The sequence below is a fragment of the Manihot esculenta genome, chromosome 6 (genome assembly GCF_001659605.2).
Source record: "Manihot esculenta cultivar AM560-2 chromosome 6, M.esculenta_v8, whole genome shotgun sequence".
In the NCBI taxonomy this organism is placed as follows: Eukaryota; Viridiplantae; Streptophyta; class Magnoliopsida; order Malpighiales; family Euphorbiaceae; genus Manihot; species Manihot esculenta.
This window is the reverse complement of record NC_035166.2, coordinates 1957585-2019445: the sequence shown is the minus strand read 5'-3', so window position 1 is coordinate 2019445 and position 61861 is coordinate 1957585. Positions and strand designations below refer to the sequence as shown.

The 61861-nt window shown below is 35.3% G+C and overlaps 3 protein-coding genes across 11 annotated transcripts in view; 2 read left to right on the top strand and 1 right to left on the bottom strand.

The window, feature by feature from the left end:
* The first annotated feature begins 17500 nt into the window (after positions 1-17500).
* On the top strand, positions 17501-35203 carry LOC110616600 (serine/arginine-rich splicing factor SC35-like). 9 transcript variants are annotated; one of them, XR_006351055.1, is made up of 10 exons: positions 17501-17662; positions 27065-27143; positions 32647-32726; positions 32807-32873; positions 33073-33144; positions 33688-33894; positions 34032-34218; positions 34312-34416; positions 34773-34857; positions 35003-35203. XR_006351055.1 is itself a non-coding variant. In XM_021759026.2 (8 exons), exons 1-7 carry the CDS (start codon positions 17587-17589, stop codon positions 34201-34203), a joined length of 753 nt encoding a protein of 250 aa, XP_021614718.1. In that variant the 5' UTR covers positions 17501-17586; the 3' UTR covers positions 34204-34218; positions 34312-34627. The 9 variants fall into 9 exon arrangements, 1 of the variants encoding a protein (XP_021614718.1); XR_002488224.2 differs by having other exon boundaries at positions 34986-35203; XR_002488225.2 differs by having other exon boundaries at positions 34961-35203.
* A 13399-nt stretch (positions 35204-48602) lies between these two features.
* On the top strand, positions 48603-53764 carry LOC110617178 (MDIS1-interacting receptor like kinase 2). Its single transcript, XM_021759802.2, has 2 exons — positions 48603-51207; positions 53241-53764. The coding sequence occupies exons 1-2, from the start codon at positions 48771-48773 to the stop codon at positions 53648-53650; spliced, it is 2847 nt and encodes a 948-aa protein (XP_021615494.1). The 5' UTR covers positions 48603-48770; the 3' UTR covers positions 53651-53764.
* Positions 53765-55226: 1462 nt separating this feature from the next.
* LOC110617186 (RNA-binding protein 10) overlaps positions 55227-61861 on the bottom strand; it is a 13688-nt gene continuing 7053 nt past the window's right edge. Inside the window, exons 7-10 of the mRNA XM_021759813.2 lie at positions 61690-61861; positions 61474-61516; positions 56246-56323; positions 55227-55705 (exon numbers count right to left, since the gene is read on the bottom strand). The exon at positions 61690-61861 is cut by the window's right edge and continues 161 nt beyond it. Of these exons, the coding sequence (XP_021615505.1) occupies positions 55639-55705; positions 56246-56323; positions 61474-61516; positions 61690-61861 (360 nt within the window). The 3' untranslated portion in view covers positions 55227-55638. The remainder of the gene's footprint in view (positions 55706-56245; positions 56324-61473; positions 61517-61689) is intronic.

The window sequence follows — 61861 nt, the reverse complement described above, 5'->3', positions numbered from 1 at the left end:
AGAGATGGCCTTAGCTCGGGTACAGGTCCTTGAGCAGGAGTTGAGCACAAGCTCGGACCGTATCAGAGACTTGACTTCCTCGGCTGAAGAGTTCGACCTTCGCCAACAACAGCTGAAAAATGAAGTTAGAGTTTTGGAATGTAAATGTTTAGCCCTGCTTGAGGTGGTAAAGTATGCCGAAGAGAAGGCTCAGCGGAAGCGCGATCAGTACATAGCGGAGTATCAGGAGTCTGATGAGCTAAAGGGTAAAATTGATCAGGCCTGTGAAGCTCATCTTCAGGACTACAAAGATTCTTCTGAGTTTGAGGAATTTGTAGCCGAGGCTTGTGAAGAACATCTTGATGAGTATAAAGCTTCTAGTGAAATGAAACAGGCTATCTTTGATAGGGCCTACCGCATGTATGTAACTGGCTACAATCGCGGTTTAAGAGAAGCTAGACAGGCTCCTGATATTCCTTTGGCCAAGCTTCGTAGGCGCGAAGTGGACTCAGATGGCGAGTCAGTGCTATACGGGGAGGATGATTGCCCTTTGCCCCGAGGAGATTGCCGGAGGGACCGAGATCGGCCAGCTGAGTCTTCTTCAAAGGGATCCGAGCTAGGGTCGGAGGAGGACGATCCTGATTCTGTGAAAGAAGGCCTTCACCCTGGGTCAGAAATTGCCCCTACTATTGAGAGCGCTGGTCCGAAGGACACCGAGCTTCCTTCAGGGGTGGCTGTAAATAGAAATAGTGAGGGTGGGTTTATTGATGTAAGTCCTTTAAGGACTATTCATCCTCCTTCCTCACCGGAGAAATAAATTGTAATAGTTATTAATGGAATATTAGTTTTCCTTTTTGTTTTTCATATTCTTTGACATTTATCTTTACTCTTCGTATGTGTGATGTAGACTTCATATGTTTATTCAGAAGCTCTAAATTAATCTTAAGTTGTGAGTTCAGCTCTTAGCTGTCGTCTGAGAGATCAAATCTCGTACCCATTTGATGGCAACTGTCATGCTAGTTTTTGACTTCTAGTCCTTCTTTCTTCGTTGTGACTTTGTATATTTATTTTAAATAAACTGATTTAGGCTTTTGATTATAGCCTGAATATCCTCCTAAGGATTTATGAGTTCTTCTATGGAGGGAGCTCGGCCTTTGTTTTTGGCTTTCGTATCTTGATCTTTTGAAGAAATGAATCTATCCGAGCTAGGAGCTCGGTCTTGGGCTTATCGGGTCGAGCTCTCTTTTTTTTTTTTTTTTTTTTTTTTTTTTTTTTTTTTTGGTTGGGGGGCCCTGAAGTCCTTTACCAATTATTCTTATCTGCCGGAGGTCTTACGAGATCCTGGCTGTGCCGGGGTGACCTTATTGAGGTCTTCTTTTGTTAAGACCTTATTGAGGTCTTCTTTTGGTAGGACCTCGGTGAGGTCTTCTTTTACTAGGACCTCGATGAGGTCTTCTCTTGCCAGGAGATCTTGGGAATCCTGGTCTTCATGCTCCGGGAGGTTTTTTAAGATCCTCACCGGCTGTTTTTATTTTGTTTTCCCGGGAGTTCTAGGGGATCTCGGTCTTCTTTTTTACTGAGGTCTCTATGTCTGAGGGAGGTTTTCTTTTGCCAGGAGATCTTGGGGATCCTGGTCTTGTAATTCCGGGACGACCTTGGGGATCCCGGTCTTCTTCCTCCAGGAGGTCTCTGTGTCTCAAGGAGGTTTTCTTTTGCCAGGAGATCTTGGGGATCCTGGTCTTGCATCCGGGAGATCTTGGGGATCCCGGTCTTCTACCTCCAGGAGGTCTCTATGTCTCAAGGAGGTCTTCTTTTGCCAGGAGATCTTGGGGATCCTGGTCTTCTACCTCCAGGAGGTCTCTATGTCTCAAGGAGGCCTTCTTAGTGCCAGGAGATCTTGGGGATCCTGGTCTTGCATCCGGGAGATCTTGGGGATCCCGGTCTTCTACCTCCAGGAGGTCTCTATGTCTCAAGGAGGTCTTCTTTTGCCAGGAGATCTTGGGGATCCTGGTCTTGCATCCGGGAGATCTTGGGGATCCCGGTCTTCTACCTCCAGGAGGTCTCTATGTCTCAAGGAGGTCTTCTTTTGCCAGGAGATCTTGGGGATCCTGGTCTTCTACCTCCAGGAGGTCTCTATGTCTCAAGGAGGCCTTCTTAGTGCCAGGAGATCTTGGGGATCCTGGTCTTGCATCCGGGAGATCTTGGGGATCCCGGTCTTTTAGTTTTGTTCTTTCTTTTTCAAAGAGAAGTAACATTCTTAATGGAGATAACATCATTACGTAAAGAATGGCGTTATTTTATTTATTTGTGCCTTTCAGAGTACAATATTTTTCTTTACATATATTTCAAGGGAAGTACCTTTTTAAGTGCTGGATGTTCCAGGCGTGGGGCTCGGGGTTTCCTTGCATATCTTCAATTCGGTATACCCCGGGCTTGACCACTTTCGTCACCTTGAATGGACCTTCCCAGGTCGGTGCTAGCTTGCCTGCGGCTGCTCTTTTTCCTGTAGCTTCCAAGTTTCTTAAAGTCAGGTCTCCCACCTTTAAGCTTCTTTCTCTGACCTTTTGATTATAATATCTTGCCGCTCGTTGTTGATAAGCAGCAGTTCGGACTTGCGCTTCTTCCCTAACTTCTTCAAGAGCATCCAGGTTGCTTCTTAACTTTTCCCCATTAGTGTCTTCGCTGAGAAATTGAACTCGATGAGTGGGGATCTGTAATTCAACCGGAACTACGGCCTCTGTACCGTAAGCGAGTGCGAACGGTGTTTCCTTAGTGGGTGCTCTGGGAGTAGTTCGGAGTGCCCATAGGATACTATTGAGTTCTTCTGCCCAATTTTCCTTTGCACCATCCAGCCGCTTTTTTAATCCTTGGAGGATTGCTCTGTTAGTGACTTCCGTTTGACCATTGGTCTGAGGATGGGCCACGGAGGAGAACTTATGCCATATACCCACGTTCGTCGTGAAGGTTTTGAAAGTGTTGCAGTCAAATTGTCTGCCGTTGTCTGAGATAAGTACTCTGGGTATGCCAAATCTGCAGATGATATGCCCCCATACGAAATCTATCATCTTTCTGGCTGTGATTGTTGCTATTGCTTCTGCCTCTGGCCATTTCGAGAAGTATTCCACAGCTACCACTACAAATTTTCTTTGCCCCGTAGTCTTGGGGAAAGGGCCCAGGATGTCAATTCCCCATTGCGAGAAAGGCCATGGACTGGATATGCTTGCCTGAGGAGTGGCAGGGGTCCTGATGGCATTAGCAAATCTCTGACATACGTCGCACCTTCGGACAAACTCTTCTGCTTCTTTCTTAACAGTGGGCCAGTAGTATCCTTGCCTGAATATTTTGTTAGCTAATGTCTCTGCTCCCTCGTGGGCCCCACATAGGCCTCTATGTATTTCCTCCATTACCCTTGCAGCTTCTTCCGGACTTACACACCGGAGCCATGGGCTGGACTTCCCCTTTCTGTATAAAGTTCCCCTTATTACTTGGTAATTGGCAGCTCGAGCTGCTATCTTTCTGGCTTCGTCTTTATCTTCAGGGAGTTCGCCCTTCTCCAAATATTTCAGATAGGGGCTCATCCAAGTTGGGCTCCGGTCCACCTGTAGTACTGTGTTTGTCTTCTTGAAAGCAGGTGTGCGGATATGCTGTATGTATACTTCGTCAGGGAGCTGCTCTAATTCTTCTTTGGTCAATCGACTAAGCAGATCTGCCTCCTCATTTTCATCCCGGGGTATTCTTCGAAATCTGATAATAACTCCCCGTTCTGCGAACTCGGCTTCTATGGCTTTTACTTTATCAAGATAGTTCTGCATGATGGGGTCTCTGGCTTGATATACCCCCGTTACCTGGTTGATCACCAGTTGAGAGTCACTATTTACTTCGAGGTCGGTTACCCCTACTTCCGAGGCTACCAGCATCCCATTCACCAAGGCCTCGTACTCGGCCATATTGTTAGAAGCCTTGAATTCTAACCGTAAAGCATAACATACTTTGAAACCCTCCGGCCCCTTAAGCATTATCCCTGCGCCGCTGCCCTCAGATCCTGATGCTCCGTCTACATATAGCTTCCAACTAAATTCTTGGGAGAGCTCTCGCTCTCCTTCCTCTCTAGGCATCTCCGAGGATGATTCTTCCTTCTCCTCGTTGAATGAGCATTCTGCTATGAAGTCAGCCAGCGCTTGAGATTTTATTGCTGTTCGAGGTCGGTATTCCAGACAGTAGGGGCTGATTTCCACGGACCATGCTAACATCCGTCCTGAAGTTTCCGGCCTACGTAGGACCTTCTTTAAGGGTTGGTTCGTCATCACAACTCCTTGGTGGCCCTCCAGATAAACTTTGAATTTCCTGACTGCTAACAACAAGGCATAAGCCAATTTTTCAATGTTCGAGTACCTGATCTCAGTGTCTCTAAGTACCTTGCTGATGTAGAAAACAGGTTTCTGCTCCCCTTCTTCCACTCTTACTAGTACTGCGCTGACTGCTTGCTCTGAGGCTGCCAAATATATCAGGAGTTCTTCCCCTTTTACGGGGCTGCTGAGCACGTGAGGCGAGCTGAGGTATTCCTTAAGCTCTGCGAAGGCTTTTTGGCAGTCTTCTGTCCATTCAAAATTCGGGACCTTCCTCAATTTTTTGAAGAATGGCAAACACTTTTCTGCCGACCTTGACATAAATCGGTTAAGCGCCACCACTCTCCCGGTTAATCTCTGGACGTCCCTTATGCAGGTCGGCTCTGACATATTCAATATGGCTTCTACTTTCTCCGGGTTAGGCTCAATGCCCCTTCCACTCACCATGTATCCCAAGAACTTTCCTCCCCTGATGAAAAAGGCACATTTTGCTGGGTTTAACTTCATTCTGTATTGATCTAATACCCCAAATATCTCCCTTAGATCTGCTATGTGTTGTTGAAAAGTTGAACTTTTAACCACCATGTCATCCACATACACTTCTACATTCCTGCCAATTTGGTTCTTAAAGATTTTATTCATTAATCGTTGGTAAGTTGCCCCGGCGTTTCTTAATCCGAAAGGCATAGCTTTGTAGCAGTAAGTCCCGTCTTCAGTTATAAATGAGGTTTTCTCCTCATCCGACTTCTCCATTGGGATTTGGTGATAACCAGACATAGCATCCAAAGAAGACATATAATCAAAGCCGGCCGTTGAATCGACCATTTTATTAATATCGGGGAGGGGGTAACAATCTTTGGGGCAGGCTTTATTTAGGTCGGTGAAATCTATGCACATCCTGTATTTGCCATTGGCTTTTTTGACTAACACAGGATTTGCCAACCATTGTGGGTACATCACTTCCCTAATAAAGCCTGCTTCTTCTAACTTCTGCACTTCCTCCCGGGTGGCCTGCTGTTTTTCTCTTCCTACTACTCTCTTCTTTTGCTTCACTGGTCTGGCCTCGGGGAGGACATTCAATCGGTGTGTCATCACTTTGGGGTCAATTCCTGGCATGTCTGAGGGCTTCCATGCGAAGGTCGACGCGTGACCTCGGATCAGAGTCATGACTTTACCTTTTTGTTCTTTGGTGAGGTTGGCGTTGAGACTGAAAATCTTACTTGCATCTGCTTCTGATAAGGGGAAAGTTTCCAATTCTTCAACTGGCTCTGTCCGGGCTTCTTTTGTTTCATCTCTGACCTCCAGAACTTCTGAGTCGAGCGCTTCTCCAGTTGAGCTTGGTTCTGTTACTGTGGCCAAGTATACCGCCCTTGCTTCTTCCTGGCTACCCCGAACCATTCCCACTCCTTCTTCCGTTGGAAACTTGAGTGCCAAATACCTGATGCTGGTGACAGCTTCAAAGCTAAACAACGCCGGCCTCCCTAAAATCGCATTGTAACTCAGTGGGAGTTTAACCACCAAAAACACCTCATGATGGGTGCGAGCTCTGGGTGCTTCTCCCAAGGTAAGGGCCAGCTTCACCTTTCCTTCCACAAATACCGGTGCTCCTCCGATCCCTTTGATGGGTGACTGGTCCCGAACCAGCTGTTCCTCCGGGATTCCCATCTGCTGAAAAACCCGATACGGCAATAGATTGACCTTACTCCCATCATCCACCAAAACCTTCTTCACCCGAAAATTATGAATGACTGCTTCAATAACAAGCGCGTCATCATGGGGCATCTGAATGCCCTGTGCATCTTCTGAAGAGAAAACGATGGCCATGGGTGAGTGTTCAACGATCTGCATGATCTCGCCATTGCTGATCTCTCCTTCCCGGTTTCTCTTCTTTCCTCGACGGCTCATCCGTCCTCCAGTTCCTCCAACAATCATATTAATAGTCCCACTAGACCCATCATTCACTGGTCCAGCTCCGGTTCTCCTGGGCATCTGGGCTGCCGGACTGGGCGGAGGCCTCTGCCCCTCCGGTTTCTTCACAAAATTTTTGAGATGCCCCCTTTTTATCAATCTTTCAATCTCCGTGATTAACTGAAAACAGTTATTTGTATCGTGGCCGTGTGTCCGGTGGTACTGGCAATACTTGTCAGGATTCCTCTGATCTGCTTCCGACCTCATGGGTTTAGGCCACTGGAGGAACTCCTTATCCTGGACTGCCATGAGCACTTCGGCTCTGGAAGCATTGAGGGGAGTAGGCTTCTCAGGAACCCAAGGGGGGAGCACTCGTGGTTCATGAGCCCTGGGAGGAGGGGGGGGCCTTTGATCCCTTCTTTCCCAGGCCTGCTTATATGGCTCAGGCCTCTTCCCACGCTTCTTCTCGTGTTTCTCCAGCCTTCCTTCCTCCGGGGCTTTCTCTTTTCCTGCCACCCCTTTGGCAAATCTACTCGTTACTAAGGCGTCATCCTGCCTTATGTATTTTTCCGCCCTCTTCATCAACTCGGCCAGTGAGGTCGGAGGTTTCCTGCTTAAAGAACCAAAGAACTCGGCAGAGGTTGTTCCCTTTTGCATGGCCTCTACCGCCCTTCCTTCGTCGAGCTCGGGAATTTGCAGGGCTTCCGTATTGAAACGGGCGACGTACTCTCTGAGAGATTCACCAGCTTTTTGCCTAACTGTTTCCAGATAGCTTGTCTTCCTATCTGCTGGCACCCCGGCTACGAACCGGCTAATGAAGCGGAGGGCAAGGTCTCCAAAACTTTTAATGCTTCCGGCCTCCAGGCTGTTGAACCATGCCCTCGCTGGCCCCGAGAGCGTTGTTGGGAACACCTTGCACATCAGAGCATCTGACAGAGTTTGCAACTCCATGAAGGTCTTATAGTTCATGACATGTTCTCTCGGGTTTCCAGCCCCATTATAGGCCGCCATCGGCGGCATCATAAACTTTTTGGGAACGGTCTCCTGCTGCATTACCTTTGAGAAGGGAGAAGAAGTAGGCAAGGAGGTTTGACTCTGATCTTTCTTACCTAGCTCGGCTAGAAGCTGCTCCTTCAACCTTTTCAGTTTTTGGTTCATTTTCTCGTCTTCTGGGTTGGATCTTTTGCCCAAACTACATTCTTCCTCCTCTGTTTCAGTTCCCGTTTCCCTGGTTGTTTCAGCAGAATAGTCATCCACCTCTTCATTTTCTATCATCTCTCTTGCCCTTCTCCCATGGATTCGGGCCTCCGGTTCTTCCTCTTCTCCGGCATCGTGGTTGTTAGTTTGGAGGCGGATAGAGGTGGGTCGGGGTTCATCGGTTCTGGGTTCCTCCACTACTGGGAGTGCGTTTACTGGGGTGCCAAGTCCCCTTTGTTGCATTATTTGCCCCAACCAGTGAGCAGTGGTTTGTAGCTGGAGAGCCATGGTTTGAATGTCTTGGTTAGACAGGGTCATGGTGGGAGTATTCCCTGCCAAGCCTGGCGGGGGATTAAGAGAGATGGGTGTTTGGTTATTTAACGTCGTAGGGCTAGAAAAAGAGAACTGCTGCCCCTCTTGGGCGGAGCTTAAGTCATTTGGAATATTAAGGTTACTTTCTTGGTGGTTTGCCATTGTGGATCTCAGTGGGTTTTGAAAGTGAAAACTCCGGTGATGAAAAGATCTCCTTCGTTTCCCACAGACGGCGCCAATTGATGATCTGAGATCCAATAGAATAGAGTTTTACAAGGGTTTTGTATTACTGAATCAGGCTTAAACTTTCTGAGGAGGGGACTCCTCTTTTATACATTGTCTTGCTTGTTGGTGACGTGTAAAGGTCTCTCCAGGATTGGGCCACGCGTCTCTGTCATACAGATTCGGGTGTACTAGGGTATCAGCTGCCTGTTACATGCGTAACGGCCTCTGATTCTCCTCATACGTACGTTCGAGCGGATCTGCCAGGCTGTCTGGTGAGTACTGTGCTGGACCCCGGGCTGGGCTGAGAGTTGGGCTGGACGCTGGGCCTGAGAGGGGTCTGCTGGTCAGGGATCAGGCTGGACTGATTGAGGAAGCTTGGTCGAGCCCGGCCCGGAAGATGGGATGAGCCAGGCTTGTTGGGGGGTATCAAGTACGTGGGCCTCTGTGTCATGGGCCTTAGGCTGGGGTCAAGCCCCTGTTCTGGGGTGGAGAAATCCAGCGGTCATCAAGTTTAATAAATCAGACTTAATTCAATTATAAAATTATTGCTTAAATAAAATTAAACAAATCAGTGTAAATCAATCAAATAATCAATAAATTATTAAATAGATTGATTTGATAAATTTTCTAAATTAAATCACCTATTTTAATAAAAAAAACATTTTTTTTATGTATACCATTTAAACAACTTTTACGAGTTGTTATTTTAATACAATTTTTTTTAATAAAGTTAGTTTTAAATATAGTTAGTTTTTATATAATTGTAAGGGTCAACATTTAACTAAATAATTAAAAAAAAGTACAATTTAAATAATCAATGCTATTAATAATTTATTTTTTAATTAAATTAAAAATATTACATTTATTTTATTTTATTATCTTTTGTAGGATTAAAAATACATAAAATTATGCAGTCATTAGGGTATATAATTTAATATATTAATATATATTGTTATTTTTATTACAAAATTATAGTCATCAAGTGTTTTAATATAACAACGTCGATTGTTATCATTCGCTAGAAAAGGAGTAGTATTTTGCGGAAAATATTTTATATTTCAAAAATATTTTTGTCAAAAATATTTTTTTTATTTATTATTTAATTTTAATTTTAAAAAGGATAAATTATACTTAATTTTTAAACTTTACCATAATTAATAGATTAGTTTCTGTATTTTAAAATTCAACACTTAAATCTCTCTATAATCAGTATGTCCAGACGAAAGGTATTTTCATCCATAATTACGTTAATTAACAGATTAAAAAAAATATTTTAAATACTTAAAATATCCTATAAACACTTAAATCCTAACTAATGTGGATGAAACTTTTTATATTGCATAAACAACACTTTAATATCTGAGATTTGGTGTAATTAACATATTAATATTTATATTTTTAAAACGGAATCCTTAAATCTTTCTATATTCATCCAAAATTACAGTTTTTTCATCTATTATAGGTTTTAGTTTAAAGTTAATGGCAGTTAAATTTCTGAAAGTATAATTTTTTCTAAAATATTTTTTTGTAAAAATTTACAATTTATTTAGATATTACTTTGTACTACTTAAAAATGATTAAAGTTGTAGTATTTTTTAAAATTTTTAAAATTATCAAGTATTAAAGTATTTTAATGAACAAAAATTAAAGAAAAAAATATTAAAGATTAGTTGAATATTATAATATGGATAAAAGTTAATGGGCTCTTAAGTGTTCTTGTAAATGAAAAATAAAATATCAAAATATTTAAATTTTAATAAATAAGATAAACCGGATGAAACTTTAACTTTTTAATATTTTTAATTTAAAAAGAGGACAATAACGATATTTTTATGCTTTTAATGACCAGAAACGGATGAAAAGATTGATTATAGAGAAATTTAAGTGTTCGAATTTAAAAATATAGGAACCGTTAATTATATTAAAATTTAAGGACTAATGTGTAGTTTATCTATTTAAAAAGGATTTAAATATTTGGTTTCAAAAATATAGGATCAATCCATTTTTAATAGAGTAAAGTGTAATTTATCCTTTAAAAAATAAAATTTATTAACAAATTTATATATAGAAGTCTTACTAGGATCTAAAGGTGTCATTTTCCTTAAAATGCCATTTTTGTTGATTGAAAAAATATTTTTCATTAATTAAATTTTCTAAGTATTCCAAATATTAGAAAATACGTAAAATATTATTCTACAAAATATTATTTTGCAAAATATTTTCTGTGTAGAGCTTTAAAAAAAATTAAAAGATTTAGAAAGTGTAAGTGATGCGACATAAGAATTTCCTAACGCAAGTCGTGAGTTGTCACTATAAAATAGGACGATGTGATAAGATTTGATAAGTTGAAAAGCGATACCGTCCGTGGAAAGGAAGACTCAGACGACCGGCTCGTAATCAAGAAAAGAGATTCGGTCTCAAGATAGGTCGGCTTCAAGTCGGATAGACTCACCCTTTCAAATGTCAGGGGCCAGTACCCACTAAGAAACTTATCGATAAACAGCTACAATCTAGAAAATCCTTGTTTGCGCCTATAATCGTGGATTCCCAACCAATTAGCCGGTGAAGATCCCTTATCAATAGGCCGGTCACAATACCACCGGATTATCAGGAAATGCTACATTCATTTTTACCTTCTGACGATATAAAAGAGGAACAATCACAGAGGCAAATGGATGCTATTCTCAGACACTAAAATTCTAACCATTCCATTACAGTTTCTCTTATCCAGTTACTGACTTGATCGTCAGAATGGCTGCTGTGGACACTCACCACTACCTCACATCCAATCACAATACAGCTCCATTCCGGCTATATTAATTTTATTTTTGTAACATCATTTAGTTTCATTATCGGGAAGTCCATTGAACTTTGTCTATTCATTAGATTGAAACTGGTCTCTTGTTCTTTTATCTTTTGAAGAAGAATAAAAGGATCCCTCTCTTCTTTAACCTCTCGAGATGGTTGGAGCAGTACATGTCATCACAGGGTACCTGATAAGGGCAATTGAAAAAATAAAAGTAAGATTCGATCCTATCGATAAAGCAGTAGGATTCTTTCAAAACGAACCGCTGGTCATTAAGATCTTGCTGAACTGGTACGAGGTAAGGTGGGTGCTTGTGGATACAGGTAGTTCTGTTAATCTTCCAATCTTAAATACTTTCAATAAGTTAGGCTTAGATAAAAATAATTTTGTTAGAGTTTTCTATCCTCTATTAGGATTATGAGACAGATCGTGGCAGTATTAGGCACCATCAACCTCCCTCTGGTGTTAGGTGATGAGAGATACCGGTGAGCGTTATACACAGAGTTTGCGATGGTGGACATCTTATTTGCATACAACGTGATACTCGGCCCCCAATCCTAAACTATCACGGTATCATTATTAATATGGGTGCTATGTGTCTTAAGTTTTCAACTCCATGAGGCATAACAGTGGTTCGAGACCATCCGAGATTAGCCAAAGAAGGTTACAGACACCCAACAGAAAGTCTCGGGAAAGCAACCATACCCATTTGACTTGTTGAAAAAATTAGAATCTCATGTAAAGCTAAAGTGGTTGACCCGGTAGAGGAGGTCTAGATAGGAAAGAGTAGAAGGTACGGTTTGGCACAACACTAACCGGTAAAACAAGGACTCGTCTGGTAGAATTATTAAAAAATCGAGTGTCGTTACCTGGTTTTCCAAAGATGTCACGGGTGTAGACCTAGCCATTATCACTCATAAGCTGTCTATTGACAAGAACGTCAAATCAGTCCAACAAAAGAAAAGAAGGTTTATACCAGAGAGATAGCAGATGATCAAAGAGGACAGAGGTACAATATCTTACTTGATTAGCCAATACGGTTCTAGTTAAGAAAGCTAACAGAAAGTGGAGAATGTATGTGGATTTCACCGACCTAAATAAAGTATGCCTAAAAGATCATTACCCTTTTCCGTCCATTGATAGATTAGTATAGTCAATCTCAAGCTATGCGATGGTCTCTTTTTTTGATGCCATCTCGAGATATCATCAAATCATGATGGACACTGAGGACGTAAAAAAGTAAGTAAACAGGGCAGTTTGAGAAATAAAAAAAAGACAGAAAGAGAAGTACCATGATCTCGAGCCAGGAAAATGCCTTTTCCAAGGCTGAGAAAGATTGGTTAGTGAGGACTCCGAGTCTGGCTTGCTTGCAAATGGCTCTGCCTAGATAAAATGGTATTCCTTACCGCTTGGGTGATATCTATTTTCTTTGAGGATTTAGCCATCGTTAAGAGAAAGGCTAAAGTTTCATCCTCTTTCCTCTTCGGACGGATCCCATCCTTCTTCAATTTCACCCGATAACGCCACCTTGTTTGAAGATGCCAAAACCCCCCCGACCTCCAATGATAGAGGATGAAGCTTTAAGGAGGAAGGTATCTAGTCAAACAGGATTAAGTGCAAAGCTTGGTACCAAAAGTCTTCATTTTTGTGGGTACTCAGTTGGTATAACTGGGAGAAAAGCGCTACGCTCGGTTTGATGTGATTGTTGAGGCAGCCGAATCGGAAAGCCATTAGGATTCTCCAGCTATTAGGATAAAGCTGGGCAAGCGAAAGTTTGTGAAACTGAAGGACATTCACAAAAAATGGGTCCATAGAGAATCCAAGACTCGCCTTCAAATGCTCCTCAAAGACAATGATAGTATCCTTAGCGGGAATCAAGTCACTTACACGGACGCTTAGAGAAAGAGCAAGACATGGAAAGCCTTTCGAGGAATTTGATAAGTATCATAGAGATGGTCTACATCACGCTTCTAGAGGACAAACGAGACCTCACTAATCAAGCCGCCTTCATTTTTCGAAGCCTCTCTCAATAGAACTGTTGGACCTAAATGTCATAATCCTTGTTTTGATGATTAATAAACAATTGGTGTGCTACTAATTGTCTTTAAAGGTGTTTGTATTGAGCTTGCAGGTCCCCTATTGAAATAAATGAAATTGCTTCTGTCACAAAAGTGAAAAGTGCCTAATATGGAAGCATACCACAAGAAAGGGATAAGAAATTATTTTTGTTTATGCTTTGTTATATTCTATTCATTGTGAATTTCAAGAAATTGATTGTGATGGCTCAAGGTTCCTTCTTTTCTAAAAGTTCTTTTAGATATGGCCTTTTTTTTCTAAGTACTTGACTTTTAGGGATCAAAATGAAATTTTCCAAAAGAAGTGATTTTGAAATTATTTTTCATCAAAATGAAAGTTCTAAAAATATAGGTTATAAAAATTCAAACGGATTGAAAAATGGATTTTTGTAGCCTAAGTTATGATTTTTCAAAGTTTTAAAGAAGGATTTTTTTGTGCCCCCTAAACACAACCTTCGGCTTCCGAAAGTCAGGGACAGAAACGAAAGTCCCCTATGTTTGGCCGCCGAACATTGACTTTCGGCCGCCGAAAGTGGGTTTTTCAACCAGCCCCCAAATTGTAACCTTCGGCTTCCGAAAGTGAGGGACAGAGACGAAAGTCCCACACTTTCGGCCGCCGAACGTTTAACCTTCGGCCGCCGAAAGTGTGTTTTGGGTCTGCCTCCGAAGCCTAAAGTTCGGCTTCCGAAAGAGAGGAACAGAGACGAAAGTCACCCAAGTTCGGCCGCCGAACTCTGACTTTAGGCCGCCGAAAGTTCTTTTTTAAAGGAATAGCTTCTTCACCTCAAATGGTTCGGCCGCCGAACTCTAATGTAACAGCCCGGAAACCGGTACCCTCTGTGTAACGGCCCAAACTGCTCGGCACTAGGATCCAGATCGGCTTAAGGCCGCCTAGACCCGTAGTAAGCCTGCTATGAACTCTGTGTACCTGTTAAAATCCCGTAGAGTGCAGGTTTTCTAAAATGGGTTTACGTGTTTTATGGTTTTGAAAGGAAAGGGAATGAGTTTTGAAAAGAAAAGACCAAGGAGGCAAAATGCAGGTTCGGCCGCCGAAGGGAAGTTCGGCCGCCGAAAGTGCTATAGGTGCGGCTTCCGAAACTTCACGTTAGGCCGCCGAACGTTGCATGGTTTTGCATGCAGTTTCGGCAGCCGAAGGAAGGGCGGTTGGCCACCTATTTAAGCCCAGTTGACTGGCCATGGAGGGTGCTGGAAGCTCTCTTTGTGGTCAAGGTGGGGTTTAGGTTCTCCTTGGATGTTTTCATGATGTTTTCCTCCAATATTGCAAGGTTTTCATGAGTTTTCCCTTTGTTTTGAAGGTTTTGAGTAAAAAGAGTAAGTTGTGGAGCTTGAAGCTTGTGGAGCTTGGTTTCTCCATGTTTTGAAGCTAGGATCACACCAGCCTTTGGTCTAGAAGAGGTAAGTGTGGATCCTTGTGTTTTCTAGTGTTTAAGCAAGTTTTATGGAGGGAAAGGGTAGAAATGCAACCTCTGACATCCCTGAATTCCATCGGACAGTAGGAATTCCGATGTCGGATTTAGCCGGGTATTACATCTAAGCTTAGGCCGCCGAACCTGAGTTTTTCTAGGCACGGTATAACGGTTATTTCTGAACATAAACGGCTCTATTTGCATTTAATGCATCCCAACGGCCATATTTATGATAGAACTATAAATACAACTTGTTTTTGATGTTAAGGGGTTACAACAACCATCTAAGCAAATATTTATTGAGATTACAGCTTTTTCATTCTCTCTCTCTCTCAAAACCTTGAGCCAAAGCATTGATTTCTTGAAAGCTTGATTTGTGTTGTAATTGATTGGCTTTTCAGAGTGAGTAAAGGTTGTTGAGAGATTCTGTTGTTGTGAGTGTGGCATTGAGCAAAGAATTGCTCTTGAGTGAAAAAGGAGATTTGTAAAGAGCAAAGGCTTGCTCTAAGATTGTAAGGGTTTTGATCTTCACCCAAAGAAGATTTGATAGTGGAGTTGAACTCTCAAGTGGACCTTGAGGAGAGGACGTAGGCTTGGATAGCTGAACCTCTATAAATCATTGTGTTGATTTTTCTCTTCCCTATTCTCTTCTAATTTCTTGTCTTTGCCATTAAATTTTTTATAAACCCAATTCACCCCCCCTCTTGGGTTGCCTCAAGGGACAACAAGAACGATAAGAATTGATGCTCAGATGGGGCCATCGGAGGAGGAGTTAGAGGAAGAACCCTCGCTAGGGGAAAGAGAAGAAGAAGTATTCCTATTCATATTGAAGAAATAAGGAAAATAAAAATTACCGTAAGGAGTATAAGTCTGTAAGGAGAAAAAAAAAGGAAAAGAAGTTGCGAACAAGTTTCTCTGAAAGCAAAAGATCACACGAGATAGCAAAAATGGTACTTGAGGAAGATGAAGGGATTTTGTAAGACGGTTTTAACAGCAGGCTTTAAATGAGGCACGATAAGCAGTTCAGTCATCATTGAGGGGCTAGATAGGTGAAATGGCACGAGCAACAAGAAATCAATTTCAAGAAGCCACATGCCCTAGACCTCGATACAATTATCTCCTCTGAATTTGAAAAATCGAAGACCAGCAAGGGGATCTCTGATACTACGTAATAATCACCCAAAGCAAGTCATAAGTTGTCACCTCAAGACTAGAATACATGGAAAAGGTATGATAAGTAGGAAATATAGTCCAGCCCGAGGAGAGGTAGACTCGGACACCCTAATACCGATTCATCCTCAAAGACTTCCCTACCCCCGATAGGGCAAGTCTTTACATGAAATTACCGTTATCAAACACAACTGAGTGTATCTCCCTTACGCCTGTATTCGCGGGATTACCAACCTATTAGCCGGCCATGCCCCATATCAAGCAGCCAACCACATCACCGCTGAATTAATATTATATTTATTTCCTCGCTCCTACAATCTAAAAAGAGAAGAATCACAAAGACAAATGTATGTTATTCTCTCATACCATTCAAATCCTAAGTAATCTATTGTATTCTCTCTATTCTAGAGTTTATTGACTTGAGCGTCGGAGTAGCTACCGTAGACACCCACCACCATCTCACATTCTCTTTCTTGTAGATACAACCAATCACAGTGCAGCTCATTTCTGATCACGTCATTAATTTAATCTCAGCGACATCACTATTTAGTTTCTATAGTTTAATAAAACTAACAGTTTAGTTTTCAATTTTTAAAAATATATTAAATAGTCTTTATTTTCTTAAATTATTAATTATTTAGTATCATTTATTTTTTAGAACTAAATAGTTATTATTTTGAAATTATAAAATGCAAAATAATTATATTTTAAAATTATAGACACTAAATAAAAGTTTGGACATTTTAATAATTTTATATGTGATAATAGTTTGGATAAACAATTGGACTAAATAGTTAATAATTTAAAAAGATTGAAACTATTTAGTGAGATTTTAAAAATGGAAAAACTAAATGGTTAGTTTTATTAAATTATAAAGCCAAAGTAATTTCTTCTTAAGAGAATGCTAGAAGAGGTTTTGAAAGAATGAGAAAAATTTACTTTTTCGTCCTTATGATTATGGTTAGGGGTGAGAAGTATTTAGTTCAAATTAAAAAAATTGGTCGAATTGAATTAATTTAAAATTTTAATTTTTTTCAGTTCGGTTTGATTTTTATTTTTAAAAATTTTAAATTTTTCGGTTCGATTCGATTTTAATCAGAAAAATCGATAAAACTAAATCAAATCGATTAGAGATAATAATATATTATTTTTGATAATATAAAATTATTATATTATAATTAAAGTTGAAATATTTCAATTAAATTTTAGAATACTAAAAATAAAATGTTAAAAATAAAAAACTCATTAAAAAATTTAACTAATCAAATCGAATCGAACATAATTAAATCAGTTCAATTCAAATTGATTTCTATCCAAAATTAATTTGATTCAACGATCATAAACTCTAAAATTTCAATTTTTAAATTTTTTGCTTTAATTTTATATCGAATCCACAAAATACTCAATTCTATTATGATATAAAAAGAATTATTTTTATTAATTTTTTGATACATATTAAAACTATGAAATTTTATAAAATTAATTTCACGTATTTATCATTAACTTTTAATATAGATTTAATGGTTGATATTTTGATTTTAAAAAATATATTAAAAATATTATTAATTTTTTAGAAAAATATTAATTAATGTTTCATATTAATAAAATTTATATTTTTAATATTTAATTATTAAAATTAATAGAAAAATTATTTAATACATTTTTTAAAATTTTAAAAATATTTTAACATATTTATTGAATGTTTTGTACTTAATATAAATTAAATAGTAAGTTTTCTAAAAGAAAGTATAAATGTAATTATTTACATATACACGTTACTCTTTACTGTTTTGATAAAAAATAAATTAATACATAAAATTTTATACTGTTAACAAATAATCTTTTTATTATAATTTAGTTGATTTAATTCAAATTTATTTCTTTAATTAATAATTAATTAACTGTAAATATAATATAATATAATAATTATTTTATTAATAAAATTTAAATTATTTACTATTAAAAAATTAGAGACTAAATTATGAATTTTGTTATACTTGCACACTTTTAGCGTAAATTTATCTTTCTTTTTGGGAAACGATACGTTGTAACGTATATGGACGAGGAACGAGTGTTCCAGAAAGTTCTTTTTAGAATTACTTTCCGATCTCTCTCTCTGTGTATGTATCCAGAAACCAAAAATGTCCCATTTCGGCAGGTCTGGCCCTCCGGATATCACTGACACCTACTCTCTCCTCGTCCTCAACATCACCTTCCGTAAGCTCTCTCTTTGTCTCTCGTTGGTTTTCCTTTTGATTGCTTTTGGTTATGGATTTTGGTTTTATGATTGATCAGTGATCGAAACATAATTTAACCATATTTTTATTATCTTTATTACTATTTAATTACATATTTTTCAGTTTAATTTATAATTTTTATCATGTTTTTACAGAAAAGTAAGAAAATGAAAAGTTGAAGAAAAAGTATAGAAAAAACTGAAAAAGTGATTGGGTCAAAGCGATTTGGCCAAATCACTGCCCAAATCAAACTGAAGCAGAAAACTGGGACAGACTCACAAGAAGTGATTGGGGCAGGCGATTTGGGCAAATCACTGCCCAAATCAAAATGACAGCAGAGGCAGACAGGAATTGCGGGAAGAGAGGAAAATTTCAGATTCAAAAGTAGTAAATTCCTACCATGCCTCAAACTCTTCAAGACTAGTTACAACTCAATTCTAAGAGCTTCAAGAGAGTCTTTCACCCAAGAAATTCTACTCACAATGAAATTCAAAGACAAAAGGAGAATCAAAGACTACAAAAACCAAATCAAATTGGGATTTCCAAGCCCTAATTGAATTGGGACTCTCCACCTATAAAATGGACAGCAATCACATCATCTCATCTTCAGCAATTCTGCAGAAAAATACAGCAGCTTGTCTCCTTCTTTTCTTCTTTTTTTCTTTTGTGATTTTGTCCACCATGAGTGGCTAAACACTTTTCTTTTCTAGTTGAAGTTGGAAAATTCAGATTTGTGATGAATTGGGAGATTTAAATCTCCATTGTTAAACTTCTATTTATTTTCAATATTTATGCAATTTGATCTTTCTATAATTGTTGCTTTGCTTTTGGAATCAATTTAGGCCTATTGCTTTTAATTGCTTGAGTAACAATTGTTTGAATAATTCAGGTCCGTAATTGCTTAGATTATTTAAACACACATTTAATCAAGTTGCATAATCTAAACTTGACCACGCGGTTGGCAAGGTTAGAATTAGGTTTCTCTAAGTCTTAATGCAGTTAACAGTTGTTCGATGCTAAAAGCCCCAAGGACGTTCCTTGGCAACTTGTTAACTAGTGTTTGATTAGCGAACGTTTCCTAATCAAACTAGAACTAAGGAGGAATTTGTATTGTGAGAAGCGTCTTCCACATCCTAAACTAATTTATTGAAATAAATAGGAGTATCGAAAAGATCAATGATCAATTCTAAACAAACTGAAATAGATCCATTCTTCAACTAGAATTCTTCTCCTATTGAAATTCTCATCTATTTAAATTATTGCTTTCTCTTGCTATTTAGTTTTAATCATCAAAACAAAACCCCCCTCTATTCATTTCTTGTTATTTACTTGTCCAAGTCATTAGTAGGAAAATCCGTAGTGTCAAATCCCTGTGGTTCGACCCTATTGCCACTATCTACAAGTTAATTGTTGATTGTTTAATAGGTTTATTTTTGACGGCTTCGACAACCGCTATAAAAAATTGGCGCCGTTGCCGGGGATTTGATCTAACTAACGTATTTTCCTTTTATGACCAGGGCTGATCCTAAAGAAGTTCTTCTTTACGATCCAGAAATTGAACGCACAGCCAAGACCTTACAAGCATGGCTACGGTAAGTATGTCTTTTCTCTCTTCTCAAATTTTTGAACTAACCTCTATTGTGAGAAATTATGGTATAGGTTAAGCTCAACAAGTTCAACAACTTCAGCAAATCAGACCATGTGGGATTTGCACATATGTAGGACACTCAACTGATCGATGTCCTACACTTTATGAGGATTACCAGCAAGCACATGCCTTTGGAGGATTCAATAGCCAGCCAAGACATGATCCCTACCTTGATACCCACAATCCATGTTGGAGGGACCACCCGAATTATGGCTATGCAAGGGCTAACTACTACCAAAACTATCAAGCCCAAACAACACCTCAAAACTCCAATATGGAACTTGAAGAGATGGTGAGGAAATTGGAAATTTCTAGGAAAATTCTCCAACAGCAAGTGGATCAAGCGGTCAACTCAATGAATGCACACATATTAAGAAGAGAGGAAGAGCTTCAAGATCTATGGGACGATGACAAAAGTTTCTAAGAAACAGAACGAGCTGTTGAGTCTGCTGCACAAATCACCACTATACTTGAAACTGAACCAGCTGCTGAAAATATTGCAGCACCTGCTGTAAAAAATTTAGACTTTGCTACTGACCAAGCTGCTGAAGATAGAGACAGCAACTACTGTCCACTTGCTGAAACTGCTAAAATTACACTAGAAATTACAAAATTTACTGCTGTCCAAAGTGCTGAAAATAAAGACAGCAACTGCTGTCAAACTGCCTCAACCACTGCTGCTCGCAAATCAGCACCAACCGAAGCTCTTGCTGCAAAAACAGCTCCTGCTGCAAAAACAGCACCCGCTGTCCAAAAATCAGCAACCTCAGAAATTGCCCCAACTGAACCAGAAGTTGCTGCACTTGCTGAACCAACAACATACATCACTGTACCAACATCTGCCAAAGCACAGTTTGCAACCCTTGCTGCTGTCCAAAAACCAGCCACTGCTGTGTTTGCCCAAACTGCACCAGCCCCCAAACAGCCAGTTGAGACAGAGGACAGCCTGCCCAAATCACTTCAGCAAGCAGAAAATAGGATGCCCAGACCAGTTGGACAAACAGCTCCTGAACAGCCAGCAAAGAAGCAAAAAGTGGGACAAATGGCTTCATCCTTGAGTAAGCTTGAATCACAAGGAAAGCTACCTTCCCAAACTGAGATAAATCCAAGGCAAAATGCTAGTGCCATCACATTGAGGAGTGGAAAAGAGCTGCAAGACAGCAAGGCTGAGAAATTGAATAAACAGGCTATGGAGGAGAATCTGCCAGAAAGTGATCAGGGCAGTCGATCTGCCCAAATCACTGACCCAATCACTAGGCAGACTGAGCTGCCCAGCAGTGATCTGCCCAAATCACCAGAAAAGGATCTGCCCAAATCAATAGTCCAGGCAGAATCCAGTCACAGGCAGAAAGCAGACCAGCAATCAGTGAAAAAATTTAAGGTACCTCCTCCCTTCCCAAAGAGATTTGCAAGGTCCCAAAAGGAGAAAGAGGAGAAAGAAATACTTGAGACACTCCGCAAGGTAGAAATCAACATTCTCCTATTAGATGCTGTGAAACAAATACCAAGGTATGCCAAGTTTCTCAAAGAGCTATGCACCAATAGGAGGAAACTTGCTGAACATGAAAAGGTAAGTGTGGGGGAGTATGTCTCAGCTGTCATTCAAAGGAAACTTCCCACCAAATGCAAGGATAGAGGAATGTTCGCTGTTTCATGCAAAATAGGCAACGTTGGGATAAAGAAGGCCATGTGTGACCTTGGGGCTTCAATCAATGTCATGCCCCTTTCCATCTTTAACTTGTTGAATGCAGGCACACTCAAAGGCACCAGCATTGTGATCCAATTAGCTGACCGATCCGTTGTCTATCCCAAGGGAGTACTTGAAGATGTGTTGGTACAAGTGGACCAACTAGTCTTCCCAGCTGATTTTTATGTCATTGACATGGAGGAAGACAAGAGCAATACCACCTCTGACATCTTACTTGGGAGACCATTCTTGAGCACAGCAAGAACAAAAATTGATGTGCATGATGACACATTGACCATGGAGTTTGAAGGGAAAATTATCAAATTCAATGTTTATGAAGCTATGAAATTCCCTAAAGATGTTTCTCCTGTTTATGGCCTTGATGTCATTGATGACTTAAGCCAAGAAATCTTTGATTTTGATCTAGATGACTCACTCAATGCCAATTTGTGCAATTATGAAGAGATGGACAGCAGCAACACAAAGACAGACCAGACAGTGATTTGGGCAGTTTCTGCAAGTGATTTGCCCAAATCACTAGTGCAGATAGACCCCGACTTGCCCAAATCACTAGAGCAGACAGACATGATAGAGGGTGATCTGTCCAAATCAACAGGAGATCTGCCCAAATCAACCAGCAGACAGCAGACAGCAAACCAGAAGACAGCAACCACCCCGGATCTGAAGACTCTGCCCGGACACCATAAATATACCTACTTGGAGGCTGAAAATACATTTCCAGTCATAGTATCCAATCAACTCAGCCAGCAAGAAGAGAAAAAACTCCTAAAGGTGTTGAGGAAGCACAAAGAAGCAATTGGGTGGACCTTGGAGGACATAAAAGGCACCTCAAGACCATTTGGTGGAGGCTCATCTCACCAGAATTAAGGACAGAATGCAGCATATGGAGCACTTGTTGCAGCTGCTGGTGGACCATTTTCTGCCCCACCACCATGACAGACAGTGATTTGGCGAGTGATTTGCCCAAATCACTGGCCAAATCACCCCCAGGCCAGGAAGTCCCTTTCCCTTTCCTTCTTAAATTTTTTATATAAATGTTTAACCATTGAGGACAATGTTTGGAATAGGTGTGGGGGTATTTACTGTTATTTATATTTTTTTCGTTTACATTATCTTTTTGCTTTCTTTTTATTTCTTTTTGCATCTTTTTGCCCCATAAACACACACCAAAATTTTTTCACACATTTTTCACTTTTTGCACACACACACACAGAATTTTGACTTAGCTTTTGCTCTACTCAACATAGATAACAAGGTTAAAAGAGCTTCCTATCTCATGACCCCATTGATTTTCCACCCATTTAAGCATAAATTGAATCAATTATAGTGTGCTACCTTCACTTTGGAAGTTCTTTTCTTGAATTGAATCTCTAAATTTGCATTGGTCAAGGGAAATAAAAATATAAATGTAACAGCCCGGAAACCGATACCCCTCTGTAACCGCCCGAACCGCCACCGGCGCTAGGATCCAGATCGGCTTAAGGCCGCCGGGACCCGTAGCAAGCCAAACATACCTCCTATCACCTGGTCAAATCCCATACATGAACAAAACTTTAACATAAAAACTGAAACATCTGATGTAAATACCGAGCCTGACCTGTATGCGACATAACTGAAAACATAAAAGGAACCCCCTACTAGAGCCCTCATCACAACTCTAGCTGGGTCAACATAACATACATCAAACTGGTATTACATCCAAGAAACTAGAACCTAACCTGTGCATGCATCAAACCACAAACATCAGACCTCCACTAGGGTCCTCATCCATAACATAACGTGGTAAACAACACATGCCACAAGATTAGTTCAAACATAACTCAACAATAAACCAAAACATACATCATGTATTAAACAGGGACTAACCAAGTCTCAGGGCCAAGCACAGTACTAATCCATAAATATAACTCCAATTAACCTTACATTTCAATAACTCAGTTACATTACATCATGTCCACACTAACAGTACTAATCTATAACTATCACAAAAGCATAACCTCTGCTCTTGAGACTTCCCGATCAACCTCAAACCTGCAACACTGGGGTTAGGGGAGAGGGGTGAGCTAAAAAGCCCAGTGAGTAGAAACATAGAAAACAGTTCATTAATTACATGCTCTCATGAAATGCGTCATAACACAAAGAAATCACATAACTGTATCTTGTCCGTCTCGGGGTTCATGCAAATAAATATTCCCCACGGACTGTTTTTGAGAGTTCCTTTCTTTGCTAGCATCCTTTACTCTCAAGGATCGGACATGACCTCAAAAATCCCTCTGTCGGTGCCCGGCTCCCCCAAAGAAGCTCACACAGGACTTTCACATACATGACAGGGTACCGAGTCCACAGAGAGCTCACAAGGACTTTCCTATATGTACTTGTCCGGCTCTCAAAGGACTTACCCAAGACTCAATGACAGAAATGGGCTATTGAAGTCGCTTTGGTCCAAACCTCCTGAATCAACATCAAATAATGCAATGCGCCATATTCGTGAAACTAGTGCAATCAGCCTATTACATATAATCATGATGCATGAACATGCTTTAGGCATTTGATTTTATAAAATAAAAGATTTAGTTAGTTCTACTCACCTCTGGCAGACGCTGAACTTGCTCTGCACATCTAACACTACTGGCCTCCTCGGTCTCTCGGGTCCGATCCTACACAGGTGGACTCGAATGAGGTGCCAAACATACTCTAAACAACTCATAAACATACCCCCAAAAACCCCTAAAACATCATAGAAACATGCATGGAAAACACCCAAGAAAAGGCTGGACAGGGCACTTTCGGCGGCACCTTCGGCGGCCGAACCCTCCCTCCAGAGACGAAACTCGGGCACTTTCGGCGGCACCTTCGGCGGCCGAAAGTCCCACTCCAGAGACGAAAGTCAGGCACTTTCGGCGGCCGAATCCTTCCTTCGGCGGCCGAAAGTCTGCTTTCAAGCCAAAACTCAGCTTTCGGGGGCAAGGTTAGGCGGCCAAACCATGCATCCAAAGGCAGGTTCGGCGGCCAAAACTACCTTCGGCGGCCGAACCTGAGTTCTTCCCAGAAGGGCAGAACTCAGCTTCACATGCATTCAAGCCTCCCAAACCTTCCAAACACCCCAAAACAAACACCCAACTTAACCAAAACAGGCATAAACACTTAACCATGCATAAAGGAGCTTAACAACTAGATTAAACTCCAAAAACAACATCAAAACATACCTAGATAGTTTATGATCCACATAGGCCAAAACCATCAAAACAACTCAAATCCTCACATACTCTCTTCCCATCATGCATACACTCTCCCTCAAGCTTAGACCTCCAACATAGCATCATACAAACATACATGAGCATCACATAACACACATTGGGCATAAAACCCACATAAATCCTAACATGCATATCTACCCATACTCAACCATCAAAACCTTCATAAAACTTCATAAAAACACTAGGGAAGCAAAGATCTACACTTACCTCTTGAAGATCGAGGGTTGTGTGATCTCTAACTCGGAGGTGTGGAGAATCCAAGCTCCAAAAGCTCCAAGCTCCCAAAACTTCGATCAAAGCGTTAAAACTCTTCAAAACAACCATGGAACTCATGAAAACATGAAGGAGATGAAGAAAAACATGAAAACGGCCAAGGGAGGACAAAAACTCACCTGAGCTCGGGAATGGGGAGAAAACTCGCCCATTTCCGATCTGAGGGCCCTTTATAGGTGGCCTGGTCGAAGACCTTCGGCGGCCTAACGTGCCCCCTAAACTCATGCAAGTTCGGCGGCCGAACTTGACTTTCGGCGGCCGAACCTTGGCTCGTTCAAACAAGACTTTCGGAGGCCAAAGGCGCTCCCGAAGCCTTTCCATGTTCGGCGGCCGAACTTCACTTTCGGCGGCCGAACCTGGCAAAAGCCCCCTTGGTCTTTTCTCTTCAAAACTCAATTTTCTTTCAATTAAAACCCTTAAAATCATTTGAAAATATTTTTAGAAAACACATTTTACCCCTCTAGAAGCCTCTGGCATCTTCAGAATTCCATATTCCAACGGAGATTCCGCCGGAAGGTAGGGATTCCGATGCCGGAATCTAGCCGGGTATTACAATAAATACATGCAAATAAAAAGTTAGTGTAACTCCCTATGAGGTGATTTGCCCAAACTGTCATGAAAAGAAAGGAAAAAGAAAAACCAGCACAAAGCACATATCATAAACCTGTTCCAATGGCCAAATAAGCTATGAACAGAGCTAGTAGCCACTTGAACAAGTGACTAACTGAGTAACCGGGGGTGGGTATCACCAATATGCACCTTCGCGTAAAAAGGTTAGTGATTTTTTCAGGCAAGAATAAATAAGTGCTGCTGAATAAAAAGTGTAATTAAAAAGAAGGGCAAATCACTCTTAGAGGTTGCATTGAGCTTATACAAAGAGAATAAGCATGATTGAACCAAAAACCTTTCTCTTGGCCATGGTAGGTGAAGGGAAACATGGTAAAGAGAGAACAACCTTAGTGCATGTAGTCTACACTGTGTTGCTTCAATCTAGGAGTCTAGGGGGGGCTAATTAAGTGGTACTTAGGCTCAAAAAGAAAAATGAGCTTGATTTACTAAGTTATTTGTTGCTTGAGGACAAGCAAAAAGCTAGGTGTGGGGGTATTTGATCAAACATAATTTAACCACATTTTTATTATCTTTATTACTATTTAATTACACATTGTCCAGCTTAATTTATAGTTTTTATCATATTTTTACAGAAAAGGAAGAAAATGGAAAGTTGAAGAAAAAGCTGGAAAAGTGATTGGGTCAAAGTGATTTGGCCAAATCACTGCCCAAATCAAACTGAAGCAGAAAACTGGGACAGACTCACAAGAAGTGATTGGGGCAGGCGATTTGGGCAAATCACTGCCCAAATCAAAATGAAGCAGAGGTAGACAGAATTGCGGGAAGAGAGGAAAATTACAGATTCAAAAGTAGTAAATTCCTACCATGCCTCAAGCTCTTCAAGACTAGTTCCAACTCAATTCTAAGAGCTTCAAGAGAGTCTTTCACCCAAGAAATTCTACTCACAATGAAATTCAAAGATAAAAGGAGAATCAAAGACTATAAAAACCAAATCAAATTGGGATTTCCAAGCCCTAATTGAATTGGAACTTTCCACCTATAAAATGGACAGCAATCACATCATCTCATCTTCAGCAATTCTGCAGAAAAATACAGCAGCTTGTCTCCTTCTTTTCTTCTTCTTTTCTTTTGTGATTTTGTCCACCATGAGTGGCTAAACACTTTTCTTTTCTAGTTGAAGTTGGAAAATTCAGATTTGTGATGAATTGGGAGATTTAAATCTCCATTGTTAAACTTCTATTTATTTTCAATATTTATGCAATTTGATCTTTCTATAATTGTTGCTTTGCTTTTGGAATCAATTTAGGCCTATTGCTTTTAATTGCTTGAGTAACAATTGTTTGAATAATTCAGGTCCGTAATTGCTTAGATTATTTAAACACACATTTAATCAAGTTGCATAATCTAAACTTGACCACGCGGTTGACAAGGTTAGAATTAGGTTTCTCTAAGTCTTAATGCAATTAACAGTTGTTCGATGCTAAAAGCCCCAAGGACGTTCCTTGGCAACTTGTTAACTAGTGTTTGATTAGCGAATGTTTCCTAATCAAACTAGAACTAAGGAGAAATTTGGATTGTGAGAAGCGTCTTCCACATCCTAAACTAATTTATTGAAATAAATAGGAGTATCGAAAAAATCAATGATCAATTCTAAACAAACTGAAATAGATTCATTCTTCAACTAGAATTCTTCTCCTATTGAAATTCTCATCTATTTAAATTATTGTTTTCTCTTGCTATTTAGTTTTAATCATCAAAACAAAACCCTTTCTTTTAATTTCTTATTATTTACTTGTCCAAGTCATTAGTAGGAAAATTCATAGTGTCAAATTTATGTGATTCGACACTATTGCCACTATCTACAAATTAATTATTAATTATTTAATAAATTTATTTTTTACGGCTTCGACAACCGCTATCAATTAGGTACTACTGCGGATGATTTGTTTCCGCTTTTTGACAAGTGCGGGAAGGTCGTTGACATCTTCATCCCCAAAGATCGAAGGTGCTTCCCAACTTTTCTTTATAATTTTTGTTATTTGCAAATTTGCTTGTCACTTCATGTTTAAAGCCGATGTGAAATTTGGAATTTTGTAATTTGGCAGTTGGCACTTCATGTTTGATTCAATGCTATCAAGTGGAACAAGTAGTGTTCAATCAGTTGTATGTGTTTTGTGTGTTATTACGATGTTGTGCTTTTGGTTTTGATTTTTGAATGGTTTAACAGAGAATTTGAGCATGTGCTCTTTTTTTTTTTCTTGGGTTTTTCATATGGGGCACATGTGGTATTCTTTTCCTTTTCATGATTGGACAGGCAAAATTATTCCACTGGCATACTGGGATTCATGAGTTAAAAGTTACTAGCTGCGAGTAAACAGAGTGAGAATGCAGAATGTTAACCTTCTTTTCTTCTTTTGCTATTGACATTAAAAGATGGATGACTAATTTTGTTAGATATGCGTCTAGCTTAATCCTTGACCTTCTTTAAACAAATGGTTAAACTCTTTATCTTGACGCTATTAAAGATAAAGACTAACTATAACAGTTTTATCTATTTGTAACTTGAGTTATAGCTGTATACTTATCTTGTATTTAGTTAGTGATAAGGGTTAGAGTTGTGATAAGGTTTAGAGTCATGATAAGGTTAGAGTTGTGATAAGATTTAGAGTTATGATAAGGTTTATAGTTGGTTGAGATAATATTTGTTATTCATATAATCTGTATCAAACTCAACCACTGGTGTATACTATATAAATGTATTCTATACAGAAATACAAATACATAGAATTCTCAATATCATAAATCTTCTATATGGTATCAGAGCCGCAATCTGCTCTCACGAGTTTTCTGATCCAATTTTCTTTTAATTAATGGCTTCGTCATCCAATACCGTCGTTCAATTAAATGCTCCAACGCATTTTCCAATTAAACTTACTCCGGAGAATTTTCCTGTTTGGAGAAAACAGATCCAATCAACCTTAATTGGTCTTGATTTACTTGATTTTATTGATGGTTCACGGGTTGCACCATCACAATTTCTTTCTGAAAAAGACAAAACAGCCAACCCAGCTTTCGCCTTATGGTTTCGACAAGATCAAATTTTGATCAGTGCTCTTTTAGGAAGTTGTTCCGATACTATTCAACCCTTGATTTCTTCAGCCAATACTGCCAAAGAAGCATGGGATCGGCTTCACCAGAGTTTTGCTAATGTTTCTCGTTCTAGAATTCTGTCCTTAAAAACTAAATTAGCGCAGAACTCTAAGGGAACCAAACCGATTGCTATTTTTCTCAATGAGATGAGGGCTATTGCAGATGAGCTTGCTCTTACCCAGAATCCGGTGAGTGATGATGATTTAATTGTTTATATTATCACGCGATTGGGAGATGATTACAGTCCCATAGTTGCTGCGTTAAAAGTTCGTGAAACCCCAATAACCTTTTCTGATCTCTTTGAAAAACTTACTGATCATGAACGATCCCTACAAGAAAAAGATTCCACAACTGTTTCAGCTACGTCACAAGTGATTGCTACTGTCAATTACACTCAACGTTCTGGAGGGCGTTCACACAATCAGAATGGCAATTATAATCGATCTCCACAAAACTCCAATTATTCTGGAAATCGACGTGGTGGTCGTGGTTCTTACTCTGGTGGTCGAGGTCGAGGTTCTTATCGACCTGATGTGGTATGTCAATTTTGTGAATATACTGGGCATACTACTGCTGAATGTCGCAAATTGGCTCGCTTTCTTAAGGAGAATAATATGTCTTTGAAGACTGATACCTCGCATTCTTCAGCACCGATACCTGCAGTTAATGTTACTTCTTCTATGGCTGCTTCTTCTCCACAACAATGGTTGTTTGATAGCGGAGCTTCTCATCATGTTGTGTCGAATCCAGCTTCTTTGCAAAGCTATTCTGACTATGGAGGTCCTGAGGAAGTACAACTTGGTGATGGTAAAACGCTTGCTGTATCACATACTGGTTTTGTGCAAATTCCTACTTACTCTAAGAATTTATCATTGCCTAATGTGTTATGCGTGCCTAATCTGCGCAAGAATTTGGTCTCAATTGCTAAATTGTGTCGCACTAATCATGTTTCTGTGGAATTTTTTCCATCTTATTTTGTTGTGAAGGATCTGTACACGGGGGCGTCTCTACTACGGGGAGAGAACATTGATGATATCTATTGTGCAAGTTTTTCCAGAGTTAATTCTCAACATTCTCAACTGAATGTTACTACTCGGTGTCTGTCTTTGCTTTCTGAATGGCATCACAAGCTTGGTCATCCCAACAATAAAGTCCTTTTGTTAGTACTTCGAAATATTGGTCTTCAGTCTATGTCTAAATATGTTTCTAGTTTTCATTGTACTTCCTGCTCTATGAGCAAGAGTCATAAATTACCGTTTTCTGAGAATTCTCTTGTTAGTAATAAGCCTTTGCAACTTGTTTATTCCGATGTTTGGGGTCCTACACAAAAATCTATTGATGGCTATGCATATTACGTTACATTTATTGATCACTATTCTAAGTATGTTTGGCTATATCCCATGAAGCAGAAATCTGATACTCATGATTTGTTTATCCACTTTCAGAAATTGGTTGAAAATTATTTTCACACTAGAATTGTTTCTGTGTTCACTGATAATGGTGGGGAGTATCAAAAGCTTAAGAATCATTTTTTGTCTTGTGGTATTTCACATTATACAACACCTCCACATACGCCAGAGCATAATGGTACTGCTGAACGTCGTCATCGCTCAATAGTTGAAACAGGTCTTGCTATGTTACAATTTTCGTCTTTACCTTCTAATTATTGGTCTCATGCTTTTCAGGCTGCTGTTTATTTGCTCAATCGGTTGCCTTCGTCCGCTATTTCGTTTCAAACACCTTTCTCTAGATTGTTTGGTATGCCTCATAGTTTTAAGAGATTGAAATCTTTTGGTTGCCTTTGTTTTCCATGGCTAAGGCCATATAATAATTCTAAACTTCAGTGTCGTTCATTGCCTTGTATTTTTCTTGGATATTCTCCAACTCAATCTGCATACAAATGTTACGATCCAAAGGCTAATCGTTTGTATTTGTCTCGTCATGTTCAATTTGTTGAGCATATTTTTCCATCTGAAACTTGCACTAGTTCTCATCAATTTACAGATTATTTTCGAGATGCTTCTTGTACAGGTTCGGCACAACAACCAAATCCATCACCTGTTGCACCAACTGCAGTTGCTTCGGTTCCATTGGCAATTTCTATTCCAAGTGATTCTGATTTGTTGGTTTCAAGTACTGGTTCCGAATCTATTACAGCATTATCAGCAGAATCTGATCAATCTACCATGCCATTAATTAGTACTGAGACTCAACAAGTTGACCCTTTGATGACTGAATCTTCTACTACTGATTTAGATTTGCCACTACCGATTGTTTCACAAGACTCAGTTCCAGCTCCTGTACAACGGCAGCAGCGACAAAGGAAGCCTAACTCAAAGTATTTTAATTCTTCTTTTGTTAATCTTACAACTAAATATCCTTTACCGGATACACTCGAGCCAAGAACAGTGAAACAAGCTCTGGCCAGTTCACTTTGGCGGCAGGCGATGGATTCAGAGTACAATGCTCTTTTGAAAAATAAAACTTGGGAGCTGGTTCCGAGAGACAAACATCATCTTATTAGTTGCAAATGGGTGTTTCAGATTAAGCGTAAACCGGATGGTACTATTGATAAGTACAAGGCACGTTTGGTTGCCAAAGGATTTCTTCAGGAACCTGGGCGTGATTATTTTGAGACATTTAGTCCGGTTACAAAACCGGTTACAATTCGGGTAGTTCTTACTCTTGCAATTTCTAAAGGATGGCAGTTAAGGCAATTGGATGTAAATAATGCCTTTTTACATGGCACACTTTATGAAGATGTCTACATGCAGCAACCTCCAGGATATGTGCAACCTGAGTTTCCTGATTATGTTTGCAAACTGAAGAAGTCTCTTTATGGTTTGAAACAGGCTCCACGAGCTTGGTATCTTGAACTTACTTCTTTTTTGCTCAAACTTGGTTTTCGCAAATCAAATGCTGATGCGTCCTTGTTTATTTTTTCCTCCAATGGGATTATTGCATATTTTCTAGTATATGTTGACGATATTGTACTTACAGGTAATAACAATCATTTTCTGCATACCTGTGTACAGAAGCTATCTGCTCAGTTCTCTGTCAAAGATTTGGGAATATTAAATCATTTTTTGGGGGTTGAAGTGATTTCTACAACTGCAGGATTATTTCTTTCGCAACATCGACATATTGCTGATTTGTTAGACCGATTTGATATGGCTGGAGCTAAAGAGGTGAATACTCCTATGTCTACAGGAGACAAGCTCATCTTAAATGATGGTTCTAGTTCGACTGATTCCACCGTATATCGCCAAATTGTTGGATCTCTTCAATATTTGGCAATTACGCGTCCTGATGTTTCTTTTGCAGTGAATCGGCTGTCACAATTTATGCATGCACCGACGCAAACTCATCTTCAAGCACTGAAACGTGTTTTGCGATATCTTAAAGGAACCATACATTATGGCTTATTTCTCAATCGAAATTCCACTCATACTCTGTCTGCCTTCTCTGATTCTGATTGGGGTGGTGTCCTTGATAATGGGCGGTCTACAACAGCTTATGTTCTATATCTTGGTTCTAATATTATATCCTGGAAATCTAGTCGCCAAAAGACTGTCTCCCGATCTTCTACAGAGGCTGAGTACAAAGCCTTAGCCAATGCTGCAGCAGAGGTATTTTGGGTTCAAAGTTTATTACAAGATTTGGGAGTACCAATATCACAACCACCAGTCCTTCATTGTGATAATCTTGGTGCGACTTACTTCTGCGCCAATCCAATCTATCATACTAGGATGAAGCATCTTGCACTGGATTACCATTTTGTTCGCGAGAAAATTAATGCTGGACAGTTAAGGGTTCTTCACATAAGTTCAAAAGATCAAGTTGCTGATGTGCTTACAAAGGCTTTGGGAAGAACTCAGTTTTGTTACTTTAGAACCAAGATTGGAGTCTCCGATGGCGCCTCAATCTTGCGGGGGCGTATTAAAGATAAAGACTAACTATAACAGTTTTATCTATTTGTAACTTGAGTTATAGCTGTATACTTATCTTGTATTTAGTTAGTGATAAGGGTTAGAGTTGTGATAAGGTTTAGAGTCATGATAAGGTTAGAGTTGTGATAAGATTTAGAGTTATGATAAGGTTTATAGTTGGTTGAGATAATATTTGTTATTCATATAATCTGTATCAAACTCAACCACTGGTGTATACTATATAAATGTATTCTATACAGAAATACAAATACATAGAATTCTCAATATCATAAATTTTCTATAGACGCTACAGCAACAATTTTTTTCTTTAATATTATATGTTATATCATGTAGTGTTGCTGTTGTTTCTGCTGCTGTTCCTCTCCCTTCTCTTACTGTATTCGTTCTAACTATGATTTTGTTGTTTAGGACTGGTGATTCTCGTGGCTTTGCATTTGTGCGCTACAAATATGCAGATGAGGCACAGAAGGCAGTGGATAGGCTAGATGGTATACCTGTTATTTTTTCCCTTCTTTCTGATATATGTCTTTGCATTCGCATCTTATTCACCCAATTTTTCTCTTCTCAGGAAGAGTTGTTGATGGGCTTGAGATAACAGTTCAGTTTGCAAAATATGGGCCCAATGCTGAGAGGATGTGAGTTTCAACTTATTGGTAATAATTTCTTCTCTTATTATACTACCAATTTTCTGTCACAGATACACTTGCTTGATCTTCTATAAGACTAATTTCACTTTTTTTGTGGTGCACAATACAATGTGTTCACTTATATTATATAATAATGATGTTGGTTTTTGGTCTGGATTGCCGAATCAATCATTGTTATTGTTATCAGTCATAAAGGAAGGATCATCGAACCTGTTCCAAGGTCAAGATACAGGTCTCAGAGTCGCAGTCCTCGAAGAAGGTATACATTCCTATGTTTCCTTTGTTGCTTTTGGCTTTTGACCTTGGATGTGGCCTGAGGGTGAGTTTGGATGTGATAACTTGATGGAACAAGTTGTCTGAATCTCTGAAACAACTGTTCTCCTCTTTCTCTGTTTAGGGCATTAATGATATTTCTCACCTAGGTCACATGGACTGCATAATTTGTTATCATTCACTGTTCATTCAAGTTTGAAGTACATGTGTTTTGCTGCTTTAAGCTAACAAGAATGCCACGCTGTTGGTGAGATCACTAATTTAAATTGTTCTGGAGGGCCATCTGCAATTGTTTACTGCTCATCATGAGATTTGGTTGTTTATGCCCCTTTGTTGAGAGCAAACATATATTATCCTTCTATCAGTTAATGTATCTATATTGACAAAGGTTGATGGTGCTAAAACTTGAGGCTGGAGATGATTTGCCTTGGTATATCTTTGTTTGTGATCTTTGAAGCTTATATCTATAGGCTGATGTGTTACTAAATTAGCGTATGGTTTCTTGGTGCTGTTCGTTTCAAATTTTCAGGTACCGAGATGACTACAGCGATAGAGACTATAGGAGGAGAAGTCGCAGCAGGAGTTTGGACAGGTATGAGCATGAAAACTATCGTGGAAGGGACAGAGACTATCATCGACGGAGCAGGAGTCGCAGTGCCAGTCCTGATTACTCTAGAGGCCGGGGTAGAGGACGTTATGATGATGAATGTAGGAGTACCAGTCGATCAGTGGATAGGTTTACAACTTTGCTAATCAGTGCATCATTGTGGATTTAAGGAGTTCATTTTTCCCCTTGCATTATTATTTCTTTTATTTTTTATGATTATCCTCCTAATCATTATCATTGTCTAATGGTGTCGATTTATATATCAGTGCTTCCCCTGTTAGACAAAGCAGAAGTCCTCGAAGGAGTTCTTCTCCCCGCAAGAATTCTCCTTCTAAAGGTGAAAGCCCTGATAGACACAGCCGTGGTGGTCGGTCTCCATCTCCACGAAGTGTCTCTCCTAGTGGTCGACCTTCTGCTTCTCGTAGCCCTTCCCCATGAAATTCGGATGTTGATGTGAGTTGTTTAAAGTTTCAACTCCTATTATCGTTTATTGTACTCTTGTTGATAACTTGCGTTATATAACACCTTTTTTTTTTTTTTGTGCAGTGATGAACTTGCGGCTGGCATGGGAAAGTTTATGGGGCATGACTAGTGCATTTCATATGGCCATGTTACAGATGTTGAGGACTGACGATCATCATGCGTATTCTGGTCAGAAACTTTATGAGCTAGTTTTGATAGGGTTGGGCATGTGTCGGTGCTTAAATATTCCTGTGTTCAACTTTATGCATGTTACCTGGTCAGTTTGGTATGTATGGAACTTGTAGTTTTTAGGTTTCTGTTTTACTATTCATGAAATATCTTGAGTTGTAAGCTACATAATTGTCTTTTCTCTTGCTTCTTTCTCTTTTTTCCCCTTCAATTCTTAATTTTTTTGATTCCTGTTTTCAAACTGTGTCGTCATTGCTTGCATGTGGTTCATTTCATGGGAGTCTTGACTTACCATAAATCATTTATTGGATTTTATTGCTGTTTCCTGAAAGATAACTATGGGGGCTGATGTCCAGAATGTTGATGTTGTGGCTGTTGATGCTGTTGTAAAATGTAGATGGATGATCGTGATTGTGATTACTCAAAATTATCTGGTGATTGGTAAGAAATGAAGTCTGTCTGTGGTTTCTGAAACACTTTGTCATTCAGAAGTCTGATGTTGTTGTGATTTTCATTTTGGCAATTTTTTTTTTTAACTTTGAAGAGTTGGTACTGATTTGGGTTTGTAGTTGCTGTGATGGTTTAGAAAGTGGACACAAGATGAACGAGTTTTACCTATAGCTGATGCTGCACATGAAGTGGATCTGTTACTCAGTAGTACCGACACTAAAATCAAACATAATATGCTGCTCTGAGTTGGACATGGTAACATGTTTCTGTTTGATTATTTGTTTGGGACATTAAATAAATTTTTATCATGTTTAATCCCAGCATGTGAAGTTTCTTATGTTGCTTAATGTAGCGAGTGTCATATGATACGAGTCTGTGATTGTAGCTGTGAAGTGGTTGCTGATACCTGTTCTGTTGTATGATATTCATGGGTTCGTTTGTAACTTATGCAAGTACTAACAAATAACCACTTTTAGCGGGCTGTTTCTGCCCTTCTTGATGGGATCAGGTTGATAATTATACTAGCAGTTGGGATATTGATGATGGCTGCCTAGCTGTGTTGCTGGCTTGGGGTCAATTGCAAAAGACCTGCTTTGACTTGTAAGCTTGTCTAATATGAGTTGTCCTTGAAATTTTGCTTTAAAAGTCGTTGAAGTTGTTTATAATGCCTGTGATCAAATGATTGTGCTTTGCCTATGCAATATTTGATGTTGCTACTACTTTCTGGTGTGGTTAGCAGCATGTGACTAATGGTGTGCTTGTATTATGCTTTATTTTAGAAACCAAGTTCTATGGCGATAGAATGTAAAATGCCTTTGCCATTTTTCTATCCCATTGCATTAGGCAAAGGGAATAATTCTGGGAAAATAGCAATTGGCTAAGTGTTGACTGCGACCCAGCCCCGAAGGAAAATTTTTATTTTGATATTTGTTTTTGTATGGAATGTAGTGTAGGATGTTCCTTAATGTTGATTGTGTTTGCATGTTTTGGTTCCCCCATGTCATTTATGTTGCAGGTCTTGTTATGGTGGCATTTTTTTGTCATGGTTCACGAGTTTCTTCATTCTCATATTTTATATTGAAATTTATGATATTTCTTTTTTTGTTTTTGTTTTTTATTTTGGTGAATTGAGTTTTTACAAAAATATGCCATATCCATTGTTATTTAGCGAGAGGCAGCAGTAAAGCTATAAGTACTGTATGGCCTTAAATGAGTGCTTTTTTGAAGTGAGGCATCATATTTGTATACATCCATATACGTGTTTATATATGTATATATTCAAAAGGATATATATTCCTAATTAATTATAGGCATATTTAATTATTTATATATAAATAAATAAGCTTTTCAATATTGAAATATTCAATTATGTAGATTTTATATTTTTTCTAACCTAATGAGTTAGTGTGTATATATATATATATTTTATATATCCCTACATAATTAGAGAGATGCTAAGCAATTAGTGACATGTATCTCTAATTAATTAGCTTAATTATAGGATATAAATTACTAATTAATTATCATAATTACGGGGGAATGTACCTTAATTAGGGGTTGGATTGGAACAAGTGGATCAGTTCAAGGGTTAGGGTCTAATTAAATTTATCAGTTGAAATTTTCTTTAGGTCCTTTTCTATTTAGTTGTTAATTCCGTGGAGGATTGGAGTGCTGTTGCATGAACAACTAAAATCATGAGGATTGGGTGTATATGCTATTTGCTTCTTAGTTCTTCACTAGGGATTGCAGGCCGGCGGGTTTTCACGGGTACCCAATCCGCCCAAACCCTATTAGAACGGATTTGGGTTTTTACAAAATGGATTTGGATGGATTCGGATTTGAAAAATTTTACCCGTCTCGGATTCGGGTAGGGTTCGGGATTAGGTGATCAGATACCGTTATCCGAACCCAATTAACTATACTAACAAAACTAACCTTAATCCCCAATTCATTTTTTCATTTTACTATGCTTTCCTCTCTTCGTCTGCGTCTCTCTCCCTCGCTTCCCTTCCCATAGTTCTCAGTCATGCCTCTCCCCCATTTCACTGACGACTGCCGGCAGCCTAGTCGTCACCGGCGACGTCTCCTTTCTCCCTCTCCAGTGGTGACATCTCCGACTTTTCAGTTGAAGACAACTCTTCCCTCCCCGGTTGGCATCGGCGATATCTCCTTCTCTCTCCCCAGTCGGGTGAAATCTACTCTTTTCGATTTACGCTTCTCTCCCCCGCACTTCATTGACGCTAGAGACAATCCTTCTTCTCCTCAATCGGCGACATCTGCTTTGATTGGAACTCTCTTCAGGTTTCAAGATCTTTTATGTGCATGTTCTTAAAGAATTTTAAAATTTATGGACTATTAGTCTGATTATTTGGATATGTTAAAAAATCTAATTATTTGCTATTTGATTAATGTAATACTGTTGATTTTTAGAATTTATGGACAATTAATCTGATTATTTGATTATAAATCATTATTTGCCCTACTGCTGGTTTGCTGGGTTGTGCAACTGTTAGATAGTTTGTTTGTTAGTTTTTATCATTGAATTGAATTGAATTAAAAAAATCAGGTTCGGGTATTGTGCGGGTATTGTTAAACGGGTTTGGAATGGGTTCAGATAGTAAAATTAAAATATTAAATGGATTTGGGACGGGTTCGAGAATTGTATATATAATCGGATTCGGGTTTGGGTACTACCCTACCCGTTTACAACCCTATTCTTTGTAATAATTTGTAATCTAAACATCTTATTTTATTTTATCTTATCATTTGGGATTTTCTGGTTTCTGCCTTGTGTGGGATTGGGAATGTTGTGTGGGCATGTTAAGAGAAATAATTGCTCGAAGTCTTTTGTTTGATTTGATTTAATTTGCCCTTAGTATTTGCCCTCATTGCATGGTTTAGCGGGAGATTTGGATTTTTAGCTATTTATGTATACACATATCTTTGTACTTGGGTTCCTTTTAGTACTTATAGATTTCAATTTCTTAAGTTGGTTTGGTTTCAAATATAACTGTTACAAGTGCAGTATGTTTGGACAGAGAGATCTTTTAAAATTTAAGGTAATACCGATAATGGGAGGTTAAAAGCTAGATTGAAAAAGAAAAAAAAAAAAAAAGGTGGTTTTGGAGGTTTAATTGCTGGTGGCGCAACATGATCAAAGTAGAATTAGGAGTCTAATGAAATTTAGCTTAATCGAGTTTTTGTAAAATTCAAATTTATTTCGAGGACTAATATTGAATTTGAGTTCGATTAAAAAATTAAATGTTATAACTGAGTTTGAGTTTGATTTGAGTTTGATTTTGAAAAATTTAAAATTTAGTAAAATTAAATATAATTTAATTAAAATTTATTGTAATTAAAATTTTAATTTAAAAATATAATAAAAATGAAATTTTAATTTCTAATGTGAGATAGGAGATATTGATCGATTAATCTTGAATGGTGATTTTTTTAAAAGTTTTGGGTTGTGTTATCAACAATAAATTAAAATTTTTTATTATTTAAATTTTAATATTTAAATATTTTATTTTTTTATTATTTAAATTTTAATATTTAAATATTTATTTATTTATATCTTAAAATAATATTTATTATTTAAATATTAATTATAAATTTTTAATTATTTATTTAAAATATATTTAATATAAAATTAATAATATAATATTAAATTTAATAATTATTTATTTAAATATTTATATTAAATAAAAAATTAATTGAAATATATATAAACGGTTTATATAATTGAAAAAGAGTTTCTTTTTAAATTATACAGTTCTTTTTAAATTATATAATTTTAATTAAATTTATATAATTTTATTATTAGTATCAATAAATATTTTTATATAAAATTTATTAAAATATTATCCTGATTATTCATGTTATCATTTCATTATTTATTTTTATTTAAATATATAATTTATATTAAATTATTTTATTATATAAAAATATTATACATATAATATAAATATAAAATATTATATAAAATAAATATATTAATATAAGTATAATTAATTTAAATTATATAATTATATATATATATATATTATACTTAAATTTTATCAATAGAATTATATTAATTTATATTTAAATTATATAAAAATTTTAATTTATAAAATTAAGTGAATAATATTAAATGGAAAAAATAATTATATAAATATATATACAAACATATGAAAATAATAATAATAATAATTTATTAAAATATTTAATAATTAAAAAAAGTGTTTATACATGAAAAATAAATATATAAATTAATAATATAATTATAAAATTAAAGGATAAAAATATAAAAATTGATAATATATATGGTAAATAGATTAAGAGATGGAGAGAGAATGGATATTTTAATATTTTTAATTAAAATTAACGGTGATTTAACTGAAAATCTAACGGGAGGGACCAATGGCATAATTTTTAAAAATCATAGTAACTAAATTGAAGGTTTTTTAAAACAGAGGAACAAAAGGGTACATTTCATTAAATCAGAGGGACTAAATTATAGTTTACTCTTAAAAAAATAAAAAAATACTATTTAATTCAAAGCCTTAACATGATACTAGGAAAATAATAATAAAAAAATGTTATTATTTTAAAAGATTAATTATCATCTTAGGTTGGAAAACGTAATGAGAGTACAGTTGTAAGAAATTACAAGGAAATTCAACATCCCTTAATTTTATGGGCAGTGGAAAAGTAGACAACAAGATTATAGTGGATTAAATTTCAAACAAATCTAATTTAATTTTCTATTCTTTAATTTATTTATTTTAAAAAAATTATAGTCCTGAAATTTTTGAAGGGATTTGATCCTTAGAAAATGTATATTGCACGAAAATATTATAAAAAAAAATTCTGAAAAATTAGCTTAGAAAGAGTACCTTGTCAAAACAAAAGTTTGAGGAGCTTACTTTGAATTTTTGTTTTCAGGAGGTGCACCGAATGTAATTGTTTCAATTTTATTTTTTACATAAATATATTAAAACTCGTGGAAATAATTTATATTTAGGAAATATTTTCTGAAAAATATTTTAGTTAAAAATATTTTTTAATAAGATAATTTATTTTTTATTATTTAATTTTAATTTAAAAAATAAAATTTATTAATATATATATATATATAAAGGTCTTAATAAAAACATCGCGAGGTGAAAAATGAATTTCGTTTTAGGAAAGTTATTTTTTTTAAAATAATTTATTTTTTATTTTTTTTAAAATAATTTATTTTTTAATTAAATATTTTAAATGTATCAAATATCAAAAAATATAAAAAATATTTTTCGTAAAACAAATAGAGTTTTGTATAAAATTTTACATAATTACATTGGTATATTAAATATTTGAAAATAAATATAACCAAGGGAAGTACTGGTAAGTTTTTTTTTTTTTTAGTTATGTACCCTTCAATTTTTTAAATGCTAAAATTATTCATACTTTAGCTTTTACAATCATATTGAAATTATGGGCAACACTATAATGTGCTTAAAATTAAATATGTTTAAAACGTTTGAAATGGGATCTTGCCGAACTATTTTCTAAATTATATTTAAAAAAATTACTACTAAAAAAATTTACTAATTAATTTTTAATTTTAAAAAATAATTAAATATTTTTAATATTTTTAAAATTCTACTAATTAACTTTTTTTGACAAATTTTAATGGTTTACTGTTGTAAAAGAATTTTAAAATGTCTGTCTTTAATACTAAGAAATTAATTAATAATTTTTTTAAATTATAAAATTAAATTGTAAAATATTTAACGATTAAAATTAATAAATTTTTAAACATGAAAACGTTTTAATATATTTTTTTAAAAAATTAAAAGAGTTAGTTTTTTTATATTATGGAGATTAAATATTAATTTTTTTAAAAAAATAAATTAAAATGTCTGATAAAATAAAATTTTAGAAAAAATTTTAAAAAATAAAATCAACTTATTATAAATAAAAATTTAGAAATAAAATTGTTATTAAACCAAAAAAAAAAAAAAAGGAGAAGAAGAAGAGAGAGAGAGAGAGAGATAAAAAGGCGTTTTTGCTGGATATGAAGAAATCCTTTGGACAAACTTCTTAGCAATAACTTGATCCAGCGAGGCAAAATCACAAAAAGGATTGAGAGCCACATGTGAGAAGCCAAGTCTTTGTATCACTTGTATTTTGACTATTAGGATTATTTCTTGCTTCATAAATCACACCATATCATTTTAGGTGGGCGAAAATTAAATTAAATTAAATTATTTCTTGCTTCATAAATCACACCATATCAAATTATATTTATATCTCAAAAGATTTTACTTATCCACGCAATAAAATGTAAAAAAATAAATTATATTTAAAAAAATACTATTATTTAATTCCTATACTATAATGAAATTAATTAATTAATTTATATATTTTTAAAAATTCATTAATTAATTTTTATAATTTTAAAAATTTAACTAAAAGTTTATTTCCTTAAATTTTAGCACCATTATTATTAATTTTGCATAGACATTTAGTGCGGTACTAAAATGAAAAAATATTTTAGTTAGATTTTTAAAATTAGGCGGATGATTAGTGCATCTGATTAAATCTGAAAAATCTCAAATTCTACTCTTTTAATTTCTAATTCTCATTTTAAAAAAAATTATTTAATATATTTTTAAAAATATAAAAATTAACTAATTAATTTCCTCAACTAAATAATTTTTCTCTTATTTCTTTAGACTTCCTTTGTTAAAATACGTATGAAAATTATATTAAAATATGTCAATTTGTAATATCTTCAATTGAAATTAAATTATCATATTAGTAAATATAATAAGTAAAAGCATATAAATAAAATGATAACTATTATATTTAAATAAATATTATCACATATATAATATTTTTAATAAACACCCAAAACAAATTAAAAATTTATTCAATATTGGACCGTAATAATTCACTTTTAACTACAAAGTAAATCAAAGTTTTTACATTTTTAATTTTTTTTCATAAAAAATTTCTATCTGCAATAAATTTATATAAATATTGAGTATAAATTTATTATGGTTTTATATGGAATTGTGGTCGAAAAAAGTAAAGAATTTATATATTTTTAAAACATAATTTAAAAGCTATTGACGAATTACTTAAAATTTCTTTTTATGACTTATATTTTTAAAATATTATATTATGTTATGACTTATTTGGCTCCTAATAAAAGTAAAAGAATTTAATTGGTCTAAAATTTTGAATTAACCTTATTTGACCCTTAAATAATAATACAAAAATTTAATTCAACGTATTTTGAAATAAAAAATGTCACCCTCCATTTTAGATTGAACTTCTCTCTATAATGAGTGAAAGTCATTGTTCAGAAATAAAGTCATTCTTTGTAATGTGCAAAATCAAATAATATATTTTTAATTTTTTTCCATAATAATAATAATAATAATAATAATAATTAAATATATTCTTTGAGACTATTGAACAAAATAAATTCAACTATTTATGAAAAATACATTTATAGCATAAAATTTATTTTTATCAATAAAGTCAAAATTTTAAAATTAACGACTAAATTAAATTTAAAAAGTTAATATTTAAATTATAATATAGTACTTAAATTTTATTTGATTAATAAAATAATATTTTGAAATAAATATTTTTGTGTATATTACATTCAATAATATCCTATTTTGACAATTATATTAATTTTTCCTTTACAATAATTAGAGAATTATAAAAATTAGATATAAAGTAAACAAAACTCTTTTGAAATAAATATTTTTTAATTTTATTTGGATAAAAAATAAAATACCTAATAATAATAACAACAGTGATGTTACATAACAATCGTTCATTAGCTGTCATCATGAGAATGGATACGTAATAAAAATCTGATAAGTGAGAAATACAGTTCAATCCGAGAAAAGGAAAATCCAGATACCTTAAACATTAAGTTTATTATTAAAAACTCATTATTTCCTCGATAGGACGAGTTTCGATACCATGTTACCGTTAAGTAGGAACATTCCATCATATCCCCATTACGCCTATAATTACGAGAATTTTCAATTATTAGCTAGCGATATCAATTACCAAGCAGTCGGCCACATCACTGCTAGTTTATAAAAAAATGTCATATTTATCTCTATTTTCTTACGGTATAAAAGGGAAGAAATTACAAAGGCAAATGTATACTATTCTCACACACAAAAACTTTAAACAGTTCATTGCTCTTTCTCTCTTTTGTTTTTCTCAATATATTGACTTGAGCATCGGAGTGGCTGCCTTGGGCATCCACCACCACCTCACCTTCTTTTTCTTGCAGGTCTAGCCAGTCACAGCTTAGTTCCATTTCGACCATGTCATTAATCTAATCTCTACAATAACCATTGGTTCTGTTGTCGGAAAACTCCATTGAATTCTTTATGTTCATTTGAATTACAACCAGTCTTCCGATCCTTTTCTCTCTAAAAAAGGAATCTTTCCTCTCTATTTCTTGAAATGGCTGAAAGTGTACATGTCATTACGGGAGGACCTGATAAGGGCAAAGAAGAAATAAATGTATAGCGGAAGACATTTTATCTGTCAATCAAGAACCATGAACCAAGCAAGAGGTAGGGTTTGGTCTTGCTGACAAAGCGATTGGATTCTTTCAGAATGACTTGCTGGTCATTAAGATCCTCTTGAAGTGGTACGAGGTAAGGCGGGGACAGGTGGATACAGGTAGTTTTGTTAACCTTCTCATCTTAAATATTTTAACAAATTAGGCTTAGATAAAAGCAGTCTCATCAGAGTTTCCTATCCTTTAGTAGGATTAGGAGATAAGACTGTGGTAGTGCTAGGTACCATCAACCTTTCCTTGGTGCTAGGTGACAAAAATTATATGTGAAAATTGTATGCAGAGTTCGCGGTGGTAGATATCTCATTTGTATACAATGTGATACTTGACCGTCCAATCCTAAACAACCACGATATCATTATTAACATGGGTGCTATGTGTCTTAAGTTTCCAGCTCCAAGGGGAATAGCAGTGGTCCGAGGCAATCTGAGGTTGGCTAAAGAAGGTTACGAATATCCAGCAAAAAATCTCAGGAAATCAACTATACCCATCAACTTGCTGGAGAAGCTGAAATCTCATGTAAAGCCAGAATTAGCAGAATCGGTAGAGGAGGTCCAAATAGATAAGGAGCAAAAGTTACGGTTCGACACTGCATTAATCAGTGAAATAAAGACTCGTCTAGTAGAATTGCTAAAAAGTCAAGTAACCACTTTCGCTTGGTCTCCAAAAGATATAACAGGTGTGGACCCGACTCTCATCACCCATAAGCTCTTTGTTGACAAAACTGTCAAACCAGTCGAACAAAAGAAAATAAAGTTTGCACTAGAGAGGCAACATGTGATCAAGAAAAAGGTTGATAAGCTTCTGAGTGCAGGATTGATAAAGGAAGTCTAGTATCCCACACGACTAGCCAATGCGGTTTTGGTAAAGAAAGATAATAGAAAGTGGAGAATGTGCGTGAATTTTACTGACCTAAATAAAGTATGTCTGAAAGATCATTACCCATTATCATCCATTGACAGATTAGTAGACTCGACCTAAGGTCACACAATGGTTTCTTTCCTTAATGCCATTTCAGGATATCACCAAATTATGATGGACACCAAAGACGTAGAGAAGACTACATTCATAATAGACGAAGGAGTGCACTGCTACAAGGTGATGCCTTTTGGTTTAAAAAATGTGGGAGCAACATACCAAGGGCTGGTATCAAGGACTTTAAGGACATAATGGGAACAACTGTCCAAATATATATAGACGACATGATGGTGAAGAACCGATCATTAGAGGACCATCCAGAAGACATCTGGAAAGTCTTTGACGTCCTAAACAAGGCGGGTATGAAGCTGAACCCTGAAAAGCGTACATTCGGAGTAAAGGCTAGGAAGTTTCTAGGGTATATCATCTCAAAAAGAGGCATAGAGGTGAACCCTAAGAAAATCAACTATAACGGTCAGCTGCCTGCTTGCGGAATTGCGGCAGCTGAACCGTCCCACATCGGTAGATTTAAAAGAAATTGAATTGTATATAATAGCTAGCATGAAACTACTAAATAACTTGGGTTAATCATTTTGGGTCAAGTGGAAAGTGGGCCCAAAAGTTATTTGGGCCAGTTCGGGCTCGGCTGTTTCAATTGGTATCAGAGCCACCCTAGGTCAGACAAATTGTGCGGAGCTAGTGGGCCTGCGAGGAAAGGGCTACCCGTGTGAAACGAGGTGGAGCCACCCGAGGTACTAGCGAACCACAATACCTGAGGGCCCGGTCCTGGTTAGCAATTGTATTGGATTCAGTTGCGACGAGGACGTCGCAAAATTTAGCGGGACCGAATGTAACGGTCAGTTGCTTGCTTGCGGAATTGCGGCAGCTGAACCGTCCCACATCGGTAGATTTGAAAGAAATTGAATTGTATATAATAGCTAGCATGAAACTACTAAATAACTTGGGTTAATCATTTTGGGCCAAGTGGAAAGTGGACCCAAAAGTTATTTGGGCCAGTTTGGGCTCGGCTGTTTCATCAACGCTACCCAAAACCATTTATGAAGTGCAAAGGTTAAAAGGGCGAGTCATTACCCTAGGTCAATTCATATCATGCTCGGCTAGAAGATGTCTTACATTCTTCAAAGCCTTAAAAGGCAAAGGTAAGTTTGAGTCGGAGGGAGAATTGTAGAGGCATTTAAAAGTGTAAAAAACCTTTTTATCATCTCCTCCATTGCTAAGCCCATCTATTGAAGGAGAAGTTTTGTTTCTATACTTGTCTGTAACATAGGAAACAGTTTGCTTGGTACTTGTTCGTGAAAACAATGGGAAGCAAAACCCAGTATATTATGCTAGCCAAGTTTTAAAGGGGGCGGAGCTAAATTATCCTCCTCTCGAAAAGTTGGTGTTTGCAGTTTTAATGTCAGCTACAAAGCTACGACCATACTTCGACTTGCACACCATAGAAATTAGAACAGATTATCCTCTGCGGAAGGCTCTACACAGGCCGGAGCTGTTGGGTCGATTATCCACCTAGGTAGTAATATTGTTAGCCTATGACATTAGGTTTGTTCCAAGGAAGGCAATGAAAGCCCAGGTGCTAGCCAATTTTATTGCAGAAATGACTCTGCTGTTAAAACTTTCGGAGTCCCCTGAATCAACCATAGAGGAGTGGAAAGTTTGGGCAGATGGAGCTTATGGGGTCGGGGGTTCTGGAATAGGGATCCTATTAAAGTCTCAAACCAGTATACAGCTTTGGTATGCGGCAAAGCTCGCCTTCAAAGCCACCAACAATATCGCCGAATACGAAACTGTAATAATATCTCTAAAGATCATCAAAGAATTAGGTATGCAAAAATCTATTATTTTTAGTGACTCACAATTGGTTATTAATAAGTTCCAGGGACAATTTAAAATTTGAGATCTGAATCTTGTCAAGTACGAGGAAAAGATTTGATCCCTGATGGAAAGGATCAAAGATGGGTAGAATCAAAGATGGGCAGGGCAACTGCGAACTTTGCTAGGTGGCCAGACGCAATAATAAGAGACGGATCATTTAGCAAAGACGGTAGCGGCAGGTGAGCAACACTTGAACCAACTATTTTAGTTCGAGGAATTGCACATACCAGCGACAGAAATGGAAGTCTTTTCCCATTGATGAGAGGGAATCATGGATGACACTAGTATATAAGTTTTTGACTCAAGAGGATCTTCCAACCGATGAGTTATCAGCCAAACAAATAATAAAGAAGTCTTCTAAATATTCACTAATTTATTATTGGTTGTACATAAGGTCTTCGACACATCCATGGCTGCGGGGTGTTACAAAGAAAGAAGGTTAGGAAATCTTAAAGGATATCCATGAAGGTGATTGCGGGAGCCATGAAGGAGTCTGAACAATCGCTCGAAAAGCATTCAGACAATGGTACTACTGGCCGATGGTAATGCAAGATGTGAAACAGTTTGTCTAGAGGTGTCGAAGATGTCAAATACATGCAAATATCCTGAGGACCTTGAAACAAATGCAAGCAACCATTAGAAATCCTTGACCTTTCTTTCAGTGTGGGACAGACATCCTTGGCATGTTCCCTAAGGCATCCGGGTCAAGAAAGTCCTTTCATCTCTCAATTATGATGTATTTATATCTCTTAAGACTCTTAATCCGGGGCCCTAAGGAAAAACTTAGAGAATTAGGAGTTTTGGTAAAAATATGGGGCATCACACATGAAAATGAGCGAAACATAGGGTAGACATGAAAACACGGGTCTACCCCATATGTTTTTCATTGTGAACTTTGGCTTCAAGTCTCGTTCAATAGAAAACATAGGGTACAATGGCAAAACATGAGGTTACCCTATGTTTTTGTCTGTTTTTTCAAAATCTGTACAATTTTTTCCAGATTTCTCTATAAAATACTCATTTCTTAATTTATTTTGGTTTAAAAAATATTAAAAATTAAGTGAAAATATCATATAATAGGCTAAAACTAAAAATTTTATAATTAAACATAAAAATCTAATAAAACTAAGAAAAATTAATCAAGATAGATGGATGTGGTGTAAAAAATGTATGAATAATTGTGTAAAATTTCATCACATCAAAGTTATTTTCACACACAAAAGCTCTAAACAGTTCATTGCTCTTTCTCCCTCTTTCTTAATATACTAATTTGAGTATCGGACTGACTGCCGTAAACACTCGTCATCACCTCACCTTCTCTTTTTTACAGGTCTAATAAATTACAATTTAGTTCTATTTCAATCACATTATCAATCTAATCTCTACAATATCAATAGAAATAATAATAATAAAATTATACTTTATAAAATATTGAAGATAAATAAAAGTAAAAAATTATAATTTAAAAAATATAACAAATTAAAATTATACTTTTACAATTACATTATATATTTTTGTATTTTAATAAATTTATTATATCATTTGCAGCACGATAGAAATAAATTATAAGCTAGAATATAGGGTGCATTTATTAAAAAAAGTAAAAAAAATTAAATTTTTTTGCCTATTAACCCTATAATTAGAAAAAAAATATATTTCCTAATACTATTAAGATTTAGTGTTATAAATATATAATGTGTAAAATGTAATTTGGGCTAATTTTTATCTGAAGTTTTTTCAAATTTATATACGTTTTTAATTGGTCACTCAATTTCAATATTTTTTTAAAAAACTTTCTTCGAGTTTAATTTGAGTGTTATTGAAGTTTTTGTTGCCTTCTGTTGCAATTTTTCAAGTCAATATGAATAAAAATATATATTTTTTCCCTCCTTTCCCTCCTAATATAAATTCCATTTATATTTTAATTATTAAATGTATACTTATACCTCATTCTTTTTATTTCATTTTTTATTTTATAATTTTTATTCACTTTTTTTCTACGATATTTCAATGAAAAAAATATCTATTCAAACCATTTATTTTTCTTTAAATGACTTTTCAGTAACAATGACACATCTTTCTCAGTCCCTTCCTAGTAAGGAATTTTTATCACCTAAAACAAAATATTATATTTGATTTATGTTGGTAGTCAAAGATCCTATGCATATTAAAAGTATTTTGAAAGGTCTACTTGCATTATTCAAATGGTTGGGCATACTTTACATGCAAGACAAAGGAAGCTTTGACTCTGCAATTTTCTATTCACAAGTCTACCCTCTCACCATCTGAAAATGACTTAACTCTATTCATTTTTCTTGCAAAGATAGAAAAATGGCAAATTACACAAAATTTCAAAGCAGATGAGATCAGTCGAGTGATCTCAGTTGCAGATGGGATTTCTACGTGTTTATGGTCTTGCGTCTCATATTAAATTCCTGATCTAGATCAATCCCATTTTCCATGAAAATTTTCTTCCTTTGATTTTTTTTTCTGTATCAGAACCATGTTGTTCAAGCCTTTCTCCTTTCTTGTTTTTCTTCTGATGTTGGTTCTTTCTTGCCAATCTTCTGTTTCTGTTTCAAGTGAACAAGAAGCTGAAATGCAAGCATTGTTGAAATGGAAAAGAAGCCTGACTGACCAATCACAATCTCTCCTATCTTCTTGGAGATATGGTCCTGAAAAAACCAGCAGCGAAGCTGCAAGTTCATGTTCTTGGCTTGGCATCAGCTGTAATGATTTTGGAAGTGTTGTCCAGATAAATCTGACATATGTTGAATTACAAGGTACGCTTGATGAGTTTAACTTCTCAGCCTTGTCTAATCTCTCTTCTCTTGATCTCCATTACAATGCACTCACTGGAAAAATCCCACCTGAAATTAGCAACCTTTCAAAGCTCAGTATTCTCAATCTGGGTTACAATAAATTCCATGGACAGATTCCCAAGGAAATAGGAAACATGACAAATCTCAATGTCTTGATCTTCTCTAACAACTTTCTTATAGGGTCTATTCCTGACACTGTCTGGAATTTGACCAATCTTTACAAACTGAACCTTGGAAGCAATCACCTGGTAGGATCAATTTCACCAGAACTTGGAAAGTTGAGATCTCTTGTCGAGCTTCGCCTGTATTTAAACAACCTTACAGGCCCAATTCCCTCCTCCATAGGTGATCTGACAAGCCTGAAGGTTCTGTCAGTCTATGGAAATCAACTTTCAGGTCCATTGCCTCATGAGTTCAATAAACTTACCAATTTGACATTGATCTTCTTTTCAAACAATAGCATTTCAGGCTTGTTGCCTGAGAACATTTGTCAGGGTGGTATATTAGAGGATTTTTGTGCTAGTGATAACAGATTTGCAGGCACTGTTCCTAAAGGCTTGAAGAACTGCACAAGCTTAACTCGACTTCGACTCGACAGGAACAATCTTACTGGCAATATATCTGAAGATTTTGGTGTATATCCAAAGCTCGATTACGTTGATTTGAGCTACAATAATTTTGTTGGGGAGGTGTCAGCAGACTGGGGAAAATGCCAACTTTTAACAAGCCTGAAACTCTCCAACAATTTTATCACTGGGGTGATACCACCAGAGCTTGCAGATTCATCAATTCTACATTTTATAGACCTTTCTTCAAATAAGCTTGAAGGAATTATTCCAAGTGAGTTGGGGAAGTTGAAGTCATTGTTCAATCTGACATTGAGCAAGAACAATCTTTCAGGCAGTATTCCTCCAGAGCTTGGAATGTTGCCTGAACTTGCCTTTCTCGATCTAGCAGCAAACAATCTAAGTGGAAGGATACCGAAACAACTTGGCGATTGCTCAAAAATGTTGTATCTGAAGTTAAGTAACAACAATTTTCTTGGAGGCATTCCTGTTGAGCTTGGAAAATTGGTGTCACTGCAAGTTGAGCTAGATCTCAGTAGAAACTCATTTTCTGGTGAGATTCCATGGCAACTTGGAGACATGGTGAAACTGGAAAAATTGGATATCTCTCACAATCAGCTCTCCGGTTCAATTCCATCCACTTTCGAACAAATGCAGAGTCTGAGACTGATTGATCTATCCTACAATAGATTGGAGGGTCCAATTCCTGACAGCAAAGCCTTCAGAGAAGCACCATCAGGAGCATTTACTCATAACAAAGGCTTGTGTGGCAACAACACTGGCTTGAAGATTTGTCCTTCTCCTTCAAACAATGACAATGGAGGATCCAGTTCACTTATTCTAATTCTTCTTCCTCTTTCTGCAGCATCACTTATCCTTGTTATTTTCCTTGGTATCTTCTGTATCCTGCATAAAAAAAGAAGGGATAAAATCAGCAACAAGCTTGTGAATTCACAGAATCAGAACTTGTTCAAAGTATGGAGCTACGATGGAAAGCTAGTTTATGCAGATATTAAAGTAGCAACTGAGGGATTCAATGCTAAGTACTGCATTGGAGTTGGAGGACATGGAAGTGTTTATAAAGCAAAGCTATCAACAGGTCAAGTTGTAGCAGTAAAAAAGCTTCACCCATTTCTTTGTTCGAAGCTAGAAGATCGAAAAACTTTCGAAACTGAGATTCAGGCACTGAGTAAGATCAGACACAGAAACATTGTGAAGCTTCATGGTTTTTGCTTGCATGAACAACAGTCATTTCTGGTTTATGAGTACTTGGAGAAGGGAAGCTTAGCTAAAATCCTGAGCAAAGATGAAGAAGCAAGAGAGTTTAATTGGTTTAGAAGAATCAATGTTGTTAAAGGGATTGTAAATGCTATCTTTTACATGCATCATGACTGCTCACCATCCATAGTTCATAGAGACATATCAAGCAATAATATATTGTTGGATGGGAATTATGAAGCTAGGGTTTCAGATTTTGGCACTGCAAGACTCATGGAGAATGATTCTTCCAACTGGACTGGCCTTGCAGGAACATATGGATACATTGCACCAGGTAATGGCTTCACCCTTTCACTTGGAAAGTAGATTTTTTTAATACAAAATATGAAAGAAATTATTGTAAATTTGATGTGAAAAAATGATGATGAATATGTTTTCAAATGCTCATAATAGTATTATATTGGTTAATTTGATTAAAAATCCAAACATTTACGATAATTTATAACTATATTCGTATGTTCTAATTTTAAATTAAATATCACAAATTTTAAGATTAGGTGCAATCATAGCTAAAACCCAAAATTGATTTACAAAAATTTAAATTTATATACATCTTTGTGGTTTTCACTATAAGTTAAGACATATGGATCAAAATTACAAAATTTAAATGTAATTGCAAATTTTGCAAATGTTTAACCTCTACGTATTATATATATATAATAGTTATTCATGTAACCATAACGTTCTATTGGGTTAAAGTATGCAAGGGTAGTGTTTAGTGTTTAAATTAAATTAAAATATTAATTTTATTAGGGTGATCCGTTGAATTAATTTAAAATTTTAATTCAATTTTTTATTTATTTCGGTTTGGTTTGATTTTTAATTTTAAAAATTTTAATTATTTCAGTTCAGTTTAATTTTAATCAGAAAAAAATGAAAAAACTGAACTGAACCAATTAATGATAATAGTATATTATTTTCAATAATATATAGAGATTAGATCATATTAAAGTTAAAATATTCTAATTAAATTTTAAAATATTAAAAATAAAATATTAAAAATAAAATATAAAAAATAAAAAATTTATTAAAAATTCAAATCGATCAAACCGAATTGAATCGAACTGAATCAAACCGATTCAGTTTAATTCGATTTCTGATCAAAATCAGTTCGATTCAATTTGTAATCAAAATTAGTTCGATTCGATTTTTATAAATATCAAAATTTTAATTTTTGGTTTATTCACTTTGGATCGATTTTAAACCGAACCGACCGAATGCTCACCCTTAATTTTTATTATTTACTGATTAGTAACTACTTTTTTTTTATAGTAGTATTTGATGGTTGAACCTAGGGTGAGCATTATTTCAGTTTGGTTCAAAATCAAACTGCACCGAATAAATCGAAAACCAAAATTTTAATATTTATGAAAATTGAACCAAATCGATTTTGGTCAGAAATTGAATCGAACTGAACCGATCTGATTCAGTTTAATTCTATTTAAATTTTTAATAATTTTTTTATTTTTTACACTTTATTTTTAATATTTTAAAATTTAATTAAAATATTTTAATTTTAATATGATATAATATCTCTATATTATTGAAAATAATATACAATTATCATTAAATTAGTTCGATTTGATTTTTTTAATTTTTTTTTGATTAAAATCGAACCGAACTGAAATAATCAAAATTTTTAAAATTAAAAATCAAATCGAATCAAAATGAATAAAAACTAAATTAAAATTTCAAATTAATTCAATTCAATCAGTTTTTTTCGATTTGAATCAAATCCTGCTCATCCTACTCTAATATATAAATATTATTATTATAACTTTTTACTATTTTCTATAATATATTGTCTGCTTGTTATATTGATAATAATATTACTTATTGTAGAATCGTATAATGAAAAGTCTCATTTCTAGCGGGCTAAAATGATGCAACTAGTTTATTAGTTTGAGAATAATTTATAATTTATATTAATTTATCATAAAAATACTGATTTATGTTAGTTTGTAATTTATATTAATATTTGAGTAATATTTATGCTGATTTAATATTTATTCTGTACAAAACACATCTATTTTAAATTATTATGTAAATAATTAACTATTAATTGATAATATTTAATATATAACGACTACTAAAATAGTTAACAACTATTCAAATCACTAATATATTTCATAAATATTTTATTGGAGTTGTAATAAAATTTTAATTGTTTTATAAATATTTCATTCGAGTTGCAATAGAATTTTAGTTGAGCGAGTCACTGTATGAACCCATGAAAAACATTTCAAAAACCCGAGTCGTATCATAACAAATGACATCTTTATTTTTCTGTTTCTATGTTCATTGCAGAGCTCGCATACACAATGAAAGTAACTGGGAAATGCGACGTATATAGTTTCGGAGTGGTGACCCTCGAAATAATCATGGGGCATTATCCTGGAGAATTAATAGGCTCGCCTTCATCATTTTCAACATCTTCATCAACATTATCTTTGTCAGAATTGAATGCCAACAGCAAGATGCAATTGAAAGATCTGTTTGACAAGCGCCTAGAGATTCCTGAACCTGAATTGGCCGATGAACTTGTCACAATCACCAAGCTAGCATTCTCATGCATCAATTCAAATCCAAAGCTTAGGCCAACTATGCAGCAAGTTTCTCAAGAGTTTTCCACTAGAAGGCTTCATGTCCCTCAGGCATTGCACACAGTTGCATTAAAAGAGGTTTTGGATTTTGACATCCAAGTCGAGGAAGACTGATTTTCTCGCTTCGATTCATAATTAATAATTTTTAATTCAATAATACATGCTTTATTTATAAATAAATTATTTCAAGACTGGGTATTTGTTACGATGATAATTTATTTTATTACTTCAATGCAGAAAATACTATATTATTTATGAATCCTTGGATTTTTATATTCATATATGTATAAGAATATACACATCTATATTTATTTTTTATTATATTTTTTAATAATTATGTTAAATTTGGATTGTCTTGTTTGGTTGTTTTTTCTTTTGCTATGTTTTTTTACTTGCATTTTTGTAATTTTTTTTTATTAAAATAGAATTGAAAAATAAAACTTGAAATCTCTCATATTTATTAGATGTATTTATTATGAGACTCAGGTATTTTTACACTTTTAAAATAAAATAAATAAACATTAACAAACTCTTAAAATCGGTCCATTTACAAAGCATATTTAGTCTATATATTTATTTGAAGTCAAATCTTGTAATTTCATTCCACAATATATAGGACTTATTTCATACAGTTATTGAAAAAAATATATATTATTTCTTAAATACAAAGATAGTAAAATATTAAATATTAATAAAAAATTTAATCATAAAACATTAAAAAATTATATTTCAATCTCTAAATTTTATCACTAATAACAATTTAATCCCTATATAATTAAAATTAGACTATTTAATCTCTCCATTTTACTTCTGTCTCACATTAAACATCCTTCATTAGTTTTAAAATTAAATTATTATATAGTCCATATATATATTTTTTAATTATTAATAATTACATCCTTAATTTTATAATTATTCATAATTACAACTATTAGTTTTATTTCTTTATCTCTTTTCTCATAAAAAAACCTAAATAAAAAAGATGAGAGCCAGAGAGAAATGAGAGGTGAAATTATAATCGACTTAAAAATAATTATAATATTTAAAAATTAAATAATATAATTTTTAAATAAATATTTTTTAAATAAAATTATTACTTTCTCTTTATATAATTTCATTTTAAAAAATATATTATTATAACATTTCTGAAATTTTAAAAAATCTATTAATTAATTTTTACATTAATTTTAATTATCAAATATAATAAAAAAATATCTTAAATGCCAACTATTAATAAATCTCTTAAAATTATAAAAATTAAATAATAAATTACTTAATAATTCAAATTAACAAACAAATTAATTAATAAATTTTTCAAAACATTAAAATATTTTTCAAAAATTTATTCTTTATTAATAACAAAATTTAAAAACTAAATAGTTGATTTTCCAATATAAAATGACAAGTATTTTCTTTATTTATTTCTTCTTCTCCGCCCTCACATTTTCCCCCCGTGCAAGTTAATTTCAAACGCAACTATAGAACATTCCTTGAAGTCTGGTCAACTTTTAAGTCATCCCATCTTCCAGTCGTACTCAGTTGGAACAAAATGGAAGTCAAAGAAGCTTACATTGGTGGAGATATTCTCTGATCTGCACATCAATTATTTGACAATAGTGCAAGAAAATGAAAATGAAAATGAACATGGACTTCAAGGAAAATAAAACCTCCTACAGATTTGGAAAAAACATTGACAAAGAAAAAGAAAAATCAATTTTCATGGAAAACGTAATATTGAGCCTACAGGGTCTTCCATGGGATGAAATATAATATTAATATGACAAGATCACCTCCCCAAAACACCACAACTAAAGACTTGATCCCAACTAGTTGGGTTCGAATATGGAATCTTTTTCGTCATTCAACTCTAACAGACAAAACAAGCTCCTACAACTAATGCAGAAACTAAAACTATAAGTTTCCACGTCCCTAAAAGCTTAGCTCATTTTCAGCAGGGAATTACAGTGCAATGTTAGTTATTCAACTGCAAGAAAGGCAACTAATTATATCAGATGTTTCTTCTATATCCAGTCTCTCATATTACAACTTTATCCTTGGTAGCCTGTACAAACTCCAGAAGCTGACAGTAAAAACCGTTTCCTTCAGTTTGCAATTGCGGAAGCTTCTTGGATTTCATCATATGTGCCAGTCTCCTCATTGAATGAGTACCTGCAAAAAATTATGAGAAAAAGTTTTACTGACAAATATTCATTCGTTTGTGAATTTTCTACATATGATATACTCTTCTGGGAGTTTTGGGGGACAACATCCCAGCAAACATACAAAAGTTCAATGCTCATGCAGGGGTTCATCCAAAAGTTGAAAGCCTAATGCCAGCTTCTGACAATACTTCACCAACAATGAATAAAATATTGCAACAGTAATGACTAGAGGTCTCAACCAAAAATACACCTAAAAGATTTGAAAATAAGTAGCAACAGTGACGAAAATATAGATTAAACCATTAGGTTAACGTTGCCTCTAGTGAAATAGGATTCATATAACCACACTGAACTAGGATCGAGGTTGGTTCAAGTTCAGTTAAATTGAATCGAGCAGCATCATCTATAAAAGATATGAAAAAAATTATTGTATACCACCTAAACCATAAGGTCGGGAATCACATCTCCTCTACCAAAAGCTGTTTAATTTAAATGCTACTACACAAAAATCAGAATTTCAACAAAAGTTAGATTGCAATTTTATTACCATTTCCCTGATGCTGCATAGCAGTACAATCCTGTAGATGGGTCATAATAGTAACCTGTACTGCTGCTATAGTAGTACCTGAAGGAATATCGAGAACTCTCAGACATTAAATGGTAAAAGGTTAAATAAAAAATGATAATATAATGACAAAATTGATTAGCAGATGCAAAAGATAACGTCTAACCAGAGTAATGATTAGAAACTAAAGCAGGATCAACTTGCGCAAAGACATAATTCATATATCAGCAAACACAAAGTCAGCACACAGAACCATCACACACACACAAGACAAGAACTGTAAATCAATAAGTCGGGAATATATTACAAGAGCTTCTTTTGAAACACAACATAATTAATAACACAATTAGGCCTTGATTGTTTCACGAAAAATATTTTTCATATTTTCTGCCGTTTGAAATATTTAGAAAAATTGATCAACAGAAAATTTTCCTAATCATAGAAAAAATTAAATCAATTTAAGAAAAATGCTTCCTCTTTTTGAAAGAGAATCATTTCATGAATTTTGAAAATTTTACTCACTATTATAAATGAGTTTATTAATATCCTTTATTTTATAGGTTACAATCAAATAATAGAAAAATAAGTTATTTTCTTAGAAAATATTTTTTATGAAAAACATTTTTCTATACAAGTTATGTTCCGCAAATAAACTGAAACCTTAAACCCAGAATAGTTAAAAGAACTAATAGATCCTTCTTCTCCATCCAGCTATGTTTGAGATAAGTTCCATACGGCTAAACAGTTTTCTGGTTAAACTGAAAAACCAAACCGGTTTGATTCAATCAGTTCGTTTGTATGGTCTGATCGGTGCAGTTCGATTACCTTTTTCTGAGAATTTTGGTTCACTTTGGTTTGGTTTTTCCCATAAAAAACTGAGTGAAAACCTAGTAGACAGAAATCCTTAAAGATACACTGTTTCTCTTATCCCACATTAAGACACCTTCCACCAAACACTACCAAACCTTCTCACTCATTTCTGCCAATCCTAATCTAGGAACTTCTTGCCGTCTTTCCTACCAAACCTTCCCATTTTCTCCTTCCCTGCTTCTTCTTCTTCTTCTTCCCTTCTCTGTTTCTTCCACCATTGAAGGCCATCTGTTCTTGCCATCACCATTGAAGGAACAGTCACTATGCGGGTTCCGTTCCGGATTGAAGACCATCACATACAGGCTATCGAAGCATCCATCATTCTCCTCTCGCCATCGAGGCCACGAAGCATCACTGCCAAGTTCATGGAAGCATCACCGTCAGGTTCATGGAAGCATCACCGTCAGGTTCATTGAAGCATCATCGTCAAATCTGGCCATTTCTTCTCTATCGACAAAAGGGTCTTAGGATTGGGGGGATTGAATCTTGATTTTGGTTTGCGTTCTGATGATTTGTGGATTTGGGTTTTGTGTGTACTTGGTGGAGTTTAGTTTGTAACTAGGTAAAAAAGCTTCTATTTCTTTATAGATTCGAGTCTTGCTATAAATATTTACTTGAAATTTCGTAGTTTAATTCTCAATGTAATAATCCAATATCAGAATATAATACAGATTAATTTTGAAGTTTAGTTGTTGCTGCAATTTGAGAATTTCGGTTTTTATTGAACCAGACCGAACCAGTATTTATCAGTTTCGTTCAGTTCGTTTTCTTATAATATCGATTTGGTTTGGTCTATGATTTTAAGTAGTTCAGCTTTTTGGATATTTTGGAACTGAATCAACCAAATACTCTTCCTTGCAGTTCCATATCAATATTCAAAATTATAAATCCTTTAGCAATAGTTCCCTCCATGTAATTTTAGGTTCTCCGCTTTTCCTTCTCACTCCTATTAATAATTTGTCACATTACACAATCACATTTGGTTCACTACATTGGATATAACAATGTTATCTTAACCAATACTCTCTTATTTTACCCAATGTGTGCTGCTAAATATACTCTGATGGGTGTGATCATTCCTAATTCTATCCATTATCACAGTCCCATACGTTCATCTCATCATCCGCATCTCTACCATGCACATCCTATGATACCATATTGGCCCAACATTAACTGCTATACCACATAGTTGACCTAATTACAATTTATAAACTTACCTTTTACTTTGCAGATATCCTACATTCACATAGCACACATTACACTCATCAATCACAGTTTTTTTACTATGGGTTAAGGGTTCATCTCTTACTCCATTCTTTTGTACAATAGAGCCTGAATGTGAATAACAAACTCAGTAATAACCAATAAAATTGTGTATCTACAGTATGAAACCAGCAATCAGATACCAATAAATAATGAGAATTGAGTAAAAACAATTCTGGGAAAAGGTTCACATTGATCCTTATACTTTAGGACATGGTTTAGTTAAGCCCATATGCTTTTTTGGGTCCTAGTCAATTTTTCCCAAATTTACATGGTGTTTAGTTTATTCCTTTAACAAGTTAGCAAAACGATTTTATAATAAGACCCATAAAATAAATAAATGTTATTAACAATTTATAATAAGCCTTTAAACTCTTTAATTAAAAACTAAAGCAATATGATTAAAAGAAAAAAAAAACTAATGCTTCCACCATTGAATGACCACTCATTTTCTTCATTTCTCTTGTCACGAGCACAAATAGTGGCAACGCTAGCTACAGCAATTGAGTGCACCTAGTGCTTAACGCCTTAACTGCAGCAATACCATCATAATTGTCCATATCAACCAGGTGGGGCAAAGATCCTTCCTTTTAAGGCATAAAGATCATACTTTCTCCATTGGGGACACTTCCCCGATGTTGACATGCGCATCGAAGGATGAGGACACACCTCTCAGATCTATGTACTCTCAAGGAAATGAAGGAGCATACTGCTTTTCATGCATTTGCCATGGGATCATTAAAGGGCCAGACAAGATAGGAAAAAGGTTTAAGAAAAAGATATTTGCTCAAAATTTGAGGAAATCTTCGTTATTGTGAAGATAAAGACAACAGTTAATGTTTTGTGGCAAGATGGTGGTTGCTCATAGGGATTGGATAGACAATTTCTAGTCCCCAAAAATGTTGTTAATGCTCATGAATTCTGGCCCAGGCAGCTTTTATTGTGAAGGGTGCTTGTGGTGACCCAAATGTTTCTGAAACTGAAAATTGGGAGTTCATGCTTTGGATGAAAAGGAATGGACTAGGGAAGCAAGTGCAGTGAGAAAAATTTTGGGGTTTGACTAATAAATCTTAAGAGAAAATTACTAATTAGTTCCTATGGTGTGGGAAACTCACTAATTGGCCCCTTGATTTTGTAAAATACATTAAAATGTCCTAAACGTTTTAAAAAGTCTACTAGTTAGCACTTCCGTTAAATTTTTAGCTAATATTTTATTACTTTTACACGGTCATATGTCAGATTTTGATAGGATTTTAACTGAAATCTATTACATAGATTGAAATATGAATTTTTTAATTCAAGGGCCTGATTAAACTCAAATTTGAAATTCAAGAGCTTAATTAGACCAAAAAAGTATTAGGGCTCAATTGTCAATTGTGCCTTGCTCGAAAGTATAGGGGTGAATGAGCACCTTTTCCTTGGAAGTTTCAACCTATACTTGTGCATGCCAAGCATGTATCTTTAATTAGCAAAAACTCACGCTCCCACCTCTTGGAACACATGAATTATGAAAAAGTCTGATCCATTATTTATAATGAGGAATCTCTAGGCAATTAAACAAAGGAACAATCATGTCACGCTTGCTTGTACCATATTATACCTATATCGTCCCCATCCATTTCCAAATAATAGACAAAGATTGCAAGACCTAGAAGTTCTTGCTTTCATAACCATTGAAGGAAACAATGAACAAACTAATTATGGAACTGAGAATCACAGAATCAGTTATTCCAACTTAGCACGAAGCAAAACAACAACCTAAGAGTCAGGTCACCCATGTGAAAGACAGCTCAGTAAGACAAGTAAACAGGTGGCAAACACAACAATGATTTAAAAAAAAAAATACTACAATAATTTCAAGGCTCATTGGTTGAAAAAGTCTAAATGTTTGTGCAAATTCACAATTATAGCTAAATCTTTAAATCTTGTATAACAAAGCTGAAGTTTTCAATTTGTTGGAGTTTGTAACCAAAGAGCTAAATTAAATTAGAAAAGTTTACTGTAAATTACAATATATTTTTTTAGTTTTAGCAAAACCTACAACTTAGTCCCATATTTTCAAAATCAAACTTTTAGTTACTCACATTTTATTTTATATATAAATTGGTTCCTCTGTCCAATTTTTTTGTCTCAATTACTGTTAATTTTTAAAAAGATAACAAAAATATCCTTCAATATGTAACTGTATTTTCTATGTATTATGCTATATTTATTACATAATATTTTATCACACTATTTATTAAAATATATTAAACTTAATTTTTAAAATTAACTTAACTTCTCCATTATAAAAATTCTAAAATAATAAAACACGATTTAAATTATTTTTCAATTACATATGAAATTATTAAGAAAAAAACTTCTTTTGCCTCGCAAGTTCCAAATAGGATTAGAACTTTCCAATGCAGTAGTGTTCTATATATTACAAAATACTAATATTATAAGGAATGAATTTCATGTGATTAATAGATAACAAGATTTAAATTGACAAATTCCCTGGCCTTACATATAAATATATGCTTTGATGATTATTCATCTCCTCAGCTTATGAAATATTAGAGGTTACTGTAAATAGAAAGATTATATAATATATTATTATTAGTTTATGACATAGAATTAGATAATATATGTGACGATAGTATTATACAACATTTTTATATATAGTAAGCATAAAATATATTTGCTTTTTAAGTAAAGTTTAAATTAAGAGACTATTATATTGATAAGACAAAACTTCAGGATTTAATTGTTTCGAATCGAAAATATGCTAAATGGCATTTTGGTTATTTTTGTATTTACCTGTAATTTAGACAGAAAATTGAATGCAGGGATCAATTTATATATAATATTTTGAAAATGTGAGGACTAAGTTGTAGATGTTGCCAAAGGTCAAGGACCATATTCAAATTCAATTTAGCCCTTTAGCTATAATTGCAACAAATTGGAAATGTTCAGGTTTATGATACAAGATGTAAAGATTTTGGTACAATCGTGAACTTGCGTAAATGTTTGGACTTTTTCAATAGGCCTAATTTCAATGCTAATTTGCTTGAATGAGAGAGAAAGAGAGAGAGTACCCGGACACCTCATCATATACATAATCATCTTGCACACCTCCGGCTGCAGACCAAAATATTACAAGGCATAAGAAAACCAGGCTTGTGAAGGAAGCAATTAACATTCATTCAGACAACAGACTCTCAAGAAGCCATTACCTTTTGCAAGAAGAATATAGAAATTATAAATTCCATCCATGAAACTTCTCAACAACATAGGCAATAATAACAACTTACTTTCAGAACCAGAGTTCTGGCTTGATGGCGGTTGATGAAGTCCATTAGAATTAGGGCCAGAAACCAAATTATTTGTGTCGGAAGATGGTCCAGCAATAGCATTATCATCATCGTCGGCAAACATGTCATAAGCATCAGCATCATTGTGTGAGGTTTCTCCAGCAGATACATT

What these genes read in the sequence shown, in the direction of transcription:
- LOC110617178 (XM_021759802.2), top strand. Translation starts at nt 48,771, where the DNA reads ATGTTGTTCAAGCCTTTCTCCTTTCTTGTTTTTCTTCTGATGTTGGTT. An exon ending in ATATGGATACATTGCACCAG is followed by an intron (nt 51,208 to 53,240) that starts GTAATGGCTTCA and finishes TGTTCATTGCAG; the next exon opens with AGCTCGCATACACAATGAAA.
- LOC110616600 (XM_021759026.2), top strand. Translation starts at nt 17,587, where the DNA reads ATGTCCCATTTCGGCAGGTCTGGCCCTCCGGATATCACTGACACCTAC. An exon ending in CGTCCTCAACATCACCTTCC is followed by an intron (nt 17,663 to 27,064) that starts GTAAGCTCTCTC and finishes GCTATCAATTAG; the next exon opens with GTACTACTGCGGATGATTTG. An exon ending in ACCAGTCGATCAGTGGATAG is followed by an intron (nt 33,895 to 34,031) that starts GTTTACAACTTT and finishes TTTATATATCAG; the next exon opens with TGCTTCCCCTGTTAGACAAA.